Source organism: Podarcis filfolensis (genome assembly GCF_964270895.1).
Source record: "Podarcis filfolensis genome assembly, chromosome: 4".
NCBI lineage: Eukaryota > Metazoa > Chordata > Lepidosauria > Squamata > Lacertidae > Podarcis > Podarcis filfolensis.
Window position 1 is genome coordinate 47,944,502 of NC_139607.1, and position 72,089 is coordinate 48,016,590.

General features: G+C 42.0%; 1 protein-coding gene across 1 annotated transcript; it reads right to left on the bottom strand.

Annotated features, from left to right (window-relative positions):
• Positions 1–7,108: 7,108 nt before the first annotated feature.
• LOC310762070 (amine oxidase [flavin-containing] B-like) lies at positions 7,109–46,393 on the bottom strand. Its single transcript, XM_083612565.1, has 15 exons — positions 46,249–46,393; positions 32,720–32,814; positions 31,246–31,383; positions 24,272–24,376; positions 22,572–22,663; positions 17,867–18,008; positions 17,264–17,413; positions 16,012–16,171; positions 14,116–14,212; positions 13,362–13,415; positions 11,658–11,715; positions 10,846–10,943; positions 9,934–10,045; positions 9,039–9,101; positions 7,109–8,371 (listed from the first exon to the last, which is right to left on the bottom strand). Exons 1-15 carry the CDS (start codon positions 46,295–46,297, stop codon positions 8,216–8,218), a joined length of 1,569 nt encoding a protein of 522 aa, XP_083468691.1. The 5' UTR covers positions 46,298–46,393; the 3' UTR covers positions 7,109–8,215.
• Positions 46,394–72,089: the final 25,696 nt, after the last annotated feature.

Here is a 72,089-nt window from a genome sequence, read left to right on the forward strand (position 1 = left end):
TAAGTGCCATGCAGACACCACTGCTCATACAGGCCCTTCAGAGCAGATCCCCATGCAGATCAGCTGGGGCAAGTACAACTTCAACCCAGTGTGGACACGCAGGGATCAGACCTCAAAGACAGATAAGAGTAGACATACTTGAAGCTGGCTGCTTATAGGTATGTTAAGTTAATCTCTATACGAACAGGTCAGCGGTTTCAAAATGCTGGCATTGGTCTTCTCTCCAGCACTTAATAATCTGCTTGATTTCCACTGATAATTAGAATTCAGGTGTTATCTTGAAACAGGACATCTTGCAGCAAAGATGGCAGTGTTTCTAAAGCCTTTAACAGGGTATTGCCAGAATATTCATCTGACTCAGTGCAGAGAGGGGCCCTTTAATGAACTATGCACCAATTCTCACTGCCAAGTGCAACAGCTGATTTTTCTGACCCCTTTGACATTTAAAACAGCAATACAATAGTTACAGCTCTGCAGTATATGAACAGATACAATGGCTTTCAAATGCATTGATATAAGGGGCAATTAGTGCACACTTAGCAGCACCTTTTTCTCTTCATTGTCTCCTGGGCTCTCCATGTTCCTTCCCCTCCAGTTTTTGCAACCTTATCTTTAACCTGTAGGACAGCACCATAGTCATTTACAGAAAAGATACAGCGAAATGTTGCCGTGCTCCTCTTATTCAACAGCCTTCATCAACATCAATGGTGCACAGAGTCCTTAGTTCACTATGTCCTAAGTGTCACTTTCCCACAATTTGACATATTGATCTGAGTACTGCAATTGACAGTGGGGCATGCCTCTATGCCAAAATAGTTGAATTCATTATCCACAACACACACACACATGCACACGTGCGCACGCACACACACAGCCTTCAATAAACAAATGAAGTGATGAATGGATTGTCTGGCTCCCTCGAAAGATGCTGGCATTGTAGCCTGCTGCCCATTCCAGAATTGGGCATGTACACACACACACACACACACCCTTTGGTGATGTGGCTCAACAAGGGCCATCCAAACTGTGGCACTAGGGTTAACTTACAATAAGCACCCTGGTTAAATAAAACACTGACCCAGACATTCATTAAAAAATATTGTAGCCATAGCAGCATACATGCTGTCTTTACTGAATCACTGAAGTGCAGTTTTAAAATTGTGTCAGATTTCCAATCACATATCACAGAGAGTCAAGTGGCACTGCACAGAACAAGCACTTACTTTAAAATGTCATCAAACTCCATGCTGTGTTATGTGCCTTACAGTCCTATAATGCCTTTCAGAGGAAGTAATTAAATTCCTAGTGTGAAGGGAAATCTCTGTCATGCCCTTCTTGTAAGCTCCACAGAGGCACCTAGCTAACCAATGGAGGCTGCAGTCCTAGATCCACTTAAAAAGGTAAAGGTAAAGGACCCCTGGCAGTTAAGTCCAGTAGCGAATGACTCTGAGGTTGCGGTGCTCATCTCGCTTTACTGGCCGAGGGAGCCGACGTTTGTCCGCAGACAGTTTTTCCAGGTCATGTGGCCAGCATGACTAAGCCACTTCTGGCAAAACGAGAGCAGCGCACGGAAACGCCGTTTACCTTCCTGCCGGAGTGGTACCTATTTATCTACTTACACTTTGAGGTGCTTTCGAACTGCTAGGTTGGCAGGAGCAGAGACCGAGCAAGGGGAGCTCACCCCGTTGCGGGGATTCGAACTGCCGACCTTCCAATCGGCAAGCCCTAGGCTCTGTGGTTTAGACCACAGAGTAAATCCCACCAAACTCAGTGGCACTTACTTCTAAGCAGACATGTGCAGGCTTGCACCACACATTGATAGAGTACAACCTTAGATTGACATTTCATCTGAGGATCCAAGCAAGGCAACCTCTGTGTTCTTTTCCTGTAATGTTGTACGACATCATACACATTTTTGTCCATAAACAAGAAATAGGATGCTAGTTAAAGTATGATGCAAAACAGTCGGTTGTAAGTTAACGAAACACACCTCAACAGATTAAGACGCTGTCATTTTATGAAGTCTAACACAATTTATGAGGTGACAGCTTAACAGTTTGCATCTTCCTTCTCCCATCTGACCCTGATTTTGGTTCTGAACTCTCAGAGAAGTTTATAAATTCATGAGAATAAAACACGCTGCTCTTAAAGATGTTGGTCCTAGCCTTAGAGGGGGGATTGCAACATGCTGAGTGCCCAGTATTTGGCTTGTAAAACCCTCCTCTTCTCCTTTCCCCACATTATCTTAGGTATGATCAGCATTTATCAGCTCTGAAAGATTAATCACTTGGTAGATAAGAAGGTTGAAGAAAACATCATCCCTGTATTGACCCCAGTTCTTGTTTTCTCCTCAGCTAAAGAGGTGATTGGAGATGGCAGGCACTTTAAATTCTTTGCATGGTGCTGGAGCTTAGCGGTACCCGCACCATGTGTTGGCTTGGGGTTTTCCCATAGCAACCTTTTATACTGTTAGTGTAAATTCATGCCCAGAAACTTGTTTCCATTCATGGATTGATGTAGAAGAAAGTTATATTGAAATATGTGGGACATGCTTCCAAGAAATGTTGCTGAAAGAACAGAAGTTCAGCAAGTTCAACCTTTTGCCTAAAGGCAGGATCATTCATCCACCAAATCTCATAGGCCAACTTCCAGACCAGAGGTAAGACTTTAATGTGCAACCGATTTCTGTTTCTGAAAAGCAGTTGCATTCTCTCCCCCTCCCACCAAAAAAATCTCCACATTCTCATTTTTCTCAAGAAATGAGGAACTGAAGAAGGCGGGGAAACAAAACATTTGAGGAAAAGAATGATTAAATGGAAGAGCTGAGGATTGTTGAGAGTGTTTGAGTGCTTTTTTGAAAATGATCAAGAAGTAATTCACAACCCAGTTTTTCATGCCTGATGGGTGAATTTATGTGACTGCTACATCATAACTTAGTTAGAACAGGGGAAAGGGGTGCAGTAAAGGAAATCACATTTTGCATAAAATGTGCTGTCTTTGTTCCCCACCTCCCTCAATTCTGCCAAATACTCCTAGGGCTGCATGCTTACTTACAACAGCATAAGGAAATGCTTCTTTATGGGATACTAAAGCAGAACAAACCACAAGCAGCTGTATGTTCACCTTCCCCTCCTCTCTATAAACTAAATATTACAGGTGCTACAGATCCTCTCATACTACCTGAACGGCCGTCACTGACACCCAAGTTATACATAGGAAGAAACCCAGAGCTTCTGTGGTCTCGTATCTCTTTCCTCTCCATTCTTTGTAATTTCTAACAAAACCAGTGTATAAAGCAAGGTTCGGTGAGCCTTTGGCTCTCCAGATGCTGCAGAACTGCAACTCCCATCATCCCTGAATATTGCTGGTGATTGCTGGGACTGATGGCACTCATAATTCAGCAACAACTGGAGGGTGCCCCATCCCTGGTATAAAGTGACCTCAGGTTGGTCATTTCTTTGACCCCCTGCCTCACATTATTGTCAGGAAAACTCACTGTGCTAAAATGTCACATTGCATTATATTTTATAATGTCTAATACATTACTGAAAAACAAAACAAAGCAAAAACCAAACCCAGATAGCAAAGAGGCACACAGCTAATGTCCCATCTCTTTAGCCCAAAGACAAGTGTTTATGATGCTTCCAAAAGATGACTGGACTGTGGCAAAGCTCTGAGAGGATGAACTATGAAGCACAAATGTAAAATGCTTCATGACAGACCCTGAGGGGAAGAGGCCATTGCTTGGTGGATGAGAAGATGCTTTGCATGCTGACTTTCAGGTTCACTCTCTGACACCTGTAGCTAAAATGAATTCAGATACCAAGCTGCTACCAGCCGGAGTGGGCAATCTTGGGATAGATGGACCAGTGATCTGACTCTGCAACCTGTTATTATCACAGACTTGCCTTCAAAGACCCAACTGTGTGATACATTTTTGCATTTGGGTGAAATAATAATCAGACTTTGACATCCGATTACCATAATGTTCCTTGTTTAGAAAATATCAATCTGACAAGTGACATTTGTGGAATTATTATTCTTAAGAAAAAAGTTCAATTGAATTCAGTAAGATTTAGTCCCTAGTAAGTGTGCACAGGAACACTGCCTTGAATTACTAATTTCTTTAATAATTAAAATGGAATTAGCCTCACCACTGTTTTGACGAACAGATTCTAATTAGTGATAAAGCCAAGCACATTCTGATTGATGAAAAGAAGCAATTGAACAGTGCTTGCTCCCTCTGTGAGAAAAAGGGAAGGATCTAGAATTGCTGGCATGGTCCCAGAACCCAGCAGAGCCTTCAGGAAGATGAGGATATACAGGCTGTCCCGCTTGGGGGAAATCTTTAGCACCACCTCCTACATCATCCCAGCTTGAGGATGTGGTCCTTCCACTTTCCTTGGGTTCCAAATCTCCAGTAGCATCTCCATCTCTTCCATCTTGTAAACAAACAACAATAGTTCCAAGGGTCAATTAATGGAGCACAGCCAGGTCTTCCAGGGAGATGGGCAGACAGAACAGACCTTACCAGCTTTCATAATGCTTCAGCCCTTTGCTGAGACAATATCCCTCCACTGCCTGAAACTGGGAAGAGTACACTTCTATCAGCAGCCCTCACTGGGTATTCTCTGTGTTTCTGATAAGGCCTATCTGAATCTGGATATTCCTGGTGCAGAACCGGACATGACTCTTACCTGATGTGACACTGCTTACTAAAGTGTAATATGGCATGACCTTAATAGAAAATATTTAACTTAGGTAAGGTGGCAACAGGTAAAGTCTGTGATTGCTTTCACATGAGCCCTAAGCCCTGGTGGAACATGATAATTTCAGAACTCCAGTGTTCTTTAAGCTAGAGGTAAAGAACTTTTGGCCTACAACTCCCATTATCCCTGCCTATTAGCCATGCTGGCTAAGGCTGGTGGGAGTTGAAGCCCAACAACCAATCAGTGACGCGTGCTTTAAACCTTTTCAGTTTCAAGCCAGGAGCCACAAGGCTGGGTGGGAGAGAGGCCACACATAGACACGTTGACTTCTCATTACTAAAAACCAACATTTACTACTTAAAAACCTGCCCCTCAATTGCCTGAAAACTGCTTCTGAAGCTTAGGAGAACATGGAAGCAGCCTCCAATAGTGTCACCTGGAAAAGAAAAGGGGGCAGGGGTGGAGGCCACAGTGTGCAACAAGGTACTTTGCTGTGCCTTGGGAGCCCCCTCAGGTTCTTGCTATTGCCCTAAAATTTCCTCTGTACCCACGAATAAATTGTGGAAAAGTGATCCATTAGGAAAAAAGGGAAAATAACTTCATAACAGCAGCCCTGGGATATTGTTAACAAACCTAAGTCTGTCCAAAGAATAGAAACAAAAAACATAACACCACCCAAAGGAAGAGGATGGTAAATTCATCAGGCCAAAAACTAATAAACCTTGGCATACCATTTTAGTCAAGGGATGTAACTTGGAAGTTAGTATAAATATACATATGTAACTCCCAGGGAGTCACAATGTCATTAGTAAAAGGTAATCCTAGTTTAGAAAAAAATGAAAAACAACTCTAAGACTTGGAAATCTTTTGGTAAGTACATGACTCTTTCATAATACCTGAAAAGAAGCGTCATGTCTGTTCTATGGCTTGTTCCTCTGTGTTTCAAATTCCTAAGAGAAGCTCTCTCAAGTTAAATGGATGCCTCAGTTCACAGCGGCACACTGCATAGCCAGAGCACAGAGAAACAGCTTAATTCTTGCCAGAGGCAAGCAACAGACTTCCCAACAGATTGAAATCTGACATTCTGAAATGTCATTCTAGTTGGCTATCTTGAATTCATTGGAGCTACTTGAGCAGCAAGATGTTGCAGTTCTATTTTATAGGTGAAAAATGGGCTTCAAGACCCTTCCCACAGTGTACTTCCTGTGTGCCATCTCATTAGAAACCGAAGCAGAAGCCCCTTCACATATAGAAATAATAAATCATTTTAACCTGACGAGGATGCTAATATCAAATAGGAAGTAAACATAGATTTTGGACAACATTAAGTGTTAGTTCCTACTGCAAATCCAGGAAGTGTAAAAGAAAGCTAGTATCATTTTTATAGACTTTTAAAATAATAGATCTTCAAGATGATGCAAGTATGACAAGGTTCTTGAAAGGACCTTTCCCATAGCCTCAGAGGTAGACATGGACTCCATGTTACGTTTTAAGATACCTTTCCATATGGTACGGTTGTCAAAATTCAAAATCAAGTATCTATTGCTGAAGCTGGGATCCTGAAAATCATGGTTTCATTTAAAAAATAAGAAGCAGTAGTCAAGTGTCCAGTACTCATATAGAAAAGCTTAGAAATGTTTGGATGCCTGCATGTTTTTGGAAACCAAAAATCTAAAAGGGAATATCTAGGGAGCTGCACTCTTGTACCATGCACAGTTCTTTGTCCATCTCAATATTATTTCCTCTCTTTTGCCCACCTACTGCTGAAGTTCATGTTGGTCCCTCCCTGTGTGAAGTGCAGCACTCGTTTTCTTTCCTCAGCTACTCACAATGTCAGGCGTTTCTAAATGCTCAGGGTACACAAGTCTTCATAACAGTGCAGTGGTCTGATTAAGATGACAGACAGGAATCTTTCACAATTCACAAAACAGCGTCAACAAGTTCCATGTGATAATCATCACAATGCTGTTTTGAGAGGCCATTGGCTGAGAGCAGGCTTTGGCTGTAGAAGCTCCCAGGTTACACCTCCAGCTTAAAGATGTAAGTTGTTGGGCATCTCCTTAAGAACCAGAACCTGTTGGTAGATATTACTGGGCTAGATGGACCAATTTTCCGATTCAGTATATGGCTGCTCCTTGTAGATTATCATCTTTGGTAATTTATTCCCTGATTTGTACCGCCAAAGAGATGAGAAAGGAAAAGCAAGACTGGAAATGACCCCTAACTGGGATTTGCACCTGTATTTAGCCTGAGTTGATAGTTTCCTTCTTCGGATGGAAGGATGTGTCCATTTTGGTTCTCTCAAGTTTCACATTTCCCCCGTCTTAAATTCAGTTCTCAACAGCAATTTGCCTTGTTTAAGAAATACTCACGAAAATTCATTGGCATGTTAGAGCGAATTTCTCCTAATAAACACGAAAGCTTTATGCAACTTTGGCTAATGAACACTTTTTAACAAACCTAATTCCCCATCTGCATTTTAAATGTTTTTTTTTTTACTAATATCTTCCTCCTAATACCTGCATTATTGTGAACATTGCTTGATTGGACAACTGCACCACAAAAATGCAGGGAACTGTGCTTCGATTCACATACTGTTTTGGAAAGTCCAAATCTGAGTGCGTAGTGATTTACACTTTTCCTCTAGTTCTTCATAATGCCACGAGTCAAAGGCAGGAAGTGGCAAGGGGGAGGGTGTCTAACCAGGAGTCCCAACAGCATCAATGCCCCCCAACCCCCTCGCATGCTTTAATCTGGTCCTGGTATTTTTAATGACCAGATTAAGGCTTGGCCATGTAAAATAAAATATTTGCAAACACATAACTCAAGCCTTAAAAACGTGTGTTTTCATTTGTTGGGTTCACTCAGGTGTAACTGCTCTTGCATTCTTGGAGTTAACACATGGTTGAATAGTAGGTTGCCTATGTGTTCTAGAAAATGTGCCATGGAGTGTGGAATCCCTCAAAAAAAAAAGAAAAAGAGAGAGAGAGACCCCTTCCAGCTTTTTGACAACCCTTCTCTGCAAAAACAACAACCCCAAGAACAGAAACCAAAATGTACTTCTGAAGAAATAGACCCCTAAATTTGTGTAGAATGTTGACCCTGGAATTTATTCACTCATATAATCTCTTCACTTAATTTTCATTCTCCCAAAACATTTGGAGGCAATGGAAATGCTCGATCAGCTACTTTTCTCCCACTGTGCAATGCTTTGCCACTGTGGTGAGATCAACATAGTAGTTGATTTTGTAAAAAAAGGAAAATGTCGTAGCAATACACTGGGCTCCACCAGACCACTTAAAAAATCCCCCAAAATAATAATAACAACAGTAGCCCACTTTGTACTCGCCTCAGAAATACATGTTAGACCCTTCTGCAAGATAAAGTTTCATAGGAGAAATACATGGGATAATTGAGAATTGCATTCATCACTACCTGGCAAGAGTAAAATGATTGTGCAAATGCACACACATCTGCCAATTCTTATTAGATTCACAGATCGATTTTCAGTTTTTCACCAGAAGTCCCCTTTTAAATGTGCAGAGCCCAACTGCAGTCGCTGATGTCAAGAGAGCACAGAAGCCAAACAACTTGAGCAGTCCAGGTACAGAAGGCAAGTTCCTTTCCCAAAAGGTGGTAGTGATTGGCAGGGCTGGGACATCCTGGATGGAAGAACATTCACTATTAGTGTAACGCAAATGTGATGTTCTTCTTAGGTGGCAATCTTAGTCACATCTATTTGGGTATAACTAAGAGCCATGGAATTATGCAGGACTTGCTTGTGACAAAGCATGCACAGGTTTCAGTGTTCGTTACAGATCCCGTATAAAGCATGTCACGGAATGGTTGATAAAATTAATACCGTATTTTTCGCCCTATAGGATGCACTTTTTCCCCTCCAAAAATGAAGGGGAAATGTGTGTGCGTCCTATGGGGCGAATGTAGGCTTTCACTGAAGCCTGGAGAGCGAGAGGGGTCGGTGCGCACCAACCCCTCTTGCTCTCCAGGCTTCAGGAAGCTATCCGCAAGCCGTGGGAGAGCTGCCTGCACCCCGAAGCCTGGGGGCACGCTGAGCTCAGCGCCCCCAGGCTTCGGGCTTTGCGCAGCTCTCCCACGGCTTGTGGAGAGCTGCCTGTTCTGGGGGCTGGGGTCGGGGGAAGCTCGGGCTTCCCCCGCCCCAGCCCTGCGCCTGGGGGGAAAATATATTTTTTTTCTTTATTTCCCCCCCAAAAAACTAGGTGCGTCCTATGGGCCGGTGCGCCCTATGGGCCGAAAAATATGGTAATAATGCAGCACTATTTCACCTTAAAGGAAGAACTGCAAACTTACGAGTGATTCTGGTTCTGACTTCCAAATTTCTGCTTCCGAAATCTTCCCCATTGAGTGCAATATCTAAAAATGAAGATAACATTTACATGACTTCCTTTTATTTCCAAATACCTCGGTAAAGGCTTCCCAAAAATTATACACTAAATGCACGCCAAGGTTTCAGATCTTTCTGAAACGAATGGGAGGTGCACAAATTCACACGTAATGCAGATTTATCAGAAAGGTCCAAGATTTAAGGACATATCAAAACAAGCTAGGCAAAATGTTGCCTCCACAGATGCTGCCATGGGAATAAATCCTGCATCTGCAAACCAAGTAAAGTTTCAACTGGATTTAAGATAGACGATTTCCTGGGAATAGTCCAAAATACTGCAGGCCTGCCCTAATCCCCAATGTCGAATTTCAAGCTCTCTTTCCAATTTTAAAATGCATTGCATTATTTTAAGCAGTTACAACCAGAGTATGTGTTCAGCAGTCCGCAGTCATCAGAAATCCAGCTGGTGAGACAGGGCCTGTTCAGTTGTGGCACCCATGTTTTGCAACCCTCTCTCAAGGGAGGCTCTGCTTTATTAGAATTCCAGTCCATTTTCCTTTCTTTTGTCGCATTTTGGGATTCATTTGACCACAACTACCCTTAATTCTGTGATTTTATGTACTGACTTTCCCATTTTGGTGGCTTGCTTGTTTTTGTTGATTATTTGCTTTTAATGGGTGTCTCGTAAATTGCTTGGCCAAATCGTGGAATACAAATGTTTTAACCAACAAATACAACTGCCCTTTATTCAAACATATCAGCAGTGCAATCCTATATGCCCCTATGAAAGAAAAAACTCCTAGATCAGTGAGTATAGGATTGCAGCCTCACAAGGCCTTGTTACTCAGGACTCCACTGTACCTCTCTGACGGCTCTCTCTCCAGCCTGCACTGCACCTTCCATGTAGCCGCTCCATTCTGAAGCCGTCTCGGTGCCTGCAAAGAAGATTCTCCCAACTGGCTCACGAATTACCCTTTAAAAGAGGCACAGAATATGGAAAGCATGAGGAACCATTTCTCTAAATGTAAATCAGAGACAAGAGCATTCGTAATATCATTCTACCACATCAGCATTGCAACCTATGGCAGATTGCTTCTGGTCCCCTTTCCCAACTTTATGAAATCCTTTCTGAGGAGAGGAAAGGTGACTAGAATTGAGTAACAGTCTTCTGATACAGAAAGTTTTCAAGGCACAGAAATCTGAGTTTACATACAGAGCACCCTTGTTGGGCAAAGGCATAGAATTCCAACATTAATTATGTAATTTGTTAGCTTACTACTTTTATTTATTAGAGACATATTATAAACTCAAGAGTTGTAACTGAATGTTAATCAGAGCTGTTATGTATGCAAGGATGCTCTGGGCTGATGGCACTGATATAAGTAGCAACATAAAACCTTTGCTTCAGATAATATGCTTAAGATATTTCCAAATAATAAATGCTTTATCTTGAGTGAGGAAGTTACTTTTACTGAACACCTGCAAACTCTCACCAACACTTAGACGTTCTAGTACCCCTTTAATTAAGGATGCACACTTTCCTGGGATCTCTTGCATAGGACTGAGCTGTTTGGAGCTAATTAACTCATTAAAGGCATGGTCGCCAATCAACAACAAAACATGAATCTGATTACAGTTTTTATTAACTGCTGAAACAAATGCAACCTCCTGCCAGTCATCGCGTAATCACAAGCTAGGGAATTGTATTTCAGATGTTATAATCTCCTCAGGTTTCTTTCTGTAATGAAACATCCTTGCTTATTGTTAACATACCTTCCAAACTGAGTCATTATCCCTGGAGGGAAATAGGCTGTATAGCACCCCCCAGAATATTGTTCTTCACACCAGTTCTTCTCTTCATAGTGCACTGGCTAGAAAGGCAGAGTTAACAGGGTTAAAAGTAACAGAGGAAGCTTAAAAAACAAAACAAAAAATCAGAAAACTTATTTCAGAGATCTGTGAGGAATACCCAGTGATTTCTCATGTCACTTCAAAATTTACATATCTATTTACAGATAAAGCCACTCCAATTTGAAAATACAGGTCAGGTAGCACATTTAAAAGTGTAGGTAAAAATACTTTAAATGAGAAAAGAAAATGGGTAACACACATAAACTTTAATCCCGCTCTGCCCCACTGCTTTGTTAAAGGTTTCTTAGAAATGTATTATAATAAGGTACAAAAAAATATAGCAAGTGCTTACTGTTCTCAGTCCATCTTTGAAAAAATTGAAATGCAAAATACATCTTTGAAAACCCTCACGTGGTTGACTGAGATCCACATGTGAAATATTCCCAAATACCAACACTCAAAGTGAACCTACTGGTTTTCTGAGGTCATGGATTGTGCGTCCAGCTTCACGGACCATGACCTCAGAAAACTAATCCAAGATGACTAGTCTTATAAATCTTCCAAAAGATGTTCAAGCACTGTCCTGGGGCCTCAGGGGAAGATTTGGTGCCAGAGTATTGTCATACAAAAAAATTACTGGGATTCATCTGCTAAAGGAGGAGAATGCATGAAGCCCTGCTAGCTGTATCATCAGAGCTAATCATTAATAAAAACAATATATATTATCCTCTTACATGCAAGGCTTCCTGGGATCCCAACACCTTTGCATAGAGCTCACAGATCCTTCTTTTCCTATAGCAGAAATACAAGAAAAAACATATTGCTGAGCTTACGTTTCTGAAACAAACTATAGTTTGCTCTGAATCTGGATTTTATCACCTCAGTTTCTAAGATTAATATTTACAGGGATTGGTGCTATACATTCTAAAGGCCCTCATAAACATCATGGGCCTGAGCCTACTAGGGACCACCACCCCACACACAGTCTGCATACAACATCAGCAGCAACAAGGCTAGCCCTATTGTTAGGCTGCTGGCCTTCTAAGTGAGACTGCAACCTGGGGCAGCTTACTGGAGTATCACAAACAGGCAGCAAACATTACTGTTGCATTTTTAAAGTGAGGGAAGGGAAAGTGGTGCTTGTGGGATTTTCTGCCTTGGGTACCAAAATAACTTGGCCAGCCTTGGAGACTCTGCCTTTTCTGCTCTTCCTCAGGTAGCAAAAATTTCTCTGGATGGCCCTACTGAGTAGCCACATGTGCAAACAGATCCTATGTGTGCAGTTTGAATAGCTGGGCCTGTATGCATGGAACAATTCCTTTAAAAGGCTAAAACAAAGCTTTGCCAATTGCCTGTTCATAGGAGGATACAAGCAAATGGAAATGACCTCCTTTCCTTTCCCCACCCAATGGCTGATCAGTTGGATTCTCACTTTTTAAAAATGCATTACAGGCTGCTCTGTGTCACAAGAGTTGTATCGTATCCCCTGTGCTTGCTATGAGCCAGTTTCACAAATGACTCCCATAAAGTGATTGGGCGCATACTGAAATTGCACAAAGGCACAGTGTGGAATCCATGCATGAAAATAAGCTTCGATGCATCGTTGGTGGGTCTTCTGGACATGTTCTCACATACACAAAGACTGCTGCAGGAGGAGCTCCCCCGCCCATAGAGCTCATCATTTGTTGCAAGAACAAGGCTGACTCCAGGCCCACCCTCTCGCACTATGTTGTTATAGATGTTATGACCGTCATTGCATACATCAATTTCTGGACTGGGGAGTCGTAGTAACTACGCACTGAATGAAATACTTTAAACTTAGCAAATACCAAACAGCACTAATTTGGAGACCATCGGAACCATCAAAAACATCATTACTTCCTTTAATCCATTTTGTCCTGGGAGTCAAAACCTATATGAAATATATTTGCAGAGGAACCATTTATTTGTATATTTATTTACAAAGAATATTTGTATGCTGCCAGCTCATATAAAAGATGTAAAGCAGTGCACAATATATGCAACAAAACACAAAACAATACCCCCCCAAAAAAAACCAATAAAATGAATGGCTTGCCAAGAAAGTTTAAACAGCTGCATAGACCTGTTAGTGCATAAAGGTCTTTGCTGCTGAGCTTTACATGGGGCAACACTGGGACTAAGGAGGAGGAACTTGACTGGCAGTGCGACCACCTGGTCTGGCTGTAAGTAAGAAAGAAGGGAGGCGAGGGTTGGTTGAGGCTGGTGGAACAGTGCTCCACTTGCCCTAGTGGGTCAGCCTCCACTGATTCTACCACCATATGAATGAATGAATTTATTATTTCAGTCACAGACCAGTTACAGCTCACATACAAAATCAGGGAAGTCCATATGGGAATGGAAAGAAAGGAACATCTTGGGCTGCCAGAAAAAAAAATCCAGAGGTTTATTGTTCATACCTTTCCTCCGCGGTGAGGTGAGTCAATTTTCTGCATTTCCGAGCAAGGATAAAACTAAAATACAATAATATAGAACAGACTCTTACTTCTATCATCATAATAGAATCAATAATAATTATAGTTTAGATAAAGACCATAGGATGCCGGTGCTTTTCAATCATGTCATAAAGTCCTTTTTCAAGACTTATGCAGACTCTGTCAGGTAGCATCTTTCCACGCGATGTGACAACCCAGAAACACCAGCCATCTCACTTTGTCTCTCCTTCCATGACATTGTGGAAAAAGGGAAGCATGGATTTTTCTCATGGAAGTGCCCAAGAGCACTTGACACCTGGTTGGCACAGCTTATGCACTGCACACACAGGAAACAAGAAGTTCCACACTTGCCTGTTACCAAAAGATGTGTGAAAGAATGAGGGACCCATTCTTTCTCTTCCCGTACTTCTACATAACATATGAAAAGGTATGCAGGTTATAAACTAAATAGATGCAAACTCAAACATAGTAGACTGAGACAATAATTCTTCTTCACAGACATCTTTTTATACCCCTACAGGATATATTAAGCCAATGCCCTGTATTATGGTTGCTTTTCCGTAAAGAATGATGTTCCAACTGTATGGTACAGTTGCTCAAGTTAAGCATGTATGGTACATGCTTAAGTCAAAACACAAATGATACTCTCTTCACATTTCATTTCTGATTCTCTTCCTCTCTTAAAAGACTCAGAAGGCGGCTTTTCAGTATTCCTTACCCAATTATTGCTGGAAAACTTCCATCGGGTTTAGTGTCATCTAGTGTCAAACCAATAGCTGCATCCTCATCTTCAATTATCATGGTGCCACAATAATCTGAAATGGGAGTGAAAAGTGAATCCATGTACCAGTAATCTAGGTAGTTCTAACAACTATGTCACTCTCATGCCTCTAAATAATATATCTGAACAACATATCTTGACAACAGGGGCACCACAGGAACATTAAATTTAATGCAATGTATATGCAGCAATTTAAAAGTCACAATACACAGCTACTTAAAGTGATTGGGAGAAACTACATAGAGAAAGGGCCTTTAGAAAGCCCTCCTAGTAGGTCCCAGGAAGAATTATTCCCACCTAGACTAATGGGACGTGGGTGGCACTTGATGATCAGAAGGTCGGCAGTTTGAATCCCCGCGACAGGGTGAGCTCCCATTGCTTGGTCCCTGCTCCTGCCAACCTAGCAGTTCAAAAGCACGTCAAAGTGCAAGTAGATAAATAGGTACCACTCCAGCGGGAAGGTAAACGGTGTTTCCATGCACTGCTCTGGTTCACCAGAAGCGGCTTAGTCATGCTGGCCACATAACCCGGAAGCTGTACGCCGGCTCCCTCAGACAATAAAGCGAGATGAGCGCAGCAACCCCAAAGTCGTCCACGGCTGGACCTAACAGTCAGGGGTCCCATTACCTTTACCAACACTAATGTCCCTGAGATCACTTAACTGTGGATATATATTTTTGTATTTTAGTTATTATTACACTTATTACACTTTCCTCAAATGAGCTCAAGGTGGCATGTGTGGTTCTGCCCCTGTCCGTTTCATCTTCACAACAACCCTGTGACATAGACCAGGCTGAGAGACAGCAACTGGTTCGAGGGTACCCAGTCAGCTTCTTGGCTGAGTGGTCCCGCATTCTAACCACTATACCAAATTGGCCTTCTGGGAGATGCCAAGAGTTGAGCCCTAAGAGTGTCCTGAACAGCCATGCACCACCATTATGTTTGGATTTCTAGAAGTTTCTGAGGTTCCTATATTGTACTCTGCAACTGTGTGAGGTAACAGCAGGCTTTAAAAAAGAGAGAGAAATGGATAGTCTTTGGGTGGCTGCCAGATTCTGGGTTACCATGGTAATTCTTCAGGCACAGAGAATATCGACAACTCTTTGCATAAGATCTTGCTCTCCATAGTGCACCACATTAATCATAAAGATAAAAGACGTAACCCCATCTTCAAAGCACCTTCCCCAGGGAGGGTCCAGTATCTTTTCGGCACTATTTGCTCAGGCCTTTTAGACTCCCTTTAAAATGCTGTCTTAGTAAGGGTTATTTGGTTTTAATATGCATTGTCTCTTCATGGCTGCTCCACCATCTTAATGTTACTGTTTGCTTTAATTGTTAGCTTTAATTGTTTGCTTTTAATTATTAGAATTGTTAGTCACTTTGGGATTCAAGAACACACACACTTTATGCATCTATTTCAATATGTGGGTTGGATCCAGACTTCACCCATGCTGCTGGAAGGGAATGGTGGTGGAAGACAACTTTCTCCACTTCCTCCCTTCCCCTGAAGTCCCCAGAGGATGGGGAGGGGACCCTCTGGAACAGCATGGGAAGGAGGGGAGTAATAATAATAATAATAATAATAGTAATAATAATAGTAATAGTAATAATAATATCACCTCCCGCCCCACCATGAGCAGGATCTGTCTGCTGGATCAAAAACCTTCAGTGAAGGAACCACAGACAGCAAGATTGTGCCTGTCTAGCTCTCCATCTATGTGTCTGTCTCTCTAAGATGATGCTGAAGAAGACAGCATGAGAATAACATGTGAGAAAAAGTACACTTTAGGGCAATTCTGCATGTGCCCCTTCCCTTCAATCAGCATGAAATACCTTTTTTCCTCCAGAATGCTTCCTTGTAGTATACTATGCATTTGATGACTGATCCCATAGGAACCCGGCTGATCAACTGATTCCTCATTGAAGGCAACGGAGGGTTAAAGTGAATCTTCATACAAAGTGCCGGAGGGATGGCACTAATAACATACTGGGCCTTGAAAAGAAATACAAAGAAAAATCAACTCTATCTTCACAGGATACTTGAAACTGCTTGTGTTATTATAGGAGACTTCCAGTTACATTTCAATGAAAATTTGACTCACAAAAGAGGATACAAATTTCTCATCAGGTTATAGGTCACAGAAATTTAAAGTGACAAGCAATTTTTCCAATGATGACAGAAATGGACCTTTGAATTTTTCCAAATGGCTGAATAAATTGTTGAAAAGGCTCTTTGCAACACAAAGAACAGAAGGGTAGTTTTAGATACCATTTAGATACTCAGGCATCTCCTGGGAAAATTTAGGACAGCAGCCACAAGGAAGGAGTACAGTCACAACAGTCAAGAGAAATAATTAAAAGTAAGAAAGTAAGAAAGCACAATAGCATAAACTCATTAAGGAACTTGCAACCAACATGCATTTAAGCTTTACACATTAGTAATTTTCCTTAAAATTTTTTGTTAAAGGGGACAGAAAGGGGGTAAAAAGGAAGAAATACTTTGGGATTCCTGCTTGCTATTGAACCCAGTGTGTTTTGACTATACACGATTTGGGTTTTATGCACTATCCCCAGAATGTAACTCCCACATTGCATTGAGATATGTCAATCAAGTCATGGCTTACACACACTCTTCTACCCTTTCCTGCTTCCTCAGGGTATGAAGGGAGATTAAATCTTTAATTCCTGGTTTGCAGCAACCTGCTCACAATTTTGTTGTCCAAACCTGGCAAACCATGGTTTGTGCAAACTCTATTTGCTTCTAAACCACAATCCCAAACCATAATTTGATCTGTGCTTGAGATCTCCTTTGTGGGTAGACTATGAGGAAGGAAAGTTTATCATCTCTTCTCTCACAAACAGAGGAAGGAGAGGGGGAGAAAGTGTACAGGTCCAAGGCATAATTTGTTCATGTTTGTAACAGCAAACTGTGGATATTTAACGCAGTCAATTGAACCCAGTTGTTTGAACATTTTTGTTTGTTGGGATACTTCGCTCAACTAACAAATGTCCTTTATATCCTCTTCTTCTTATATGACGAAAAGAGAATCCTTATATATATTAGAACTGTAAGCTTTAAAATCACCTCGTATGTTTCATGATCCAGTGTCTCCACAATGACACTTTCACCAGTCTGATCAATGGAGGTAACAGGCTTCTCTAGTTTAACCAGCTCTCCTAGGTATTCCATGATCTTCTCACAAATTTGGCCAGAACCTCCAATGAATTTCCTCTCCTGGAAAATAGAAAAAACACACAACATAGTTCAGCAGACCAAATTGGTGGCTTAAAATGATACCCAGATGGAACAAATGAACCACAATAGAACCCCCTTCATATGAATATTTTTCTTCTGGCTGGGACACACACATCCAGCACCTTCACATGTTGAGCATGAAGGGCTAAAGGCGGCTTCTAGCCATGTTTGGAAGCCTTTGTACAGCTAAAAATCCTGTTATCTGGGCTTTCAAGCTAGAAGAAGCTACTAAACACATTCAGCCCCCTTCAGACCATCTAAATAAAAATATCAATGTCAGAGATGGTGTTGGCAGTGCATGGAGAACATGGAGGGCATATTCTGCCCTCTGGAGACATTCAACCCTCACTCCATCAAGCTGAACATCTAAAATTATTGCCATAATTATTGAACACAAATAACCGGGGGAGGAGGGGTTCTAGTTCACTATACCTGGCCTCCATTGGTTGTTGAAAATATCCTGGATGTCCCACCGCACTGTTTAACATACCACAGGAACCACAGAGCGGAGACCTCATGGGGCTCAGAGGTAACATCAACATTGACAAACAGAGTAGCAAACCGTCTGGCAGCACTGCACACAAATCCAAAAAAAAGAGGAATAATGTTGAGTTTGGCCTCTCCCCCTGCCCCGCCTTCATTACAGGTGTGGAGATGCAGGATTCTTGCTGGACAGCTCTTACTGCATGCACAGGGAGGAGTGGCTAATATCTCCATTCTCCCTTTTCATGTAATGGGGGGGTCTCAGTTCCAATCATGGTGGGAGGGTGAGATTAGTTTTCCCTCTTATGAGATGCCTTCCCAGTAAGAAGTGGGCTACACCCATGCCTGCTGAGTATTTAAAGAAAAACAAGATATGCCACTATCTCCAGGGCACATCATGAAAAGACAGCAAATGGTTAGTTAATTTACAGGGAGGGAAAGAGGTGCTTTTCCTGCCTCAGGTGCCAAAATAAGTTAACCAGGCTTGGGTATTAATCACTTTAACATAGGGAGGGGGAATGTTCCACTTTGGCAGTCCTAAGTTCAACGGCTACTCAATGGCTCTGTGTGTGTGTGTGTGTGCATGTATACATACAGTATGTATATACAGTGGTACCTCAGGTTACATACGCTTCAGGTTACATACGCTTCAGATTAAGAACTTTGCTTCAGGATGAGAACAGAAATCATGCTTCGGCAGCACAGCAGCAGCAGGAGGCCCCCTTAGCTAAAGTGGTGCTTCAGGTTAAGAACAGTTTCAGGTTAAGAACGGACCTCCAGAACAAATTAAGTACTTAATCCGAGGTACCACTGTGTATATATATGCACACCCACACCCCAGTGGATTGCAGCTAAAGATTTCTATCATAGCTATAAATGCCCTGATGAACTTTTCATTTACTATTCCACTTGAGACTATCAAATAATTCATGTATTGAAGGGAATATTTTTTTTATTAAAAACCCACAGCTTTATAATTTTAATTCTTTTATAATCCAAGGGAGCCAAGAAAATGTCAAATAAGTGAAAACCAATGAGAAAATATTATTCAAGCAATGTTTTTCTGATTAGTTCTTTCCAGAAACCAGCATGCCCCATTTGTTCCTACCTGAAAGAGCACACTGTGCTTAAGGAAAGTGTTGGCCTCCAGGGAAGCCTGACATTTTGATCTTTTTGTGCATGATTTTGACAGCAGCGTATTATTTCTAAATGATCAATCACTGAAATAGCAACACTGCAATTGCATGTAATATTTATCACATGTTTTCACATATAAATCTGTTACTGTTCCTCACCTTCTTGAGATGCCTCAAACAAACAAGGCAATAAATAAGTGACCCAAAAAGGCTGAGAGTTCTTTCCATGATATTTGAAAAGCAAAGGAGTGAATTAAATATTTCCCTGACATATAGACTAATATTCTGTTATGAGAGAACCATAACTGGAAGCAATAGAGGCAAAATTTTCCCCTTGTTCGTATTTTGATATTTAGTATTTTAAGAAATTAAGAGGAAACAAGGAATGCTCCAGTACTACCATCTTGGCAAAGGATGGGGACAGGATACAAAAATCCCCCTTAATGTTATAACCACTGTAACCATCAGTGATCTGGACACAGAGTCAGAGGCTACAGGGGCACCAGATGGGGAGTCAGTGGAGGGCTCAGAGCTGATTGCTGAAGATAGGGAAACCATTGCACATGAGGTGGTTGGACAGGAGGCCACAGAGGAACTTCCCTATAGTACTCTCATGGGCACCTTCCCCTGACCCTGAAGCACCAGTTGCCTCCCAGTGCACATCACCAGTCCAGCAGCACGGGCAATGCACCAGGAGGGAAGCTATGGAACAGGTGAGAAGTGACTGTGCACAGGCCAGAGGGTTGGGTCTTTAAATCAGTAAAGCTCACTCAAGAGAGCGGAACCTGGAGATAGCAGTCTAGAAACAGAGGCATAAAAGACCCCAGTCCACTCCCAACCTTTGTTAGAACAAGTTGCTCACTTGGAGCTGTCCATGGTCCAGTTTTGATCTGCCTTGCCTCCTTCTCCATGGAATCTGACATCAGACCAAAACAGGGCACATAAGTAGTGCACAGTCCTGGTTTCCTTCAATCTACTGTTTCTGGCACAATGTTGGAAGACCCTCCCAAATCTCCCCCATGTCCAAATATTTGTTCAATATTTCAGAAGTGGGTCCTCAGAAGCACCTCTGAGCACACCATGCATCACATGCAGCTCTGTGGATTTTGCCCTAAATAACAGCAATCTTCAACCCTAAGTAGGTTAGTGGTACAACACATGCTTTCAATCTGTGGCATGCTTACAATCCTGGGAATATCCAGGTAAGGCTAGAAAAGACTCATATAAGCAACCCTAGAGAGCTGCTGCCAATCAACATAGACCAGGAGCAGCCAACGTTGTGTCCTCCCGATGCTGTTAGACTATAACTCCCAACAGCCTCAATGATGATGATCCCAATGATCAGGGACAATGAGAGTTGTAATTCAGCAACACTTTGGGCTGGATTGGCTATCCCTGGGATAGACAATGCTGAACTAGATGGACCAGTGATACAAACAGCTTCCCATGTTCCTTTGACTTCTTGCTCTTATGTTCCAATCAATGCAGAACTAGTGCTGTGCCAAAATATTTCTCCAGAATTTTATTTCCCTGTGAAATGAGTCATTTTCCCCTGCCTCATTATCAGGGCACTTCAGCATTTCTGTGGGTGTAGGACTTTGAGCTTGCCTTATAGTTTAAGAGAGTAGTGGTGTGTGCATCTTTCCAGAAAACATTTATTCACCACTGTGCAGCCTCCCTGGCTGCCCCTGATTCCTGATCTGAAAAGCCCCATGGAATGAGTTATCTTATGATGTGTTCCCCTAGGCTTTAATTGAAGCATGGGTACCTGGGCAGGCTGCAGAGTGCAGACTACTGGTGACATGATTTGCAGAATAAAAGAAAAGACACTCAAGCCCACCCAATGGCCACCTTGAAAGCAAGGTAAACACAACAAAAACCCTGTACCCTATTTATGAAAATTTCACCAAAATGTTTAAAAAGTGAGAGAGAAAATTAGCACAGCACTCATTTAGAACATCAGTGCACACATGCCATGGTAGAGACTGCATGCATGCACTTCATGTCTCTGGAAGGTTATACTTCCATGCCTTTAGAATTAACTATACAGGGAAATGGATGGCTCCTTCTATTTTATTTGTATGTAGTATGGCCCTTGTGTGATTCCTCATTTGAAATATGTAAAGTTTATAGGAAATTATCAAACACACATAGCTTTCTGGCTGCATTAGAGCTTGCCAGACCTAACTAGGCACCTAATATATGTCATGCATCTCATTCCAGCATGCAATGCCATATAAAGGCAAATTTGTTCAATTTGTCAACAGAATGGAAGAAAAATGGAGATTACCCTTCAGCTCCATTGCATCCTAGAGAAAGTAAGCCATTTCAAAAAACATAAATCTTGATCACAAAGGCAGATCAAATGCATAGAAGTACATGAAACATGCAAATCGATAGGTTTCTAATAAGAGAGAGAGAAATGAGGTTCACCCAAAGGTCTTTCCTGGGGCTTAATATGGGATAGGACTCAGTTTGTGTAGGAACCATTGGTTTTAATTCATTTTATCTAAACCACATTCTCCCGGAAGCTGAAGAAGAGTGGGAGGTCTCACAACCCTCCCAGCTGAGCATTAACTTAGGAATGCTCACTGCAAAAACAAAAGTGTTAAGTGCTAGAAAAACAAATGCAAAAACAGAAACAGAAAAACAAAAAAGCCTAACACTAAAGTAGGGGCAGTGAACTGGATCCAGTGGGAGAGCAAGATCCAACCCTCCACAAGCCACTTTGACAGGCTGGCAGGGCCACCCATCTGTCAATTAGCAGATATCATATGAGACCAGGTAATTTAAAACTTTCATGAAGAACTGGGAGCACCTTCTGGGCCAGATAGGGAGACATGGGCAGACCACCTTAGCCCATGGCTTGTAGGCTCCCCTCCACTGATGGAATGTTGCTTGTGTGGTGCTGTCACTGAAGAGTTCTTAGAAATGTCCTCTGGTAGAAAATGGGACTAACAAATTGACCAGAGTTGCTAAGAGAAAATAAATGAATCAGCTCCCAGATTATTTTTTTTAAAGGGCTGTGGCTTTCCAGATGTTGCTTGGCCATTGTCCATGCTGGCCAAGGCTGCTTGGAGTTGGTACAAAATCATACTTCATAAACCATGGGTTGCTTAACCCCAATCTATTTCCCTGTTGCTAGTTTTATGGTGGCAGATAACATTTTTATTTCTAGGAGCATTTGAAGTCCTTTGAATTGCTGTTTGGGGGTTTGGAGTTTTCCACTGCTAGTCTGTTTTGTTTATTTATTTTTTTACTCTTCCTAAACTCAGCAGAGCTTACATGAGTAGACATGTGTATGGTCACACTGTCAGAGCAATATAGCCACATTTCCACATGCACATTATTTCACTGTATCTCCCAACTGTGAACACAATTCATCATTCACTATGATAAAGATTAATATTACTGTAGCAAATAGACAGCGTTACTTCTCAACTTAGGATAGAGATGTTTCCTCTAGGTACTATTGCTATTGAGCTTATCAATATGGAATGTATAAAACTGCATCTCACTTTGTCCAGCACACTTTGTCTATCAATTCTTGCATAGTCATTTTGTCCCATTCCTCTGCATGGGGCGCCTTCCATGGTGCTTCATTGGGAATCTAAGAGAGAAAGAGAGTCACATCTCAAGAAAGAAGCCACAGATCTCCTATGTAGAAATCATTCACTCTCTTCACTGGCTCCATTGCTTTCTCCACAGGAGCGCCATACTAGTTCACTTCTAGACTACTTAAGACTTTAGAAGCAGAATACTAACAGGATTCTCTAGAAAAATAAACTAAAGTTTCATTTATCCATGACACCAAAGAGTTTTCACCTTCTGCAAAGCCCTCTGCTTCCCAGTTTAGTAAAAGAAAATAAAGCCTTTGTGCTTTGGGAATTTATTCTGCCTATCAAACTGCACTGTTCAATGGGCTGGACAGATTTTTCATTGAAAATTTTAAAATACTATATAGCATATTTAAAATTAATTAAGTCCTGTACTCTTTTAATTGGGTTTCCCACACAATAAACTATTATTAAGTCTGCAATGTCATATACCCTTACTTAGGAATAAGTTTGAAATAGCTCATTGAGAAGGTATGGACACAATGCTGTGGATGGAATACTGAACTGAGCATCATGTGCATAATGGGCACAGGCAGTCACCTCTAGTGAGGCTGCAAGAAAGAGATAAAAAGCATTTCCTCCAATTTCAATTGAACATGGCCTGCCATTATATCCAAAGTAGATAAATGCTGTTTAGTTTGAACTTTGATTTATCCTAACAAGCCAACTTCCAACCATGTCTTATGGACCTTGCTTGTTCAGATAAACCATAATTTAAAAAACTAACTGCACTTCCTAGTCCAGACCTAACATCAAGCTGTGGTTAGGTGAAATGGAAGAGGACACTGGAGGAGGAGAGGGGCGATAGAAGCCCATTCATTTATTGCTAAATGTGAAGACTCATTCTGGGTTTTTGTTTTTTGTTTTGGAATAAGCCATTTAGAACTATGAAATGGATTGGCTTTTATTTGTCTTGCTTTATTTGTGAATTTTTGGAATTCTTATGCTATTTATAGCCTATATATTTATTTAGTCCTACATAGTTCAATGAGACCTACAAACAAAGACCTACAAATAAATGCTGCATAGGATTGCAGTATTTATTGTTTGTTAATTTTGATTGTTTTTATTACAACCCCCCCCTCAAAGGGTTATCTTGATTATTTCTTTATCTTGAAATTAGATTTGTATGTCTGCTTCCCTGTAAGTGACTTGACCACTTCCCGATAGCAGAAAAATACCAATCCAGCAGTGCAGGAAAGGGGTCAAAGGCAAATTTGTACTGCAAAGGGGTGTGAGAGAGAAAAGAGTGTATTCTGGAGCAGGATGGAGGGCTGCAGGGCTCAGCAAACATTTTCAGCAGGGGGCCGGTCCACTGTCCCTCAGACCTTGGGGGGCAGGACTATATTTTTTGGGGGGGGGGATGAATGAATTCCTATGCCCCACAAATAACCCAGAGATGCATTTTAAATAAAAGCACGCATTCTACTCATGTAAAAACACACTGATTACCGGACCATCTGTGGGCCAGATTTAGAAGGCGATTGGGCTGGATCCAGCCCCTGGGGCTTAGTTTGCCTACCCATGGCTTATGGGCACTGAAGCTCAAATGAAAGGGTTCTGATAGATGTCACCAGTCTGGACAATAAGCTGGCGTTTACCTCCTTCCCCATTTCATCCATTGTCCTCCACAAATTGTTGTAATCCAAATAGGCAATGGGATTCCACATTGGAGGGAAAGGGCCTTTGAACGGATAAGATCTGCCCTGCAAAACAGAAGAAGCAAGAAAAAAACCCCACTCAAATCCATTTGCTTATTTTCCTCTATTTTGATTGAAAAAAGGATGCAATTCAATATAGAAGATCCATTTTAGAGAACAGATCTCTCAAATGAATATACAAAACAAGTCCTTGAGACTGCCATTAAAAAAAGCACACATTCTGTCCAAGTTGATGCAAATAACTCATCTTTCAATCATACATGTAGGCAGCCAACCAGGGCAGGAGAAAGAAAGTCCTCCATTACTCCTCAACTGCCTTTCTTGAACCTCCTATAGACCATCTTTGGATGAGCTTTCTAAATGGCAATGATAGGCGCAGCTCAGACTTGTATCACACTCGCTAAGAGTTTCCTAAGATGGAAAACTCTGAGCCAATCCGTACCTTATACCTTAAAGGCCTTTGGGGAAGGGTCATAGCTCCAGGGTACAGCACCTGTTTTACATGCAGAAGGTCCCAGGCTCAATCCCCAGCGTCTCCAGGTAGGGCTGGGAGGGACCTCTGAAATCTCAAAGAGTTGTTGTCAACAACACTTAACTAGATAGACTTCACTTGGTAGAAGGTAGCTTCCTACAGTATGCTCCAAACCAACTTATTTACATATCCCCCAAACTTCCCTTTAACATATAGATCAGCAACACTCTGTCTGTGGCAAAGGTGAAGGAGGGAGGTCTGTCTCTCTGACAGCCCTTGGAAAAGACCCAAGGGCTTCCAACTTCTGGCACTGCTGCTGGTGAATGCAGGATGGATGGAGACCTTTGGGCAGGGGGTGAGCCAGGAATTCTTCTCCGGTTTGGATTCTAAATCTGAAGCAGAATAATTCAGGAACTCGTAACACACATCAGTGAGCTTTGCTGATAGCCCCATTTATTAGTTTAAAATATTCAGGGCATGCACATAAAGGACATAGCATTAGAAATGGACACATTAACTAAAATCTGTACTGTAAGTCAGTGCAAAATGGTTTAGGCTAGGTTGGCCTCCCTGCTTCCATCAAAACAGCCAAACTGCCACCCGCTTTTGTCTTAATTGGATTGTAGATTATGCCGCTTGTGTGCATGTAATATCAAATTTTAATAAGTATTTGATTAAGTGTCCAGTTAAACTGGCAAATTAATTGAAATGAACTGCTACACAAGCAAGATAATATGATTTAGAATGTTAATAGATTGATCACAACAGGAATCATTTGATAGGAGAGATTTTGTGGATCAGTGTTATGTCTCATTTTATTTAGCGTCTTTAACAATAATCTTTGGTGAAAGGTAGCCAGCATATGTAAAGTGTGCAGCTGTTATAATTCATTGCCTTTCCAGCTATTTCTTTAAGAAAAGCCCCTGAGAGGCTAGAAATATCAACTGTACATACAGCACATAAAAAGCAGATACATTTTTTATTAGCTTAAAGTCTTTAGAAATTGAATTCAAAGGAAAGTAGTAAAAGCAAAACCATGGAGACAAGGAATAGCAAACTTGGCCTGCTTGAAAAAGTACACAGTATTGGAAAAGACAAATTGGATGACCTGAAATAATATGTTCTACTTTACTGGAAAAAATACAAGTTCTTGGAGCGTCTTACAAGAATTTTATCTGTCTAGCACTGTTTGTGGAATGAAAACCACCTTAGATGCCCCTGTGGGTGATCTATTCCCAGAGAGAAATGGGGAGGGGCTGATGAGGTTGAACATCTTAAAATTTTTATTTCATGATGTATGGCTGGAAATGGGTGGCACTGTGGTCTAAACCACAGAGCCTAGGGCTTGCCGATCGGAAGGTCAGCAGTTCGAATCCCCGTGACAGGAGTGAGCTCCCATTGTTCGGTCCCAGCTCCTGCCCACCTAGCAGTTCAAAAGCACGTCAAGTGCAAGTAGATAAATAGGTACCTCTCTGGTGGGAAGGTAAATGGTGTTTCTGTGCGCAGCTCTGCCAGAAGCGGCTTAGTCATGCTGGCCACATGACCCGGAAGCTGTCTGAGGACAAACGCCAGCTCCCTCGGCCTATAGAGCGAGATGAGCACCGCAACCCCAGAGTCGTCCGTGACTGGAGCTAACAGTCAGGGGTAACCTTTACCTTTACCTTTACTGCCTCTCATATCAGTCTGCCTCTGAATACCTGAGTATCAAGTGGGGAAGCTCTTCCTGATATCTGTTTGGCCACTGTAGGGACAGGATGGGGCTCTGGTCGGATCCTGCATAATTCTTTTTATATGCTCTTATTTTCAGCTTTTAGAAAAGGCCTTAGCCCATGTTCCAGTGGCTGGGTAAAACCTGAGAAGAATGACAACATCTTAAGTCATCTTGACTCTAATATTTATGCTTTAATTAGAACAGGTCTCCAAAGAAAAGTTTGAAAATGAAAAACGAAAGCAATTTCACCCAGTCATTTAAAATCCATTTAAGCTGTTCTACTCTGATCTCTGCACATGGAAATGGCCATTTATTTTGTGGAGCATGTCAAGGATGAGAATAAATCAGAGTATTTAACTCTTACACATGTATCTCCAGCCATAAAAGAGATGCCACAAAATTGAATGTGTTCCAATACAGCAATCACGTACTTTGGGGCTAATTAAGTCTGAATGCTCCAGCTGCTTTGCATATTTTATTCATAAACAAGAAGACGGCAAACAACATTTTAATAAACAGTTCCAGAGCAGGAATGAAAATGAACAAGGCTTGAGAGAGCCTTGCAAAGTTGTAATTCAATGGTTAGAGCCAAGGAAGAAGGTAGGCTATGCACTTTACATAGAGACAGATTTGTGGCTTTGGTTAATATTTTATGGGAACCAAAAGAAGAAGGGAAGAGGAAAGTCAGAGAAAATAATAACCTACCCTCTTAATTAAGAAATATATACATGTTTGCAGATAAGATATTCATCACCTGATGAAGAATACATTTTGAACTGATTGAGGTGTTAATTTCCCCCCATGGTAAGGTAGGTGGAAGGATGCAGAAGGCAAAAAACCATATTTTTATTTCAAAAGTCCCCAGACTACCACATGCCCTATTCATATTCATGAAAGTGTATGTAAAATTATATTGCTTTCCTCACCCCACTTCTCTGAGCAGCAAGCAATTGCCTGCATTTGGTTTCCTTTGGAGGAGCCCACTGGTGACTTATGCCGTTTGTGATGTACGAATTTACTTACAACTTACAACTAGGTGGAGCATAGGAGACATCAAATGGCCAAATCTCCAGCACAGAATCATCATAGTCCAACCCTCTGCAAATAAGTTTTCCAAATCTAAATACTGCGACCAGAGTAGCCCATCTTCTCCACACTACAATGGGCTAAGCAAGAACACAGATACACCATACCCAAGCATACCATACCCAGAAGATCAGTCTTATAAAAACAATTGTGCAGCTGTAACTTATTTGTTGCATTGGAACCAGGTATCTTCCCTCCAATGCTTTGTTGCTTGATTATTTCTCCCCACTAGGATTCCTGTGAGGGCAGAGCAGAATGTGGTTGCAAGAATATCACCATCACAAGCTCCTCCCACTGGATAGGGACCATGACTTCATTAGATGAGTGACACAAATGTCTTGTCACACACACCCCACTATGTACATTTTAATTATCTGAAGAAGCCTTCTCTGAATAAAAAATGTGTTGTGTAGTGTGTTTTGTGTGTGTGTGTGTGTGTGAGAGAGAGAGAGAGAGAGAGAGAGAGGGAGGGAGGGAGGGAGAAAGAATGAGAGGGAGAGAGAGAATAATCTCTTAAGAAAAATCACAGTGGACCCTCCTATTTGCCTCCACTCAGCCGCTTATTCCATAGCATAATAATTATTTTCTAACATACAGTCCATCCTGGTCTGAAATTATTTTGTTAATTGGTATTAGAAGTAATTCATACTCCTTGAATTAAAGAGGCACCTCAGTTAGTGAACTTAATCAACTCTGAAGTATTCACCATCAGAAAAGAAACAAAGATTTTTATACAGTGCTTTTTAATAAGAAAAATAGTGCTGGTACCCACCATGAAGTTATTACAGTGATTGCCACACTTTTAACATATGGTGGGAAAGGTGAAGGTTGCATACCCTTGAATACCCCCAGAAAAATGCACTGGTTTTACATGACCCTCATTAAAACTTTCAAAGATAACATTTCTTGCAAAGGCATCCACTAATGTTTTAATCTGAAAGTATGACATCATTCCCATACTGGATCGTCAGACAGGCAGTACTTTTCTCTGTGGGTACGCAGGGGTACGCATACCCATAAACATTTTGTGGATCTTTGAAGTTTTGTCCATTTACTGTATTTATTTTCCCGGATTTGAACTATAAAATGGTGATTTTCTTGAGTCAAAATGAGAGTACCCCTAAACTTCTTTTTTTAGAAAAAACATTTTGCAGGTATGCAAAATCCTGCAAAACCCTTGTTATTTTTAAAAATAAATAAGGTAATTATTATTCCAGTTATACAGATGTAAAGTAAGCTTAATATGGTGAATGACACTCTCATATCTGAACTAGAAATGAAGCCCATGTCTCCTAGGTGCAATCCATTGATTACAATGCCTTGGTGCCAGTTAGCAAACAACACTTTTCAATAATTTGTCTCATATTTATTGATTAGTACACCAATAAAACATCACTTAAGGGCCAAAACACATAAAGCCAGCCCCATGTAGAATGCTTAACATCCCACACATATCCCATCATGCACTTGCTACATGTCGGTGGGCCTACACGCAGTATTACTGTTATGTACTGAGTTGAATAGGATCCAAACTGCAGCAGTCTGATTGGTCCTAGAACAATAGGATCCAAAAGGCAGCAGTCTGATTGGTCCTAGAACAATACAGCAGTATGATTGGTTGGCAGGAACCACCCAATCATGCTCCAGATAGAAGTGAATCCACAACCTGATTGGCTTACAGTAGAATTCTGGAATTAGCCAATCATGTGCAGCCCATTGTGTAAATAATGTATATAAAGCAGATACTTTGAGGGGACATTCATTCATTCCTCCTCACCACTATGAGCTGAATAAAGAGCATGAAATCACTTTGCGACTCTGAGTATATTTCAATTACCAAGCCAGTAATTCCTGGCCTGCTGATGTGGTAATGATGGAGCTTAAATGGTAAATGTACTTAAATGCACTGGGGTATGCATAGAACATTTACTTAAACAAACATTTTACCTGTAATATACCAGTATGTATGTTATAGTGGTTTTTGCTTGGAAAACAGACTGATCATAGTTCTCCCTAATAACTCTTTGCTCCTATCAATATATATTGACCTTTTGGTAGACACTGTTTTGTTTGTTACTTTGAGTGATATATAGCTTTTGTCATTCCACCTAAAGGAAAGAACTGCTATAACCTAATCTATACTGGATTGTGCTCAAGGCAGCAAAGCCTCAGATAGCAATTGGCTTGAATGTTCACAAATATTCCAACTGTTCAGAGAACTAAACTGTCAGAATGGAAAGTTGTCTGCCTGCCTGGGATTAAATACTGACCCACAGGTCCCAGGAAGAGAAGTAGTTTTGTGGGCCAGACTAAAAGGAAGGGGAGCCAAGGGACACCAGACCTAGACACAATGGGACTAAGAGAAACGTGCGGATTAGGCAGTAAGGTAAGAAACAGGAAGATGAATGAAAGAGCTATTTGGAGGCAAATGGACGGCTGAACTTCACATTTTGAATTTTGAACTTGCCCACCATATTTGCAGGCTCCTGTTGCTTCTTTGATGCACAAGATCTAGATTCAATATTCCTTACTTACAGCAAGCATTCTGCTCCAACCACAGGTCTGAACACCCAATGCAAAAGTGAATGACCAGTTCAAACGTGAGTCCATCTGTCTACTTCTACCTTGGGCAACATTTGCAATATCTGGGAAGCCAGAGGGTTTATAAACCATTTCCGTTCAAGGATGATCACTATCTGCCCTTATTGCAACTGTAAAATTTAGTGAGATACTGCCAATACAATGTAATGTAATAACATGATGATTAATATTTCCGCCCTTGTCTGACATCCAGGTAAAATGGTCCAGGCAGTCATCATTAACCTTTCCCCATTCAAGAAAATGAAACTGAATTTATAATATAGTAATCAGGCTGGCCCATGCTAAATCATTTAGCATTATATGCTGGGATGGCCTTTGAGACATAATTAGAAAGCTATCCAGGCATTAAAATCTCCCAGTATAACCAGGTCTGCCACTGGGCATTCATCTAAGAAAAGACCAATTAGGTTTTCTTCCAAGACTCACTCAGATACAGCAGAGCTGCTACTGGGAAACTACACTTTCACAGCACAGAGAGGAAGGGACACTTAAAATAATAAGATAAATATTGCTACCCTTTACTGCAAATATCCCAACTAGATGATGCCCCCATGTTTGAACTGCCTGAAACTCTGCATCTAACAGAATTTTGCATATCTCTTTAGAAGGCATTAAACACTTCAAAACCCAGGAAATAACAGCCACCTCATTGCTTAATTCTGCATCTTGGTTATATACCTGATCAAATTTCAACAGTGTATCGCTACAGTTAATGATATTATTTAATACTGCAATAATCCATCAAATTGTTTTGATTTCACAATCAGATTAGATCACTTGATCCAGTCAAACTCCCAACTTCTTGCAGAAAGAATGATTATACATAACCCCAGTTAGGCTTAAACATTGATCTTTAACCTATTTAGGGATTATGGAATGCTGCGGAAGAACACTTAATGCCTATTTTCCTTCAAAACTTATGGCACCCCTGAGTATTCAGGTGAACCGGAGAACTTGGTAACAGAAGCATCCCAATAAAGATGTTATGAGCCACCATCCTAATTCCAAAAACATACACATTCAGAAAAAAAGTTCTGGTCATACCTTGACATGGTGAATGAGATGTTCTACTTCATTCACTTTATAGGTCTCTAGTCCCAGCTCCTTAGATAGTCGCAAGACACGGTTTTGTGTTGGCCCCACGTATGCCCCTCCTAGGTCCACATATTTGACATGCTTATTCTGGCAGAGAAGGGAACAAAGGAAACGTTCTTGGCAAATGGCTATCAAACAAAACTTGTGATTCTCCATTTTTGCCCTCAATTCTGTGCCATGGGATGAAAATGTTTCTTAAAAAACAATTCAAAATATTTATAAGTTCTGCTACTTACCCTTCACCAGAAGGTCCGAGGGTGGGTCAAAGCAGTAGAAATAATATACAACTTTTAACACGTGCAAAACCATTCCAGTCAGAGCAAAACGATACAGATACATCAAAGGAGATGGGTCCCACAAAACAAAATTCTTTCGTGGCAGGGAAAAGAGTGAATGGCAGAGTAAAGAGGTGCATCATACGATGAAGGCTCTGCAGTGAAGATGCTAGACACTCCCATGTGGGGACAGGGAATCTGACAATTTAGCAGCTGCCCCTCCTCATTAAGGGTATCCCATTGAAGGGATCCAGGGTGAGTGGATCCTGTCTGAAGCCTGGGCGTGGGCTAGGGCCATGCCACGACTCCATCGGTGACCTCTTCATTGATGTATATCAGGGGTCAGCAACCTTTTTCAGCTGTGGGCCGGTCCACCATCCCTCGGACCATGTGGGGGGCTGGACTATATTTGGGAAAGAAATATGAACAAAATCCTATGCCCCACAAATAACCCAGAGATGCATTTTAAATAAAAGCACACATTCTACTCATGTAAAAACACCAGGCAGGCCCTACAAATAACCTAGTGATGCATTTTAAATAATAGGGCACATTCTACTCATGTAAAAACACACTGATTCCTGGACCATCCACGGGCCGGATTGAGAAGGCGATTGGGCCGCATCCAGCCCCCGGGCCTTAGGTTGCCTACCCCTGATGGCTCCCCTTATTGGTTGTTGACCCTTTTGAGACTTCCTGCAGACAGGCAGGAGTCAGGATATAGTCTGGCTTCACCCAAATGCCTAAGTCAAACCGCTCACATCTGCAACCAATAAAGTTGTGACCTAATCGATCTCATTAAACCAACATATTTGTGTCTGTGTGTCTATTTCTGAGAACTGCGGGGCCCGGGGCCTCGCCAAGCAATTTAGGAGCTGCAACAGACAAAATCCTCTCCAAGGCCACTATTCTTAACCCTTTAAAGGGTGGTGGAACTACCAAGAGAATCCCCTCTACCAATTATAACAGTCAAGTGCTTATAAGAATGGAGATGCAATATTTGCTATTGTGTTGTTGTTTTATTATGTTATTATGAAATAGTTTGCAATGTTTGATTTTGAAATGCACTTTGTTGTGAGCCAATTTGAGCATCATTTTGTGATGCTTTGTGAATGAATGAATAAAAGAGATAAGACAGGAATACTTACTCTGACTGTGAATGTTCTGCCTCCAACCCTGTCACGGGCTTCCAGGACCACAACACTCAATCCCGAGTCAAACAGCAACTTGGCTGCTGATAGACCTAAAGAGCAAACAGAAGGATGCATTACGTCCCTCCACCACGCAAAGTACTCCCACCTACATGAAATAAGAGTCAACCTTGAAAATGGATTTCATTAAATATTTCAGAGGTTTAAACCGCCCAATTACAAAGACTGAATAGTGAAGTGCTCCTTAGCCAGTGTTAAAATGCCATTATGAAATCTGGAATGCTATTGCCATGGATGGACATAGTAAATTGTTCATCAGATGGTGTTCACTTGAGAATACATCATTGTCTCACTCACATCCTGCTTACAGGCTTTTGCATAGGCATCTCATTGGCCACTGTGAGAACAGACTGCTGGACTATATGGGACCTTGGCCTGATCTTGCAGGCTCTTCTTATGCCCTTATTGTACATAATTCAGGGCAAGTGCTTGGGAAGTTCTTTGGATGCCAATGATGCAGCGTGACAAATGAGAGCACTTCCTAGCTATGCCACCTTTCTTATCCATTTGAAGGAGAATAATCATTCTAATATATTACATGGCAGGAAACTAAAGGCATCTCCCATACCTAACCCTAATAATATTTTCACACATACACAATATTAGGGCACATGCTCTCTGGCATATTTTTCTTGTTTTATGGTTGATATTTAGCGATATATTGAGAATACCTCTCTCAGCTTCAGTTCCACAAATGGAAGTTAAACATGCAATTTTATGAAGAACAGTGAAGCAATCACATAAAAATATTCTGTGCTGAAGTTCTATGCAGTATCTCACTGCATACTCTCTTAACTGCTTTTATTTTTGTTAGTTCCAGTTACAGTGCTACAAAATGTTACTTTCTTCATTGCATTACCCTATAGATCCATAATTTGCACAGTAAACCATGGCTTGGCATGATGTCCGAATTTAGCCATTGTGTGCCCTGTGGCGACTCAGCAGCTTTAACTCAAATTTCTCCAAGAGTTGCAGTGGTAGCAAAATTAATAAAAACAATTAATAATTGACAAGGATTGATCTTATTTGCACAAAGGGCACTGCAACATTTAGAAAGAGGTGAAGCAAGGGAAATGCAGTAAGCCTTCATAAGTAACTATGGCAACCTGCTATAAAATTGCATCCCCTTAAAGACTGGCTTCTAAGGGCTTTTACAATGGAAATTTAATCTGCAAAGACTGCTTCCCTATCACAGAATAATCTGTATTCAAATTACTGTCTGACTGAAATGTCAGCAATCATAATTATTAACCAAGCTTAGATTTTGGCCTGTTGGATTCCTGGTGGTTCATCTTTCATCAATCAGAATTTTAGATTCAATCATTTATCTACCCAAAACATCAGAAAGATAACATAAGATGAACATTACACGGGTTCTCTCAGTTAGGCTCACCTTTAAAGATGAACTTTGTGCAGTTATAAAATATAAAACTGTAAGTGATATTGCTGTATATGAAGGGAACTTGAGAGAAGGTTTGGTTAGTGAAGTATATACACATGTGATCTGACAATGTCTATTCATTCCCATGGCCAATACTTTCTACAGTTTTAACTCAGCAATCATCTTCTCCATCCATCCCTTTGATTGGAAGCTTCCTCTTTGCGCCTTTTGCTTGCCCATTTGCCTCCATAGCTAAATGAGCTCCATGGCTCATCCAATACCAGCTTCTTCTATTATGCCACAGGGCCTTATTCTTAGCATCTGTGACCTATTGGTGGCTGCAAACTCCTTCACCAATCCCAAACAGGAGGTGAAATGAGGTCAAGGAAGGCCTCAAAAGGCATGCTGAATGGCACTTTTAGAAGCAGCTTTTCAAGCATGAGCCCCAAAGACTGGGACATTAATGAATTAGACTAAAAACCATTTGCAAAAACTAAGATGCTTGATTTTGGGGCCAAGAACAAGCATTTCCTCTCCACCCCACCCCGCTTTGGATTAAGAGCCTGTCTGGAATTTCATCTTTCCAAACCATCCAAGGTCAGGGTCACAGAGATGCTTCATACTTTCCAAAGCAGCCTGGAGGGGGGGGGAGGATACAAATCAGTGGTCCTTCCTCTTCCCACGTTTCTTGAGAATGTCAGAAACGGCTCCCAGGCATCTACCTCTGTAAGGAAATCTGTCTGCTTTCTGTCCCTACATGTGTAATGCATTCACTTCTCCAAGGAAAGGGAAGCCACACAGAGACAGCCAAGGAGATGCTAAACAAGTGTGGGAGGAAGTTCATTTGTGTGTGTGTGTGTGTCCCCCAGCTTGTTCTGAACATCCAAGACAGTTTTGCCCACAGATAAAAATAGAAGTGTTTTCTAAAAAGCGCAGTCAGACAGTATACAACACTTAAATGTCTCAAAACGTTTAAAGACAGTTTCACGCAGAAGACTTTCCTCCAGATTGTTTTCTCTCCTAAGCACTCTAGAGAACAGCCACTTCAGGCCTAATTTGGAACTCTGAAGTAATTTCACAACTAAATCATACTTAACAGAATATTTGCTGCTCAAGTGAGACATTAAAAACACCTCTAAAAATTAAGGTGAACTGGGAAGCTACACTCTCACAAATCACCACAATGGTGAAAAGCTTTACATAGTCAAACCACAGAAAGCACAATAATTGATAATCAAATAACCGTTGACTGTGGAGCCATTGAGTTTATGTCCAATTAGGTAATGTACCCACTTTAGATATACACTGGGAAACTAGCTTGTGTTCAGCTACAATTACTGGTACCTGTTTGGTAAGGCTGGTCACAGATATTTTTGCAACTATTCAGAATAGGTCATAGTCAGAGTAGTCCCACTGAAATTAATGGATAAGAGCAACTAAGGTCCTACTATTAGTAAAACTTAGTTAAATACAGCCCAATGTATGTACTCCATATGGGACTGACCTGCTTTAATTAATGAACCTAAGTTAGTTTTGTCCATTCATTTCAATAGGTCTATTCAGAGTATGATTTAGTAGGATGACACCCTATGTTACTTACTTATGAGGCACCCTCATCAGCACACTTGACAAATGCTTCTTTTGGCAAGTGGATAGGCCAGCCCCATGCAGCTGATTTTTCTTTGAGTTCAGATCAATTTAGTCCATGATCAAATCAGACCCTTGTTATTTACAGGCTAACTTGCAAGTCAAGCACTTTCTTGAAAGCATAAGCACAATAAACTTTGCAGTTCACTAGAATATACAGAGACAAACAAAAAATTATGCGATGCACAATGAGGGAACTAGAGAGGGTAAGCCTCTTTTGTTCACAGCTAGAAAACAATTTTCCCAAGCTTAGATCTCCTTTCAAAGCCCCAACATTCTGCTTATTGCATTACTCTGCCTGAAACTTGGATTTAATAGCATTGGGGTCATTAGAACAGTCAGCACAATATAAACAATCTGATTACTGGATTTCAGCTGAGATATTGAACTTGGCATCAAGTACTTTGATCTCTGTTCTTACTCACTGTCAGTCAGCAAAATTCTGTTAATAAGGTAGCACTGAAATTGCTCAACTGAACAGTTTCACATGTCTTTGATTCTTCCTTTCATTTCTCTAACTTTGACAGATTGTTTTGGGGTTCTAAATTGTCTCTGTGTTGAACTAAAGTCATGCAGTAGTTGGGAACTTTGGAAAAACAGTGTTCTATGTAGATTGTCCTGGTCAATGTCTATGGCACATCAAATGTTAAAAACTTCCCTAAACAGGGCTGCCTTCAGATGTCTTCTAAAAGTCAGATAGTTGTTTATTTCCTTAATGGGAGGGTGTTCCACAGGGTGGGCACCACTACCGAGATGGCCCTCTGCCTAGTTCCCTGTAATCTCACTTCTCTCATTGAGGGAACCGCCAGAAGGCCCTTGGTGCTGGACTTCAGTGTCCGGGCTGAACGATGGGGGTGGTCTGAGGCCATTTAGGGCTTTAAAGTTCAGCACCAACACTTTGAATTGTGCTCAGAAACGTACTGGGAGCCAATGTAGGTCTTTCAGGACCGATGTTATATGATCTTGGCAGCCACTTCCAGTCACCAGTCTAGTTGCTGCATTCTGGATTAGTTGCAGTTTCTGGGTCACCTTCAAAGGTAGCCCACGTAGAGTGCATTGCAGTAGTCCAAACAGGAGATAACTAGAGCATGCACCACTTTGGCGAGACAGTCTGTGGGCAGGTAGGGTCTCAGCCTGCATACCAGATGGAGCTGGCAGACAGCTGCCCTGGACACAGAATTGACCTGCACCTCCATAGACAGCTGTGAGTCCAAAATGACTCTCAGGCTGTGTACCTGCTCCCTCAGGGTCTCCCCAAAAACAATACTTCTGTCTTGTCAGGATTCAACCTCAATCTGTTAGCTGCCATCCATCCTCCAACTGCCTCCAAGCACTCACACAGGACCTTCACCGCCTTCACTGGTTCTAATTTAAAAGAGAGGTAGAGCTGGGTATCATCTGCATACTGATGAACACCCAGCCCAAACCCCCTGATTATCTCTCCCAGCGGCTTCATATAGATATTAAAAAGCATGGGGGAGAGGACGGAACCCTGAGGCACCCTACAAGTGAGAGCCCAGGGGTCTGAACACTCATCCCCCAAAACCACTTTCTGGACACGGCCCAGGAGAAAGGAGCAGAACCACTGTATAACATTGTAAACAGTCCAAACATTTGCATAGGTCTAGGGAACACAATATTTAGTGGTAAAGGCCACACAAGTCAAGAAAAAACTTAAGCCACTTTCTAGCTTCACTGCTCAGGGTTACAATATCTAGTTAGTTGTCCCTCAAAGATATTTGAGGGTGCCCAGAGACAATGCCCCATTTTGAGAACACAGCCTTTTCTTCCAAAACAATAAGAAATGTGATGCCATAAAACCTGAATGTATTCTGTTGCTTCAGGTAATTTGACCTTCATAGCTGTATCAAAAAGAGATTGTGCAAGTTGTCATACTAGATATTTCCTTGGCAGCTACCCAACGCTGAAACCAAATTGATATTGTAGCATTATGAGCTATTTAGGCAATTACAGCATGTTGCACAAATTGTTTAATCAGCTGCTTCAGAGGCTGCAAACTCTGTAGATTGGATTCAGAGCCTTATCTGAAACTTGATATAATGTATAAAGAGGAACTGCAGGTGATAGACAAGAATGGGCTTAATGCTGTGCTAGAAAGGAAGGCCTGTGAGGTTCAAATCTAAAAGAACAAGTTACCCGAGATGCTAGGCAAACTATGTGCCCATATGAAATAAGAATGCCGTTCACGCCATTTATGGCAGGGATGAATTTGCCACAATCCTCCTCCCCTGGAAAAAGAAGAGAGGTGGTATCTCCCTAGGGGAGGACAATGGTCCGAGGGCAATTTTGCCCAATGGAGAGAGAGGTGGTGACAGGCTATTTAGGCCTACTCCACCCTGCACGCTTCCCTCTTCTTTATTCAGCACCCTCCCTCCTTTTTGCAGCATAGGCCTACAGGCTAGTCATCTGTTTTCCGGGGGCTGAGTAGGATTTTTTTTGGCGACTATAATTGGCTTCTGGTCTTCTCTTTTTTTACTGACTCCACACCACTCTTGAAGTGGTGTTCCTTCAATTTGGTTAGTTGGCATGTACTCTGGACAGGTGAGAAGATTTCAGAAAGAACAGAACACGTACCTAAGGCAGTGTTGGGTTGTGGGCATCCCTTGGTCACTGTTGTCAGGCATGGCTTGCAGGTGCTGGGGGTGGGGTGCCCTTTGGCCTGGCAGACACAATGGGGTGAATGCTGGTCAATGGGCCACAGTGTGCCTGTTTGGCTCTTACACTCAAGGTCCAGGCAGCGGGGAGGGGGGAATATTAGGAAACCTTGCTGCATGCACACAATGTGCAGCTGTTAACTTGCCCAGATGATGGGGATAGAAATTGCCCCCTCTGTTAATGAACACCTGCCCAGAATTAATTTGATTTGGTTACATTGGCTGAATGTGACTAGTTAATTTGTTTTGCAGATCCACAAGTTGTTATATTTAGTAAATATAACCTATTTATCCACATTTGGTTGTCTTGACACTTCTTCTTGGTGTGCTGACAAATTACCGTATTTTTCGGTCTACAGGACACACTTTTTCCCCTCCAAAAATTAAGGGGAAATGTGTGTGCGTCCTATGGAGCAAATGCAGGCTCCTTGGCTTCGGTGATAGCAACGCGAAGCCTCCAAAGCACAGAGGGAGCGCTCCCTCCACGCTCCGGAGGCTTCGCGTTGCTTTCGCTGAAGCCTGGAGAGCGAGAGGGGTCGGTGCGCAAAACAAGGTGCATCCTATGGTCGGGTGCGTCCAATAGAGCGAAAAATATGGTAATATACTGCATAGATATTCTATAGCAGGAATGACTGATCTGTGCTTTCCACCAAAGCAAATAGTCTTGTACAGCCACATTAGCAGCATTAGTGAAAACACAGCATACTTGAATGAGCTCTCTGAAACTACCAGATAAATGAGGTTGTGTGAATTTTCATAGTGTGGGTACTTGTGACATCACAGAGATGCCTAAAATTGAATGTTTCTACCAGAATCTGGCCATCAGCAATATAAATGACAATATAATTGGAACTGATGCAAACTGCTGAGTAGCTTATTACCCACAGAGTGATAATTACCGTACCTAGTTTCCATTCCAAGCACTGGAAAGGTTTCCTCACCCACCGGTACCCTTAAGGAAAAGGCCAATTAAGCAGAGATCAAGGGAGCAATCAAAGATACCCCACAGTTCAGAAACAGTCTATTACCCATGACCAGTTGGAGGAAGGTGTGTGTGCATGTGTATGTGTATGTGTATGTGTGTGTGTGTGTGTGCGCGCGCGCGCGCTACCACAATCTCCCTTGTTCTTGTTTCCCATAGAATGAAGCACAGTGGACACTGTGGTGTTTTCCAGATACATGGTTTATTTACACATACATACAACCGTTTGCAGCATTGACACCCCAAGCGGGCCTTGCCTCCCCCATAGCTGCAACCTTGAATTCAAACAGAAATCAAACATCACACTGTCTCTCTCAGTTCCTAGTGTGCTGCTTAAATTCTGGCTCAAATCACTGAAACTCTCTGCTCTCAGCTCTGCCTTTGTCCTTCTAACTATCTGCGAGTTGATGGAAGGCCCCACTCATATGCCATCTCACACAGAGCCCCTTTCCTTTGCTCCCCTTAATGGCTCATTACCCAGCTGACTGCCTCATCAAGAAGCTAGTCTCACTTATAGTTTAACACTTGCTGGATCCAAGGGTTAGAAGGGTCCTTGTTCCCAATCACAGTGCGCTCTCTCTCTCTCTCTCTCTCTCTCTCTCTCTCTCTCTCTGGGGAAGGTGACAAGAACAGTTCATTTTGTTTAAGAAATACTATTATAAATTATTTGTAAAGAGAATGCAGCAAATAAATCTTTCAAAAATGTTGCCTGGCTACCTTACCTAACAGCACAAAGTGATAATAGTGTGAGGGTGTTTACATAGTGCACAAACATTGTGCAAGGCTCTATTTGCTGTATTGAGCAAGTTTAATGTTACCTGGAGTTTTGCCTTCAAAATGCAATCTCAGCCTTTGAACAGTAGCCATTAAAAATGCTGACAGATTTATATTTATGGCCCAATAAGGTGATAAGAATGCAACTGTCCTGTTATAATTTCCCCAAGCTTAGATCTCCTTTCAAAGCCCCAACATTCTGCTTTATTGCATTACTTTGCCTGAAAATTGGATTTAATAGCATTGGGATCATTAGAGCAGTCTGCATAATATAAACAATCTGATTACTGGGTTTCAGCTGAGATATTGAACTTGGCATCAGATACTTTGATCTCTGTTCTTTCTCACTGTCAGTCAGCAAAATTCTGTTAATAAGGTAGCACTGAAATTACTCAACTGAACAGTTTCACACGCCTTTGATTCTTCATTTCATTTTTCTAACTTTGACAGATGGTTTTGGGGTCCTAAATTATCTCTGAGTTTAACTAAAGTCATGCAGTAGTTAGGAGCTCTGGAAAAACAGTGTTCTATGTGCACTGTGGTGTTTTTAAGGATACATGGTTTATTTACACATATATACAACCTGAGCCTACAATGGAGGGGTTCGCAGCATTAACACCCCGAGGGCCTTGCTTCACCCATAGCTGCAGCCTTGGATTGAAACAGAAATCAGACATCACTCTGTCTCTCTCAGTTCGTGGTGTGCTGCTTAAATTCTGTCTCAGATCACTGTCAAATTTATATTCATGGCCCAATAAGATGATAAGAATGCAACTGCCCTGTTATAATATTTAAAGACTAATTAGTGGTAGCGGGACATCTCACCCAGTTATATCCAGTTTTCTTTCCAGAAGGAAGGAAGGCAGGCTGTGGTCAATGAATACATTGGGAGGTTCATGAATTAGAGAAGTGCTCTCCTGTGAACAGAGTTGGTGCTATTTGAACAAACCCACCCACCACTGAGTACACAAATGAGTTTCACAGCTCACATCAGCCTTCCTCAAGCTGATGCCCTCCAGATATTACTTGGACTGCAGCTCACAACATTCCGGCCTCTTGGCTGAGGCTGATGGGAGTTGGAGGCCAGCAATAATTGGAAAGTTGCCTCTCACTATCAGGCTGCAGCCAGAACCATGAACTGAACTCTACTTTTGAATGAAGGCTAAACCTGGAAATGGGCAGGGAACCATGGCTTCTCTCCACACATTTAAGTACAGGTCCTTCGTAGCTCCTTCAGACATGTTTCCTGGCTACCTTGCAGTCACCTAACAGCACCAACTGATAACACTGTGAGGATGTTTTGGCAGAACACAAAGCCACTTTCAACATTGTGCAAGGTCCTATTTGCTGTATTAAGTACGTTTAAGGTTACCTGAAGCTTTGAGTTTAAAACCCGAAATCAGTCTTAAATTTAAGTGGTTTGAATAATGACAGAGTTGCCCAGCATGCTTCTGGTGACTGAAGCTTATTAAGTCCATTCTTTGAGAGAAAAATGTCAGCATTAGAGTCAGATACATCTACTTTCCAAAATATATATTATACTACAAAAGGGATTTAGGAAAGTTAAATGCTAAGTTCCTCTTCCCACACTGAATGATAAAGGACATCTGATGATATTCATGCCTAGAAATCTGTATGTCCTGAGCCAAAGGGACAATTTGCTTAGAAAATGTTTTCTTCTCACATTATTTTTGGAATAGCCAAAGTCAAAACATTAGGTCCCTTATACTGGGAAGTAAATATGTACCTAATTTTGAGAAGTTGGAGATAGCGTTTGTAAGTGGTCCGTGTTTCACAAGTATACAGTAAGATTGGTAGTACAATAGCTTTGTAAACAAGCATTTTGGTTTCCCTGTGAATGTCCCGGCCCTCAAACACTCTGCACTTCAATCGGGAGAAAGCTGCACTTGCAGAGCTTAGGCAATGCTGGATTTTGGCATCAGTGCTGACCCTTGTGGAAAGATAACTGCCTAGGTAGGAGAAGTGATTGACATTTTCCAACGTTACACCATGGAGTTGGATTTGTGGCGCTGCAGAGGGGTTATTTTGTACTTGTTGGTGCAGCACTTTGGTTTTTTGGATGTTGAGCGACAGACCAAGCTTTTCGTAAGCTTCTGCAAAGATATTTAGGATGGTTGGGATATCTCTTGGGAAGACAGGCGAACTAATATCAGTGTACTGGACGAAGCAAAGATCACCAGTGTTGAAGCAATGATTCTTCAACATCAACTTCGTTGGACTGGTCATGTTGTGCGGATGCCTGATTATCATCTTCCAAAGCAACTACTCTATTCCAAACTTAAAAATGGAAAGCGTAATGCTGGTGGTCAACAAAAGAGGTGTAAAGACTCTCTCAAGGCAAATCTAAAAAAATGTAGTATAAACACCAACAACTGGGAAACACTGGCCTGCGAGCGCTCCAATTGGAAAACAGCCTTTACCAAAGGTGTCATGGGCTTTGAAGACACTAAGAACTCAGAACGCAAGGGAGAAACGTGCTAAGAGGAAGGCACGCTTGGCAAATCCACAGCGTGATCAACTCCCACCCGGTAACCAATGTCCCCACTGTGGAAGGATGTGTGGATCCAGAATTGGCCTCCACAGTCACCTACGGACTCATTGTTAAAACCGTGATTATGGAAGACAATCTTACTCGGCTACAAGTGATCGCCAAAGAAGAAGAATGTAACTAATCTGTGAGGAAAAACACACACTTTTCAATCTCCTTCACAACAGTCCAGCAGTAACTCTTCACCAAGAATGATGTGAATGATTACCATCTACTGAAAGCTTGCTGGACTTTTTCTTTTTGCCTCAGTTCAATGAGCAAACATCCTTCCCTTAAAGGCATATCAGGATATGAGCACATGGCTAGCTTGTTCTTGCTGTCTGGATGCATGGCAGCTGGTTCAACAACCACAAATACAATTTAAGTTGAAGTAAGATTGTCGTGCAGTTGCCCAACTAAACCTTTTCAACAGCTCATGCATCCATGTTTCCTCTATTCCTCATCCCTTCCCATAGCTCAGTCAGTAGAGCATGAGACTCTTAATCTCAGGGCCATGAGCAAAAGATTTATGCATTGCAGGGGGCTGGCCATTCTATGAAAACAGTGAGAAAAGAAAAGTTGCCCCAATACACTTTAATCAAACCGAAAGGTGTTAAGCCTCCAATATACATTTAACTCTTTCAAGCCATTCCCATCACCTCCAAACATCCTGCCTGCTACTGCCTCAGGCAGGTCTTCAGAGCATAAAGGCTGCATACACCAGCAGGCATTAAAGCACATTATCCCCACCCCCTTAAAAAAATAATTCTGGGAACAGTAGTTTGTTAAGGGTGCTGGGAATTGTTGCTATGTGAGGGGCAAATTACAGTTCTGATGATTCATTGGGGGTAAGCATGTATTTTTAATGTGCTTTGAATTAATGGTGTGCAATGCCACCAAAGTCTACTAGAGTGGGGTAGGAGAAATTAAAGTGGGACAAGGGTTGAAGTGTCTGACATGACCTGATACTACTAAGCAGAGCTGCTGACTGAACTGAAAAGTGCATACTATACTTCATCATTCACCTTCAAAAATGATCCTTTGGTTCTCTTAGCATCTGCTGGAACATTATAGGAGCATGTAAATCTGAAATTGCAAATCTTAACTTCAAAGACTTTTTTGTCGGATGTTGCTCATTAACCCTCACGACCCATATCAAACCTCTAGCCTCCTTCAGTCAATATAATAAAAGGATTTGTGCTTTCAGAAAAGTGTTAGGTGTTATAGGTGGTAACCTGTTGCTTTGATAGTCAAGATTTCTGCCAAAAGTGAAATACAGAAGATTTGAAAGAGCGGTAATGGTAGACAAAGTTTCTGAGGCGATTTTGCCACAGAAGTGCCAAGCTTTTATTTAGAAGTTCTGACTTGGTGACTGCTGATATTAGAGGCAGAAAGAGAAGCCAACTCTTTGCCTATGTGCGTAGACAGCATGCGTAGACAGCATTTAGCTCAAATTGGCAATAAAATATCTGGAGAAAGAAAGGCCAGTTCTAGTTTTCCAGACTAGACTTTTGAAGTCAGAAATCGCTAAGCCCAACAAAAAATACAAAGCTATAAATTTGCCCTTATGGTTGCATATATGGTAGCTATTTTTATGACAAATGGTCTATGCCACAGAAGCTGTCTTAAAATGTGTTTAGAGAACAGTAAATGCATGACGTTAGGTAAGCAGGTTCCTTGGAGCAGTGGCGTAGCGTGGGTTGTCAGCACCCGGGGCAAGGCAAGTAATTTGCGCCCCCTAACCCGTGGATTTGCGCCCCCTAACCCATGGATTTGCGCCCCCTAACCCATGGATTTGCCCTAACCCCAGATGTTGCGCCCGGTGCGGCCCGCCCCCCCTGCACCCCCCACGCTACGCCACTGCCTTGGAGTTTTATAGCACATCATCATGCAGACTACAAAGTAACAAACCCTAATCTGAAATAATAATATAAGCCTAACACAGAGACAAATCAGCAAACTGTCACCATTTCCAGCAGGTAGGTTAATAGTGTATAGAACAGATCCAAAAGCAAAAGCACTCAGAATATTGAAAATTCAAAATGCTGGGCGTGCGGGGGGGACGGGGACGGGGACCTAACCAATTTTTTGCTTTTAAAAAAGCAGACATCCTCTACTGTAACAGATGGAGATAAGATTGGAAATGTAATAAGACCGTCACACTACCAGTGCAGTACTATGCCTGTCTACTTAGACGTGCGCACCACTGATTTTGATGGGACCTACTTCCAGGTGGAACCCTTAGCTGGGAAGAAATTCAATTTAACTTAGTGGGATTAACTTCTGAGTAGGCATGTAGATGATTGCACTGTGACTGACCTAGAAAAAGACCTTGCTTCACTTCAGATTGCTGCCCCACCCTAATCTACAGTTTTTAGGCAGGAACATCTCAGCCCCCCAAAAAAATATTCTGTAAAGGTAAGAGCAGCCAGCAATCCATTTTCCCCCCTACCCCTTAACAGTGTATAAGTTTTAAGCCTCATTCCCTCCTTAAATGCCTTAAAGGCATCTCTCCATCCTTTCCCTTCAATAAGCCTTTTCTTCCTCACTCTAGTGCTTCCCTTTAAGAGAAGAGGAAAACAGAATTATGGAAGTACCATGGAGGCACTTTTCTCACTGCTCCTTCTGCTTGCGTCTTTTGATCTCATCATCACCATCTCGTGTTACTACTGATGCTACTGCGGGTACAAAGAGTGGCAATTTATTTGGGTCATGTTACTAGTGGTGGCAACCAGAATGGATCCACTAGCTCCAGCGGAGCTAATAAATAAAGGCACAACAGGGATCTGCCTCAAAACGTCTCCCGTCTGGCCAGATCTCCACTCTAACCATGCAATTAATTATCATCTTTAATTAATTAAAGGCTCCCAAAGGAGCCCAGGGCAAGCATTCCAAGGCGCTTATTTGGCAACAGGGTCTGGGGCAAGACAGTTTGCCTTCCTTGCCAATGATCCCTTTGGATCTAAGATGACACGCATCTGGGTACCATAAAACAAAACACGAAATTATGGGCACGGCCTTGGGAGTGCTTCTGCCCAAAATAAGGTGCCACCGGCATTAAGCGAGGCTAGGATATCCCCAGCCTGCAGACATCCTTGTTGAGGGAGCCAGACAGATCGTCCCTGGTGAGAAAGAGCAGTCGGGGGACGGGGGGGGGGAGGACTCCTAGGAGCAGCCGGCGCCCCTCGTTTGATATGGAACAGGCTGCCCGGGCGGCTGCTGCGCAAGAGCGCGTTATCCAACCATTCGGAGAAAAGAGCAAAGTCGTCTGCGTTCTGGCGGGGACGGGGCACCCGGCAGCTTCGCCAGTCTCTGCGAGGGATATTAGTGTTTCCCAGCCAGTTTAACCCAGTATAACCCAGCGACTGGATTGGGGACAGCCCTGGCACGACCCGAGCGAGGCGCACGCCCCTTCTCCCTCCGGCGCTGAGATGCTTTCGCGCTCGCCCCGCCACTGACCTGAGATGCCTGCCCCGATCACGACCACATCGCACTTCTGGCTGCTCATGGTGGCCGCCTTCTCTCTGCCCGTCGGCTGGCTGGCTGTTCTCTCTGGCGGCCGCCGAGGCTCCTGGAACAATTGCCAGCCGGCGGCAGCAGCAAAAGCAACAGCGCGAGCTCGGCGCCGCCCCTTCGTTCGGCCTGGAGCGGAGCCCCGCCCCCTGCTTTCCTCCTGCCAAGGCGGCTGATGGAGCAGAGGTTCTCCATGGAGCTCACCCTTGGTCGACTCTCTCAGGCCAAGAAAGAGGCAGCAAGAAGGCAGCAGCTTCTTGCCCCTGAGCAAGAGCCAGGGCCATTAAACAGGTGCCACCTTTATTGGCAGTGGGGACAGGTAGCCCCTGGGCCTGTGGCCAAGGAGGTCATGTAGGCAGGGGCAATAAGGTCATATGTGTGGGACCAAGAGGCAACTGTTTAATGACACAAGAGCAGGGACAAGTAGTTCTGGTTTTCTTCCCATCGTTCTCTCCCTTGCAAAGGTGTGAACAGGAAAACACAGGAGCTGTTTAAGCACCTAGCACCTATCTCAACTGAAAAGTGTCTTACCTTGGTTTTGGAGGGGTCCCTGCTGTCACACTTTCTAGTGCGGGTTGATGTCACAATAACCACACCCAGAAATAAGTCCCACTAAATTCCATGGGGATGGCACTCATAGACGACTACAGCCTGAACGTGTTAGTTAGTTGTTGTTGTTTTTAATGTTTATTTGCTTTTCTGTTTTATCATATCATCAATACATAATATGTTACAGTCAAACACTTGGTATTAAGAAGGAGAAAAGGAAAAAGAAAGGAGAACAACATATATATATATATATATATATATATATATAGTAACATAACTTATTCCTCCAGTTTAATGTGTTAGTTTTAAAGGTATCACACACAGCTGTTAACAAGCCAGACCCAGATTACCAAATAAGAGTAGGCACTGGCCTATGAGCCCCATTCCTTTTAGGGGCCCCACAACAATGGATCAAAATAAATACTGTTTCTTTCGTGAGGGCTCCCCGGAGATTTCGACTGCCTAGGGGCCTCCACAGGGTTTAATCTGGACTTTCAGACCTGCGGAAAACTATTACCACCCACCCACCACAATTTATTTACTTCCATGGCTTATTCCACCAAGTGGGGAAACGGGACATGCTGCCCCTGATCCTTAAGCTTCCAAGGCACAATGGTCAAACTGAGTTTGCAGAGGGGACGTGCCAGTCCTAGTCAGGTATTTTAAAAACATCATGGAAATAGCATGTGGAAGGACTATGATGGCCACATTCCCCAAAAGTCATTCCCTTCAGGTTCCATGCACAACCTCCCCACTTTAGGGAAAGATCCAAAGGGGGAGGGTCTTCATATGTTCAGCTGAATGCACTTAGAATCCTCACTGTGACCATGAATTGTGACTATGTGTACTATTTCTATATAGTTTGGAAGAGTGTCTGAATAAGACTTTGATCAGGCTAGGAAAGTGATCTTACTTCAGTGCCACCAGAAGCCTGCTTCAGTGATATTTGCATCTGGTTAGACTCAGGAAAAAAAGAACAAAGCACCCTTCTCCTCCCTTTCCCATTCATTCCACCTGCATGAAATGATCCTGCTCAAACAAGACTGTTTTTCAACTAGAAATCACTTCCAGATCTGTAGGGTATTAACAGGCTGCAGACCAGCATTGCTATCAGGCTGGCTTGGGTGCTTAGCAACAATCTAATCCGCAGCATCCATCCCCAGGGCTGTGGCTCACATTACATTGTCAAGATACAGATGCTCTTTTGCCAGACCCACCCATGTCTGCTGCCTGGCAGAAGAGGGAGTCGCTGCTCCTGTCAACCCAAGCAGGAGCATGCTGAGCAGGACCCAAGCAAAGCAACGGGGCAGGTAGCAGGACAGGGCACTCTGCATATGGCCGATCGGTGCCACATGCTCATTATTATGAGGAGATAAGATGAGATTTTAGATCACGCTTGAGAATATCTTTATGTATCTTTATGGGGTGTCCATATCTTGTAAGATTTGCTGGAGTCAAGCAGACCACATTATGAGCAGTGTGCTGCTTACTCAGGTCCTCTTGGAGAAGAAAGAGAGAGCAGGGAGAAGCTTCCTTAAAGCAGCTCAGGGAGTATTTGCTCATCTAGCCCAGTATTGCTAATAATAATAATAATAATAATAATAATAATAATAATAATAATTTATTATTTATACCCCGCCCATCTGGCCGGGCTTCCCCAGCCACTCTGGGCAGCTTCCAACAAAATATTAAAATACAGTAATGCATCAAACATTAAAAGCTTCCCTAAACAGGGCTGCCTTCAGATGTCTTCTAAAAGTGTGGTAGTTGTTGTTCTCTTTGACATCTGGTGGGAGGGTGTTCCATAGGGTGGGTGCCACTACCGAGAAGGCCCTCTGCCTGGTTCTCTGTAACTACTACTGTGACAAGACAATTTTGAGGAAGATATGAATGCAGGAACTGCCTTAAATCAAATCAGACCATTGGCCCATAAGAAGTTGCTTTATACCAAGTCAGACAATGGTCCATCTAGTTCAGAATAGTCTACCCAAAGGGATCATCCATACTTCCAGTTGTCTGCTAGTCTCATGCTTTCTAGGCATGGGTCCAAGCGGTTTTGTGTTTGCCTCGCACCTTTCTCCTGGAAAACATGCTCTTCACCACTAAATTGGAACAAATGGAAATCTGCAGGAAACCCAAGTGCCATTTGGTCCAATTCAATGGCAAACTGCAGGTTTTCCCGAGGGGAAGCAGCAGGGCAAACAGAGGTGTGGACAAGCCCTGACTGTGGTGCTCCAGGATTTCAGACAAGAGTCTTTCCTAGGCCTACCCAGAGATGCCTTTTGGATGCAAAGCATGTTCTCTGTCTTTGAGCTACAGTCCACTCTGATCACCTGGTACCCAGTCCCTTTTTAACTGGAGATGCCAGAGATTGAAACTGTTTAGATTCACCCCTTTAAAAATTGACTGCAGTCTAAGCAGCTGTTTTAAGAGCAGTGGTTTATGCTCCTCAGCCTACTAAAATGGCTGTTTAATAGTGCACTCCAACTTCCCTTTCCCCCCTTAGCAAGTACATAGATCCAAGTGCCACACAATCCTATTAACTTCAGACATTGGTAAGCCATGCTCAGACAGGTCACTGTGCTGAACAATTTGCTGCTCTTCAGCCAATTCCTTCAATTATGCTTTCCCTATGTGACATTCTGTGTTTCCTAAACATTCAAAACCACAAAATACTCTGTTTAATCCAAGGCATTGATAGACAAGATTAAGAGTTGAAGAGTTTCTCAGCTAATTCTCAGTGAGAGTTCCCACATTCTACTTCTCCTTTTCCTCACTACTCCCCACAGATGTTCTCACATATTTTAAGAGCTACTTTTTCTTCTAAATGCTTTAAGTAATTAGTATCCGTATATTGTATGAAAAGTTTTATCCTCACTTATATACACTGGACTGGAATAATGTGCCGAAGAACAGTGAATTAATAGAATAACACTGCCCTGGAATCTTGAGCAGTTCAGAAATTTGTATTTATAAATAAAGTAATTAAGTGAATCGCCTTGCTCCGTTGCATGAAAGCAATCAGATCCATTCCCCCTGCAAAGTTTCCACCGATGGATGACTCTATAGCTTCTTCTGACTGAGCTTTGATACCTAGCTGTTGTCAGGATCCAGAGCAGGGATAACCAGTGGCATTGAGTTCTCAAGATGGTAAACCAAGGTCTGAAATTTTTTATATGCATTAAAGTAGTCATAAAGTTTCAGACAGGTTTGTTATTGGTCAGAACAATTTCTGTTTAATCAACACTTCGTTAACATTGGTTTAATATTATTATAACCCACTGTGGATTTTATGACTCAATAAACAAAAGTGTGTGTCTGCACAGCCTGCAGCAGCCTTTTTTTCTCAACCTGGCATGCTCTAGAAAATTTAAGTTCCAATTCCCATCAGCCAAGTCAGGGCAGATGTGCTGGTTGGAGCTGATGGAAGCTGTAGTTCAAATCTTCTGGAGGGCACCAGACTAGGGATGGCTAGCCTATAGTTTCCCATGTACGGTGGTACCTCGGGTTACATACGCTTCAGGTTACAGACTCCGCTAACCCAGAAATATTACCTCAGGTTAAGAACTTTGCTTCAGGATGAGAACAGAAATCGTGTGGCGGCAGCACGGCGGCAGCAGGAGGCCCCATTAGCTAAAGTGGTGCTTCAGGTTAAGAACAGTTTCAGGTTAAGAACGGACCTCCGGAACGAATTAAGTACTTAACCCGAGGTACCACTATATTCGATTTACATGGTCAGTAAGGCTCAGGAGTTGACATGTCACACTGTGGTTATATGAGAGGAAAACATGGCTGCTCCCATCTGTAAAATTATTTTTCTTTTATATTGTCGATGACATCTACTTGTCATTGTGAACCTAGCTTGCCTGACATAGGGATGGAGGAAAATTTCATTCCATTTCTGAACTGAGCTAATGCACAATTCCTTGTTGGAACCCGATTATTCTGTAAATTTCACTCCAAATTTGGTGATGCAGTTCTATGCTCTAAGCTCACTCCAGCTCCTTAATAACAGGGAAGTGCATACTTTAGAGGGATAAACATAAAAAACGGCATATTTGGGGGGGGGGGATGTGTACAATTTAAATGCAATTGTTGCTACAGTCTCTTTTCTGGAAAAAGAATAGCAGAAAATGGGATGGATCGGACATATGATTACTTCTGTAAAACTGACACATGCTGGAAATAGGCTGATCCATCTGTCCCCAGTCTGGCATGATTATGATGCTTCCTAAGATTGAAAGGAAGAGAGGGGGTGCATCAGCCATCTACTGTCGAATAGCTGCTTGTGTTGATTTTGGCACAGGCGACAGGGCTGCCATTCGCTATTAATCTTTCTGAGCAACTACTGCATGTTAAATAGTGTAGCATTATCTTTAAAAAGAATGACTGGCTATCTAGACATTTGTGTACAATTTGGCTGTATCCATTATGCTAAATGAGCCTGCATAGAGCAGTTGCCAGAATAATTCACAGAGATCATAGCAAGCCAGATTTTCCATGCCATAAAATTCTGTTTCTAAGTCATTTGCTATGGGTGGGGAGAGCAGGGATGATGTTTGGGCAATCCCAGATAGCTAAGCAGTCCCCTGAACAATGGGGGCATGGAGAGGCTTCTGGGAGAAAGAAGAGGTGGAGGCTTTCCTTCTGTGAGTGTCCTCAGATCTCCAGATCTTGGGATCTAAGTCTCTGGCCCAGTTCACCCATAATGCTAAGCCAATCCACAGCTCAAAATGAATGAGCAAGCATGCAGGCTCCTGGAAAGTAGAATGTGGCTGTTTTGCTCCTCTTCTAGTCCTGCTGCAACTGCACTAAGCCACAGAACAAACCTTGGTTACAGCTCAGCGTTTCTCTGGAGCAAAACAAACCATGTACCTGGGTTTGGCTGTAATGCTGAGCTGGACCATAATGTAGCAGCAGAGAAACCAGGGCAGGAGCATAGCGACTGCAATCTCTGCTCCAGGAACTTGCACATTTCTTGTTCACACCAAAGTTAAAGGGTATCTTTTGAGTAATTTTACAGGACAAGAGACCTCTATATCTTTTGAGTACGTTTCTTCCTTTATGAACTTTCTCCTTTTTTATGTCTCTGAAGGGCTTCCCTACACCACTCCAGTGCATTATATATTTTGCTCAGAAGTATGCCTTTAGGGTTATTTCAGCTGCAAACCAACTTGGAGAAAATGTCATTTGGAATATTGCCTGGTGATTTCAAATACCCCGAGCTCATTATAACAGTAATTACTTCTTGTCTTCTAAAATGTCAAGAACTAATTGGCCACTAGAAGTAATATTCTGTAAGTAAATAAAGGTAACTGTGTAGCTTCCAGACTATGGCCGGGAAGGTGGGCTGAATTTGAACATTTCATATTTTGCAGGAACTAGTAAATGTTCCTTAAAAAGAAACGCAGAGAGTGAAGCCCAACCAGAGGAATGGCAAATGTTTTCTTTTAACCACGGTTACACAGTGCCTGGATTCATTCAATGTCACCAAACTATTCTGAGTCAGGCTACAATTTATGTTAAATGTATTTTGGCATTTCTCACTGGAAGGACAGATCCTGAAGCTGAGGCTCCAATACTTTGGCCACCTCATGAGAAGAGAAGACTCCCTGGAAAAGACCCTGATGTTGGGAAAGATTGAGGGCACAATGAGAAGGGGACGACAGAGGACGAGATGGTTGGATGGTGTTCTTGAAGCTACCAGCATGAGTTTGACCAAACTGCGGGAGGCAGTGGAAGACAGAAGTGCCTGGCGTGCTCTGGTCCATGGGGTCACGAAGAGTTGGACACGACTAAACGACTAAACAACAACATTTTGGCATTTGTTTATTATGTGGTGGTTGATTTTTAAAGCAGCCACCTAAGGTCCTGGTCTGGAATAGTCATGCAGTATGGATTCTTAGTCCTTCCCCTAAACGGTGATCATTGTGAAAATCACACACCACACCCTGAAGCTATTTGGCCCATGAGAGATGCTGCTATTAGAAGCCATAGCAGATTTCCTCTGGGACAAAGAGGAGCTTTAGAGTAGATTTTTAGCAGGACACCAGCATTGGGATAGTGGTGGTAACTGAATTCCCATCACCTGCACTGTGGTTCAGCCCAGATCAGGACTACTCCAGGGTGTGTGCGTGTATGTGTGTTTAAAGCACACCCATATACATATTCACACATTTACAATAACTCATATTGGATCTTAGGGCTATGCATTAACCATTGCTTTTCATTGCCAGGGCTCTGCACATTCATTATTTGAGACACCATTTTGGTGTATCTTATTCAGAAGCTGTATCCTAACAGATCAATCCATAGTGTCCCCATGTGTAGAATTTCATTTGGGGCCCTTGTATTATTATTATTATTATTATTATTATTATTATTATTATTATTATTATTACAATTACACATCCAGGATGATTTGTGCTCATGATGGTATTGAGGTAGTTATATGTGACCCTGCTTTCTTTTCTTTTTTAAATATACTTTCTTATTTTCAAAGTTGACATTAATCCCAGAATAAAAAATTCCAAATTGTAACTTAGAATAAACTAAATACAGCATATGGCTGTATATATTCATTGCGTTTGTTATTCTGGTACAGCAAGAGAACCCATTTCCCCATAAATATATGAGGTTGATTCTCCTAGAGCAGGTTAATTTAATCATTGCAACCATAGACCAAATATTTTCAATTCATTCAAAACTAGAAGGAGGTGATGGTTTTTTTGTATTTGCAATTACTATTTTTTCTGTGGGGATCAAATTAATTTCTAGCTCAGGATCACTGTTTTTAAATAACCCAGCAAAAAATATCTCAGAGTCCAAAGGAATATAAATTTCTGAGATAACGTTAGATACAGAGTTCTAGAAGGTTGATGATCCCACTTTCAATGCTGCTTATGCCTGAAAATGTTTCAGGGTGGACATACTGCTTCTGTGTGTGCAGTTGTGCATATCCTACAACTTCCTGCTGAAATCCTCTAACTTTTCATGTCACTTTTTCTTGGGGGGGGCAGGTGGAGTTCCTGCCTTTATTGCACTGCAGCACAAGAGTGCTCTCCTAGTGGCAACAATGCAGTATCATTCTGGAAGCACAACAGAACAACAAATAAAGTGGAACGATATGTAGACAATCAAGTTTAATTCCACCACTAAAACACTATTATTGCATCAATGACATGTTGTAGAATACACTCACAAAAAACACAAGGTCAGAGGGGCCCTTGGTGTCTTCACCACTTGAATAAAGCTATACCACCGGTCCATAAAACCAGCAACATAGCCAAGGTAGCTTCTTGTCTTGTGCAGTTTTCTATCCATAGTTACACCATTCTTATATCAAACCAGCATCCTCATCCTCCCGGTGCTTTGGAAGACTGGGAATCATGAGCAAGATTAATCCACTGTAGATGTGTGCCATAGACAGATGCCATTATATCTATGGGGATGATTGTAGCCAAATGAAAATATTCAGCTGTTAATGTATAAGAAGAAAGAACTAGGAACAGTAGCTATTTGTTACCTGTAGCAGTGATAGAGCATCCATGCCTTTATTTATTACTCTTGTTTCCATTCCTCTGTGTTAATCATTTAAATAGTTTGCCGCTTCAAACGCTCCATTTGTTCCAAATGCTTCAAGGTGCATCCTTGAAATGATATTCTAGGCAATTGTTTTATCTCAGCAAACATTGTTTATCATTAAGAGTGATAAACGGCTGTGAGAATGCCGGGATGAGTAGTACGCAAGGGTCCTAATAGCCTTTTTGTACAGAGAACGGGTCCGGGAGACATCATTGTAGCAGCAAGCAGGAACAAAAGGGGTTCTCCTTTCAATATTCAGCAATGCATTAGCACCACCTAAAGGTGGATTGTATGTATTCCCATTTGCAATTACTGTGAAATATGAAATACCGTAGATTTTAAAAAAATTTTAAATGTCCAGTAGCACCTTAGAGACCAACTAAGTTTGTTCTTGGTATAAGCTTTCATGTGCATGCATTTGTGCGATATGCCCAGTTTCCTTCCAGTAAAATACAAGTCCATTGGCAAAAAAGTCTTATTTCTTTGACTAGTCATGAGAACCTCCGTACAAAAAGAAAGCAGAATTTTCCATCCTGATTCTGTGCTTTCTGCATGAACAATATCATTTTTCTTCATGCAGCAATTGGCTTGGGTGTCAGATAGATTTACTCACCATCCTTTCAGTTTTGCTTCTTGTTTTCATTTTTAATCCATTTTATTTCCTTATTATCTACCATGCACTTGGACCCCATAAAATTCGCTTGTATTTCCTGGAAAAGATACTGCAACCGTAGCGTAGCAACTCCAGAGTTTCCCCTGCCATAATTATTGCATTTATTTCTAAATCATTAGTTTATTCTTAAATATATGACAAGTATTGATATTTATATATAATGCAACACATGCTACAAACCTATCATAATGGTATGAAAATAGAATAGCAAATACATTCTAAGACTGAGTCTAATTATTTCTTATATTCGTAGTACAAATAGAGTACATGGAATTGCTTCTGAAGACTGCCTGAAAACTTCAGTTAGTTTCTAATGCATCTGGTAGGCTCCTAATTGGGACTGACCACTGAGAACACATTTCACTGGTTCTTAAAGAACTCCACTGACTCCTGGTCTGCTTCTAGGCATAGTTCAAAGGGTTGGTGCTAACTTGTTAATCCTTGAGTTCTTGGTGACTTGAGGGAATGTCTTCTCCCACCCTGAGTGCCTCTATCATCAGTGGACAAGGGCTGTAGCTTAGTGGAAGAACAACTGTTTTGCATGCAGAGGGGTCCCAGCTTCACCCCCCAGCATCTCCAGATGGGGCTCAGAAAGACCCCTGCCAGAAAGTCAATATACACCATACTGATCTAAGCGGACCAATGATTTGATTCAGCGTAAGGCAGCTTCATATCAGCGCTGGATTTAGGGCAGTGTGGGTGGTTCCCCCAAACAGGGTACCGAGCCAAGGGGGCACAAAAGATCAATAACTGAGAAGATCCATTTGGGGGCACCAAATTTTGGCTTCACTCAGGATGCCATCTTACCAAAAATTCCGGAAGTCCTCCCCTGTCCCTGTGTTATCTTTGGATATCCTCCTCTGGGTGCATCCAACACCCAAGGTGAAGCAGATGGTATCTGGAAGGGAAACCTTTTCAGACGCAGCTAGTACTTAGGTTGACAACTTTTCAGTGTCAAGTAAGGAGTTTTATAGTTCCATAACTTGATAAGATTTTATGCTGCTCTTTTTATTGTCCTTTTATTGACTGTTGCTTAATTATTTTTTGTTTTATAACTTTTTAATGTAAGCCACCCAGTCTTATGGAAGTGTGTGTGTGTGTGTGTGTGTATTTGTCAAAGTAATATTTACCCATACAAAACTTGGTTAGAAGAAATAAGAAAGCACTTAATTAAAATGGGCGCAATCTTTCAACCCTCTTTTTGCAGCTCCTGCAATCATACAAGGAAGGCCAAGCATCATGCAAGGCCAAGCAACAACAGATTTTGGAAAAGCCATTTTGCTTTTGTAGCATTTATGACTCACAGAAGTGCACTTACACTCACTCAAAAGCTGTTTAATCTCCTGTGCTATAATAGCTGCTCTGTTTGAAAGGCAGCAATTTATTACATACTCACAGTGTACCTGTTTCATGACATTACATATTTATGATGTTGCTTGTTCAAGTTAGCATTCTTTTTTTTTAAAAAAAAAAACCACAATGTTTTAGTCTTGCCCATTTAGGTTGGTTGTTTTTTGTTTTTGTTTTAATAAAGGTCAGTGTGGTTTTGTAATCATGGTTTGACTCTCTAGCAAAGCACCGACCACTGGAGATGAAGAGCCTTTAGCTCTGAAAGAAATGGTCCGTGTTAGTCAATCACACCTGCTGGTTAATTGAATAAAACTTTTAACAAGCCTTGAAAGAGAGCAATAGATAGAAAAGAAGTCTTAGAAAATTAGCAGATAAAGGAAGATGTTTCAAAAGTATGAGAATTAACTGGACGGAAATTCAGACTTTTGAGATTAATTATACATATAGCAAGAAACAAGATGCCCTCAGAAGAGGTGAGGAAGGAAGGGGAAACACATTGAATAGATCTAAAGTTTTCAAAGAAAATCATGCACCAAAATCTGAATACAGTTCCAACCACATCTATGGCTGATGAGGGTTATTATTATTTTTTGCCAACCTTGGCATCATCAGCCATAGATGTGGTTAGAACTATGTCCACATTGTTACACTACATCCCATTGCACTACCGTCAACCTGAACCCCAACAGCAGCAGATGCCACATATCTCTATGCAATTTCCACCTCCCCACCTGTCATGCAAACCCCTTCCTTTCTTCCATCTTACCAGAGAATTGCTGAAGTTCCTAGAATAGCTCTAATGCACACAGAGGCAGAGATAGGACAGCATAACCGGTTCTGCCACACTGGGCGCTGAGCCTAGGGGGTGCTTCAGGGCATCACAACTATTGTTGTAGTGGGTGGAACAAAACAGGAGGCAAGAGGTGGGCAGTGTGCCAAATTTTGACATGGCGCTGCTGCTGAAACTTGAAAGGCCAAAGTCCACCCTTGATGCACGAGGACAGCCAAGACTGACTCTTGCAACTCTCCAGCATATGTTGCTTTGAACCAGGTCAACAGAGACCCCAGTCATTAATGAGCATAAGCCAGGGATGGGGAACATTTGGTCCTCCAGATGTTGTTGGACTGCCACTCCTATCATCCCCGCCCAGTGGCCATACTTGCCTGGGCAGTTAGAAGTGGCAGCCAGCAATACCTGGAGAGCCCCAGGTTCCCGATCCCTGATTTAAGGGCCAGCTTGAAAGCTATTTACTGGGTCACTTAAAATCAACCTCACGATAAGCTTACAGCCCAGTTGCTGTATCAGTATAGCCTGTTAACAGGCAGTGCTGCTAAGTCTAATGCTTGGGGAACTCCAATGCAAGTTTGGTTTCAACCTTAGCTCTCACCAGCCATTAGAACCAATGCTGCTTTTACATGAGTCTTTGCCAATTTGCCCCTCCTACAACCTAATGAGCAGGCTGCCCTTGGCCACGGGCACATCTGAATGGCTATGCTGCTGCTTTTTCATCTTTAAGATGCTTCCTATATCTCCAGTTAAGCACAACTGGGGCCAGCCCTACCATTAGGAAGAATGAGCTGCCTCAGGCAACTAATTCTGGGTGTCATATAAGGGGGAGCAAGTTGTTATTTCATTTATCACTGTTGAATTTTTTTCTATTTTTACTGCCAGGGAGGGAAAGAGGCACTTGTGGGGGTTTTCCACCTCGAGTGCTAAAATAACATGAGTGACCATGCGTACTTTGGCTTTGGCGATGGCGTGGAGAGGTGCCATTTGTTGCTCGCAAACGTCTTGGGCTGACCTTCAGCATAATATCCAATGTGCAGTGACATTTTGGATGCCTTTCCCCTATGTACCTATGAAGCATAACAAGAGGAATGGCCCTGAGCCTCAAAAGAGGGCATCAGTGCCAAGAGGTCTTGTCATGAGCGCCACCTAGAGAGGCCTGTTTTAGCTTGCTACTTCTCTTGTTGTTGACTAAATGAAATCAGGCAAAGCTTGGGAGAGGAGAGGGAGGTATTGAAAAAGAAGCATTGGCAGAGAGGTGCTGCAGATAAATTCTGCCTTGAAGGAGTCAGAGTGAGAACTCTGTGTTCTGAGGGATTCTGTTTTGAAAGTGTGGTTTCGCTTAGGCTCCACAACTGATTATACAATTTTCTGTCAAGGTTGCCAAGTAAACAGGACTCTCCAGAGCTGTTTCTGTTCTGACCAGTTGATCATGGCCATGTTCCATTAACTCTCTGGGCAGAACTAGAGATTATAAGAGGTAAGGAGCTGCCGCTGTTGCTCTCAGTATCTTTGCTCCCTCTTTCTTTCTTTTAACATCTACTGCAATATAACATGTAACCAACCTGTTCATGGCATTTCCTTGAAAGTGGCATGAGACAATGCAAAGATGTTAAGTCACACTGGGGATGGACAAATCTGTTTATTTCAGCTACTCTGTTTCTCGTTTAAGTTCTCCACATTTCCATGATTTTTTTGGGTGGGGGGGAAGTCCTCATGAAAATTCACCAGCATACCAGTGTGATTTTATCCTAATATACACATTTTTGCGAAGCAATTTCTAAAATATAAAGCATTTTCATGTGTTATTTTCACTAATATATGCATTTTTGCACACATTTCTTGACTGGAGAACTGCATTGCAAAATTGGGACAAGTGTGAATTTTGAAGGAAAGCTGCTTTTCAGTTCATATATCGTTTCAGGAAGTACAAATTAGTTCAGTTCACCATCGATTGCATCTGTTTATTTATTTATTGTTAAATATCTATATGCAGTTCTTCATTTCTCAATTCCTAGATGGTTTGCAATGAATTAAAAACATAACAAGAACACCATAAAAACTTCAAATTAATGCCTGGCTTTAAAAAAGAAAAATCCTTAGCAAGTTCCCCCATGCCTGGGTGCATAAAAAAGTTTTTTGTTTTGTTTTGCCAAGCTTGTAAAGGATAACAGTGTTGGCACCAGGCAAGTGTCCTTGAGGGGGGCATCCCAGAATGAAGGTGCCATAGCCATAGAGGCTCCTTTTTATGGTTGCCGGCCTCACCTCTGCTGAGGAAGCCCATGGAGAAAAACCCCAGCTCATGATCTTAAACTGCAAGTAGGGTGACAGGAGATTAGGTGCTTTTTCAGGTAACGGGATCTTAAGCCATTTAGCGCTTTAAGCACCAGTGTACCACTGAAGCTCTTTCAACACTAGAGTAAATAATATGAACAAAACAAGCAGCGCCTGTCAAAACTCTGGCCCTTCTGCATCCGGTGCTAATTGGAGCTTCCAAATTATCTTCAAATGTAGCCCTAAGCATAACACATTGCAGTAATCGAACTGGGAGGTTTCTGGAGCATGAATAACCTTGAGCCAGAGAGCTCTGCATTTCTTAAAATGTCTTACTCTGCCCTTTGACTGTCTCCATGACTTCTGAGAATTGGAACTTCTTATGGTCATCTTTTAAGACTTTCTGTTCTTCTCCCTCTCCAGCTCTCATTGGTTTAGAGACGCTAGTAATGCATTAGTTGTTCTTAGCTGTGTCTGAAAAGAAATCATGTGAAATGCCCCGGGGCCAGGGTTTTTTTAAAAAAATCATTTTGCTTTGAAGCTTTGCAATTTCTATTGGCGTAATGTAAGATTAACACAAACAACATTAAAAGATATAACTGTGGATAATTTTCATAGCTGTTTGCAGACATGTACAATCCAGTTGGAGCTGCAAGTGTGCACAAACACAATTATACACACTAAAGGGCTGTCTGTCACTGAAGGGGCAGGGGGCAATGAATTGGTCCCTTTCTTGTCTGCCTCACTGCCTGCCAGCCAGCCCTCCTGATGCTACTATGACCAGCTACCCATCCAGCAAGGTTTCCACCTCTCTAGCCACTCTGCTCACTCTGAAGAGGTTATCAGAGCAAAGCATTGTGGGTGAGGTGGCCAGGAGGGCACCTGGACTGCCACCATGGTTTGCCACAGTGGCTAGAGATGAAGTTTAAAGTCACTTTGAATTCTTAAAGTTTAAACAGCATTTCTAGCTGCAGCAGCAACACTACAGGCACTCCCCTGGCCACTTCACCTAGAATGACTCACTCTGAGAAAGGAGCACCTCAGCCCTTCCTCAGAGTAAGGCAGGAAGGGAGACAGAGGAACCACCACTGGTGCTGCCAGTAATGTTGTGGAGGGGTGGAGGAAAAGTCAATGGGAGCTGGGGAGAATGTGTGGGCAATAGCTATTGTACAGGGGAGAAGGAGTTGGGCTGTAGCAGAGTCTCCAGCTGCCTCAGGTAGCAGAATCTCTTGCGACAGCCCTAATGGCCCAGTTTGGAAGTTATATCCAGTTAGAGTTGGCTTGTTTCAAACAAGCCATATTTAAGATTAACCACAGGTTGCTTGGGATGGCACAAGAAGCTGTGGTAAAGTGAAACTGAAGGGGGAGCCCAAGGCTGACTGCAGCTTGTTCTCATAATATAAAGCTATGGTTTATTGTGGTGGCTAAATATGACCAATGAATGTGAGTCTGTGTTTTTCTCCTCTTGCTTCCCTGTCTGCCATCTTCCCTCCCACTTCTTCCTAGTGTGACAGTTCCTCCTGCTTTTCCTCATTGCCGCTCCCTTTGGTTTGGCTTCTCAACTCTCAGACCTGGTCTGCAAATTCCCATGGATCATCCCAGTGCTCCACCAAAACTCCAGTTTCAGCCCTACTATGACTTGCATCTTTAGCATCTCCACCCCCATTGTTCTACCCGGACACTGAGGTCCAGCGCCAAGGGCTTTCTGGCGGTTCCCTCAGTGCAAGAAGCCAAGTTACAGGGAACCAGGCAGAGGGCCTTCTCAGTGGTGGCACCAGCCCTGTGGAATGCCCTCCCACCAGATGTCAAAGAGAACAGCAACTACCAGAGTTTTAGAAGACAAGTGAAGGCAGCCCTGTTTAGGGAAGCTTTTCATGTTTGATGGATTACTGTATTTTAATATTTTGTTGGAAGCCACCCAGAGTGGATGGGGAAGCCCAGCCAGATGGGCAAGGTATTTATTATTATTATTATTATTATTATTATTATTATTATTATTATTATTAACTATTTTGTGTTTGGCTGCATATTTAGCTTCTTGTGCCTTTCCCTCAAGGTCAGAAGTCATATGTTTGTGAAGGGAAGATCTCTACCTTCTTCTTTCACTAATCTCCCTTTGCCACCTTCCACCACTGCAACTCCTTCTCCACCCAGTATGAAGGAAGGGATGGAGTTGGCATTCCACAACTGTATCTAGTCTAGCCGCATATGCAGCATATAGTTGCTACTGTATACGTTAAGGAAAGTTAGAGGATTTAGAAGGATTACCTATGCTCACTGGAGTCAGGGATATATTAAATCTTTGTATTCATTTTCAAACACCTGTTCAAATGTCTGTTGAGGCTGGCTGTGTTAATCCTTAAAGCCCATACTTGTTTTTCACTTGAGATTTCACACTGTGGGTTTTTTAAAAAATCATTTTAATCCACTGACCCTGTGAAGGCTTATTTTTGTTAGAGGGAAATATCTTGCTTTCCGAATTGATATGTTTATAAAATGGCATGTTTAGGAAATTGGTATTTCTAGAAAATGCAAATTGTGGAAAAAGTCCTAATAATAATAATAAAGTAGCTAGCCCACAATTACTGGAGAATATATTGTACTCAATTTCCTCACTGCCTTTTCTTCAGAGGCCAGCTAATCTGCACACCACCCTTGCCCCCACTTGCCTCCATTTTGCCTGCCCTGTTTCTTCACATATGCACATTTAGCCTTCCTTCATGAGAAGGAGGCAGGGTGATGATGAGCTTCATCCACTGGAGTGGTGACCGGGCTTCTGTGCCCTTATAGAGCCTAACCATAATTTGAGGTGACGTTCAGGTAGTTCCACCCCAAAATGAATAACACAAGCAGTCATTTGGAACACTGGTATTTTAGTCATGCCAGTGAAAAGAATGTGCAATCCTAGTCTCCTGTCCCCAAATTATCTACATCATTGCACAAGATCCTGGGTTATATCCCCCCTCCCTGATCATTTGCTTCTCAGGGTACCAAAACATTTTGCTCTGGCCCTGAGCTCATCGGCTGCCTGCAAAGGTTTTTGAAGTGTTATTCATACAGTGTCCAATACCCAGGAACTGTGCTAGCTATGTGATTTGGGGAGTCTTTGGACAATGCTCCCCTGAACCTGGAAAAGGTAGTGCTGCAACCCAAGACTTACCTCTGACCCCCTTGGATGCTTCATGATAAATATTGTCACCAAGACTGACAACCTTGATGGGGCCTTGAGATCTTGGCTCTTCTTGGGTCACTGGCAAATACCTGAACTTGCCACCCTCTGGATCCCACTCAGGTTAGAAGTGTGATCTTTATAGGTGAGTTGTCAATTTTTCAAAGATCTACTGAGTCATCAAAGGAAATCAAAACTTCCCTATAAAATGTCTTCCTGTGCACCGTTGTTCCAGTCTCCTGCTGTGACTCTGAATCTGTGATGCCTTTTAGCTATTCTCTTTGCATCTCTGTTGTATTTCTAAAAACCCTCTGCCAAGGAAAGCTGTCCTCCTGTTATTAGGACTCTATCCTGTTCTTGCTGTGCTCAGTTGCAAATCTCCCGCCAGCTTTAATGGCAAACAATCACACACTGTAGTACATTTTATTTTACAGAAAATGATACATCGTCATTTGTTCCCTCCAAGCAGATGTTTTCCTCCTTCTTTATCAGATGTTGCTTCATTCATAAGTGTGAAGGCAGTAATAAAAAAGGGCCCAGGTGCAAATAGAAGGACATTGGAACATCCCCAATTACAGCCAGAACTTTGCCTTTTAAACATCTCTCTTGACTAGTCACAAAAATGCTACCTTTAACTATAGCACATTTCAGTGCCTGGCATAAAAATATTGGCAGGATTTGCCATGCCTCCAAACACCTATCTGGAATTGTGCAATGTTGCCAGCTGACAATTCAGCCAACGCTCGTTTTGTGCAATTTAGGTTTCATTCCCCAAATGGCTTGTAGCCCCACATAGTGATAAACACAGGAAGGCACAGCATCTCTAATTCATGAATGGGTCCTAGAAGATAATTCAAAGGAAGTGTTAAGTATGTTCCATGTTTGTTGGTGACAACTATAGCAGAGGCAGTTATAGGGTGGCACAACCGATGTGGTCGCACTGGGTGCTATGCTGCAGGGGGTGCTAAAACAATGCTGTTGAATGGAGCGCAAGAGGCGGTCATGCCAAATTTTAGCATAAGTGCCGATCCAAAGCCTTTGTTTAAGTTAATGGGATCAACGAAGGCAACACTTTCTGTCCTTGTGTTCCCTGAAAAGAAGTTCAATTAGCCAGATGTTAAGTAGAGACTGATGCACTGGGAAACATCCACCACTAACTGAAAAAACCACATTGTGTTACCATCTTGATTCCCTGTATTCACATGTGAAATAATCTTTTAATTCAGCCTTTCCTAGCTTTGTACTCTTAGTACAGATGTATTGGACTACAATTGTCATTACAATAATAATAATAATAAATTTTATTTATATCCCACCCTCCCCAGCCGAAGCTGGGCTCAGGGCGGCTAACAACAATCAAAATAATCCAACATTCTAAAAACATTCATTATAAAATTAATTAAAATCAAATTAAAATCAAATTGATGGCAACCATTAAGCAAAATTCTGTGCAGATTGCCAGAGGAGGGGGTCAGGCTGCGCCCTGACCAAAGGCCTGGTGGAACAGCTCTGTCTTGCAGGCCCTGCGGGAAGATGTCAGGTCCCGTAGGGCCCTAGTCTCTTGTGACAGAGCGTTCCACCAGATTGGAGCCGCGGCCAAGAAAGCCCTGGCTCTAGTTGAGGCCAGCCTAACCTCTCTGAGGCCTGGGATCTTCAGGATGTTTTTATTTGCAGACCGTAAATTTCTCTGTGGGACATACCAGGAGAGGCGGTCCCGTAGGTACGAGGGTCCTAGGCCGTATAGTGCTTTAAAGGTTAAAACCAGCACCTTAAACCTGATCCTGTACTCCACCGGGAGCCAGTGCAGCTGGTATAGTACCGGATGAATATGATCTCGCAGCGAAGACCCCATAAGGAGTCTCACCGCGGCATTCTGCACCCGCTGGACAATTGGTCATGCTGGCTGTGAATGTCCTGCCTGGGCCTCAACTCCTGAATGAGATATGGGAGGTGTCCTTAAAGCTATAATCACATTTCTCCTCACAGAAGTTGTAGCCCAACAAGAAGTGGAGGGCACCAGATTGGAGAAGCCTGCTTTAGTTGCTTTCTTTCTATGACAGCTGATCTGGCAAAGCAGTTAAGCATGGAGGGGAGAACTTTAAGCAGCAAGCAGTCCCACCAACAAAGCAACATTTGTGCTGAAATTATTCATACAAATCACTGCTTCGCTGGACCCATGCCCTAGCCTTCAAAGTTTACTAGACGTTTAAATGAGCATTGTGTTCTGGGACATCACAACCTCCTCCTGACAGATCATGATATAAAACATTTTACTGCACTTCTTACAAATAAACAATACCAGTGAGGAACTTGGTTATATTATATGCTATGCTCAGAGTTCCCATCTCTGACCAGTTGGCCTTCAGAACACTCCCAACTCTCATGAAATTGTTAGTTTATCTTACTGAAATTTAACCGTCCTTTTGCTGGACAGAAAGCTAATACCATCCACATGGAACGGCAAGGCGTTTGATGAGAGGTGTGCATGCGGAAGAGACTGCTGTTGTCAAGCTACATGAGCCGAAAGGAAGAAGGGGGAGGCTAATGGTGGTTTCACACAGCCAGTTTTCTCATGCTATCAAATGATTTGTTTTTCAGACCCCATGCAGAACAGGACCATGGGAAAGGGGTTTGGTATATATTCAGATCATGCGGCAAGATTAGTTTAGAAAACTGTATTTTGGGGGCTTGCCCAGATAGTGTTTATACAATATCATCAGGATGTGTTCTGCACAGGGACCAGTTCTCTTGTCCCCCAAATCGGTAGAACTCTGGAATATTAAATAATATTACATGGCAGTATCCAGATGTAGCCTAGCCTTCACAATGTCCAACCACATGTACGTGGTTAGGGCAGTAAGTCTCCTTAAGAACAGGAATTTATTGCATTGAATCAAGAATGTGCCACATAGACACTCAGAAACATAGAGTTGGAAGGGACCACAAGGGTCATCTAGTCCAACCCCCTGCAATGCAGGAATGTTTTTGCCCAACTTGGGGTTCAAACTCTCTTGCTCTACCAACTGAGCTAATGCAGCAGCTCTTAATTGTTCTGAATTCATAAAGGCACTCCCGACATAAGGAGGGGGGGTTGCGGGCTCACGCCCCACCTACATCCTCGCGGGGCTAACTCAGCCCCGCGGGACTTGGGTATCCCGGGAGTCATCATTCACCACGCCAGCCAATTGGCTGGCGACGGGGGCGGGCTTAGGAGAGTTCATTTAAGGTTGGGGCAGCCCGTGCTCGCCCCTTTCTTTTCTTTCAGCCAGCTGCAGTTTCCCACCCACCCACCCTCTAGGTTGTCTTTTGGACTTTGCTATGGGCTTCGGCTGGTCGCCTCAAGGGGCCTGGTAGGAGTTTTTCCATTTGGCTAATTGGCTGTATTTTGGAAGCCACTTGGTTTTTTCGCCTACCTTGTAGCAAAACGTCACAACACCTTTGGTTTTGGCGGCTAGGCATTGGCAGGGGTATTATTATGCAAATGAGTTGGGGGGGAAGAACGCCATCACCTCCCCCAAATGTTGAAGGGTAGTCCGATAAAGGACTCCGAGGGGTGTCGCCTCGTCCGAAACCTATGGAGGCTAGGGCCCAAAGCGTGCTCCCGAGCCGTAACCCCTCGGGGAGTGCCTAGGGATGTGCATCTCGGGGGCTCCCCCTGTTGGTGCTTAACCCTTCCCGGTTTTATACCGGTTAGTCTGATAGGGCCAATGCCTAAAGCCAATACCGCTCTTACCTGTAATCAATAAAGTTGTGGCCATTTTTCGCCCATTAACCTAAATTCTGGTGTCCGGTGTCTTTATTTATTCCATCTGTGGGAGGGGGCAGGAATCACCACGCAACGATTGACTGTGACTAGAAGTAGCATTATTACTTTCATCCTAAGGTCCCAAGGTGAGTAACAACTATTGAAAAGACAGCATGCAAAACAGTTTAAAGCAACTCCTTTTGAAACAGCATCTCATATCCCTCTTTGGACAGACATCTCTTCAAGTTATCTTCTCACAGCCACGTAAGCCCTGCTGTTAGTTTTAGATCATCCGCCCATTGCATAAGCAGTTAGCCCTTTGTCTTTTAAATGCGTAGTGTCATCATCCTATCACAGCTTTATTCCATTGACCTGAATAACCTTTTGCCACGTGTCCCACATTAAAAAAAAAAAAACTTACAATGAAATGATAGACTCTAAAAAGCTACACCCCAGGTGTCAAAGGCCCAGGTAAAGAGTTGTGTTACTTAAAAATAGGGAGGTTTTGGAATTGGAAGGTTGGGATAAAATTTATGGATGGCATGGCTATTTATTTTACGGGAAAATACAAGTACATAAAAGATGTACGAATCAATTAGTGAGAAAGGCCTTGTTTGAAGAATAGGAGAGAACAAAGGAGAAAATTATAGAAAAAACTCCGTGGTGGACCTCCCCAGTAGAGACAACCTCCACACCTAAAAACAATGCAAAAAAATCATGGCAAATCTATACAGAATTGATATGTGAATGATATAAGTGAATGAAAATCCTAAATTAAAAGAGTATGAAATATTAAAAGAGACGGAATAAATTGGCTGGAATATTTTCAGTTGAAAGCAACATTTGAGAAAGATATAAAGAGTAGAGGATTTGAAAACGAAATATCAGTTAGAAAAAGAAGTTTTACAAAATAATAAAAAACTCACAAAAATGTATAAACCATTAAATAATACACAAACAGATCAAGAAATTAAAAGGAAAAATATGCTCAAGTGGGAACAAGATTTAGGTTACGAAACTGATTATAAAGATTGGGGGGGAATTTTGGACAAAAAATATAAATTTTACAGCCTGTTACCAATTAAAAGAAATTTTTATGAAGATGCACCATAGATGGTATTTGTCTCCAGGCAGGTCGGCAAAAATGAATAAATTGAGTAATAATGAGTGTTGGAGGTGCAACAGAATGACTAGCACTTTGTATCATATGTGGTGGTCCTGTCCTGAAATTAAGAAATTTTGGAATATGATACACGAGAAAATTTTAAAAATTGATAAAAATATCTTACAACAAAAGAGTAGAATCATATTTATTAGGAATCTTGACTGGAGACATCCTGAAAGAGAAAATAAAGATTTTCCTGTATGCAACAGCAGCAACAAGAATGCTGATAGCCAGCCATTGGAAAGGAAATCGCATCCCAACCAAAGAGGAATGGTTGAATAAACTATGCGAATATTTAGAATTAGCAAAGTTAACTGATTTAATAAGACAAAAACCAAAGAGTATAATTCAGAAACAATGGAAATGTTTAAATGATTATTTATACAGACAAGGATCAAATACAAAGTTTTGGTTGTGTTTAGAGTAGACTTGTGAGAGACCCAGAGAACTTAGCGACCTGATTAATTAAAAGAGATTCTTTGGGAGAGAAAAAAATATGGAATAACAGATACAATTATGTTTAAAATGTCTATAGGAAGTGCAGTGTAAGCGGTGGAAGTCATTCAACGAAAATTTATTATTATTTGTTTATTGAAAAACATGTAGAATAAATTTGGAAGAAATTCTTCCTACTTTCTTCTTTCTTTTTCTTTTTCTTCTTCTTTCTTCTTTTTCATTCTTCTTCTTTTCTCTTTTATATTTTTCTTTTTTTATTAACAACATTATGGAGAATTTTGGATATATGTATGTAATTGTAACACTTTGTTAATTGATTTTGATTTTGTAATAGTTATATTAAGCTAATAAAATATTTTTTTTAAAAAAAGAGTTGTGTATTGAAGCATTCGCTTGAAACAGCAAAGTGAAATTTTCATATGCACTTTTGTGGGGAGGGAGTTCCACAACCTTGGGACTGCAGTAGAGAATGCCCTCTGCTGGGGGAAATCACCACAACTTTTGAGGGCAGCTGAAATACCAAGAGGGCTCCTTCTGCTGTTCTCAATGGAACTATTTCTGCATCTTCAGCCCAGCCACCAAAGGAGGCAACAGAAGCTGAGGGTGCAGGCAGGTCAAGCTTGATGCTGGCCAGTGGATCCCAGGCCGGCTCCATCATCAGGATGCCCTTTTGGGTGGCTTTCCGCTGGGCTTCACTAGTGGGGATACTGCCAGTGGCCCTTCCACCCACCCACATGCCCTGTGCCAGGACTCTGGCAGCAGCCAATGTAATGTGGGGTGGGGTGGATCAGAACCTAAATTTACCTGTTTACACTGCATACTACATGCATACTAGGTTTGTTGTTGTTGTTAAAATTTGAGCATCAATTACCGGTAATGTTTAAACAGTTGGGTTAATGCCGTTACAATTCATTGGATGCGGGAAAGACTTTGGTGCTGTAATAAGAATATGATCATGATTATTTTGTAGCAGAAAAGGAAGGAATCTATGAAGGAGTATTAATAATACACAAATATCTTTTGTGTGTCCTACTGTGGTGATAATAGTTCTGGTATTGTGTTAGCCAAAGGGAATATGAAAATACACACAGTCCCAAGTTCTTTTGTCTTACTATAAATACTTTCCTAAGTTGGTTCTGGAGTGAAAATGTTTCTTTAAATTCTCCTTCTCTTTTTATGCAGGGCTGGGGAGAGAGAATGGAACGACCACATGCTTTTCTATTGCGCATCATTATTCAGGTTGTTGGGTTTTTTTGCTTCCTAGCTTGGAAAGATGATTAGTGCCTCAAAATGTAATCGGTGGGCGGAGAACGGATGGAGATGCTGAACACAGCGGTTAGCTGAGATATATAACATTGCTACAGTGTTTGAATAGCAAGAAATTTCATTTCCTGGGTAATATTATTCAGCTACTGGAACAGTTTTAAGAACACCCACTACAATTCTAGGCTACTAATGATCCAGAAACTCAATGGAAGTCTTGGTGTAATATATATACATGCATCAAATATGGGACAGCTTGCATTAGGCATTGTTGAAACTGAAAATAATGGTTCTGGGGTGGGTGGGTGGGTGGGTGTAAGTAAAATAATAATCTATGAGAAAGCATTATGCTGGTAACTGAAGGCCTCTGGATTTAATTCCTTGAGGAAATGCAGATGCCATAAGGTTTCACGTTATTGAGTCTGAATATTTGGGTCAGCAACCATTTCCCTTACTGCCCAGACCCTAATCAGAACAAGATCCCTTTCAGGCGAACCTGACTAGATTATCTCCTTACCCTTTCTGACTCCGTAGTTCTGGTCACCTAACCTCACAAAATGCAATCTAAAACTGGGGGAAAGTTCAGAAAAGGGCAATCAAAATGATCAAAGGGATGGAGTAACTCCACCATGAGGAAAGATTACAATGCTTTTTAGTTTAGAAACAAAGGTAAGTAAGAAGGGACATGGCTAGGGATGTCAGGGGGCATCATTTTCCCATTCCACCCTGTTTTCGTCACATGCAACACTATGGTTTATCTTCCATCAAAAACTACATTATTTGTCTCACTGCTGTGGTGAACTAACATAACTTGCACAACCTACGCAATTAATTATGTAAGTTACATTATTCCACCCCATTAATTCTAGTGCAAAGGAAACAATGCATATGAGGAAGGGAAATGTAATCAGTTACATATCATTTGTGGATTGAAAGCAACAATAGCAGTGTTCCGGACATGGAATGAACAAGCAAACATTGGCTCCAGTTTCCATTTCCATCAGAGTTCTCTGACACCCATCAACATGCTCGAGCTGTAGAAGATTAAACATGGTATGGAGAAACTGGGTAGAAAGGCATAATGCTAGAACCCAGGCGGCATCCAATGAAGGTGAATGTTGGAAGATTAAAGATATACAAAGGAAAGTACTTCTTTACACAGTGCATTGTGAAACTATGGAAGTCTCTCCTACAAGACACAGGGATGGGTGTCAACATGGATAGCTTTAAGAGAGAATTAGACAAATTCATGGTTAAGTCTCTCGGTGGCTATGTTCCATACTGCCAGAAGCAGTATGCTGCTGAATACCAGATGCTGGGAATCACAAGTGGGGAGAATCATAGAGTCACAGAATTGTAAAGTTGGAAGAGCCGTCCAGTCCAACCTCCTGCAATGCAGGAATATTTTTTGTCTGTTGTTGGGCTCAAACCCTCAACCCTAAGAGTCTCATGCTCTACCAGCTAATCTATCCTGAGTGCTGTTGCACTTGTATTCTTGCTTATAGACTGCCATAGACATCTGGTTGGCCACTGTGAACACAGGATACTGGACTAGATGGGTCTTTGATCTGCAATATGGCAATCCTGCCAAAGACATGGAAATTTGGTAGCTGTAACCATAATATAACTAAAATAGTAATGCTGCAGTCCTGTGCACAGTTAACTGGGAGTACATCTCTTTGAACTCAATAGGACTTATATTTGAGTAGACTTGCATAGGCGTTTATTATAAGCAAATGAAATACAAAGTCGCTGCAGTGTGTGTGTGTGTGTGTGTGTGTGTGTGTGAGAGAGAGAGAGAGAGAGAGAGAGAGAGAGAGAATGAGAGAGAGAGACTCTCCTAAGTGCTTTGCTCATGAGTTCATAATAATTTCAGAGGGGTGAAAGAAATATCAGTCAAGATGAAGCAATGTATATCTATCTATGATGACCTCATGTTCTTCACGTTTCTGTCATGAATGATATCCTGTCTATGAATTTAGCTGCACAAAACAGCTCACACCTGCCACTAATCTCCATTTTCTTTAGCTTATTGATGGAAAGCCAATAACAAAGAGCTGTGGCGTTCCCTGGATGATCACAATTATGGGCATGTAGGTCATAAAGCTGTTTGGCTACAAACTCCACGGGCCATTTCATTTGTTGTTTTCATTAGCCAGGCAACCATTCCCCAAGAGACACTGGGGACTCCTTCAGTGCGTTTAATGGAATCTCTGTGATGTAATTGTCAAAATCCTGGTTGCTATATATGGCAATTATTCCAGACAGATTAGATGACATAGAACAGATGGGCTGCTTGCCTGCTCACTTCTGGCCCCCAACTTTACTCTTTTCTCATATTTAGAGCGATGCAGTAAAACTGCTCCAACTAAATTAGCATGGCTGCAGCTCTTAGATCTTTAATACAAGTGATTGGGGGATTGGGTTGGAAGTCAAAGAATTCAGGGCAAACATTATTTCCTCATATGGTAGATCTATTTGGGTTTCTGCGGAGGAAAAGCGTTTCTAAAACTGGTTGATTGTTCTGAAGAATACATTGCCATCCAAGGCAGGACTTATATTAACCACAGAAAGCTAGGCATAGAAAGCTGTAACTGCAATGGCTTCGCCCGCTCCTAAACTTTCAGCAAGAAGTAATTCATAAACCTTTAGACTAATTCAGACTCTAATGTATTTCTGCGTATAATCCTATCCTGTGCAACTGTAACTTCATCTTGGAAACATAAATTTATATCCATTGGAAAATGGAAAAATGCATGACTTAAAGTAAGA

Bases quoted from the DNA above. Each gene is read 5' to 3' on its own strand.
- LOC310762070 (XM_083612565.1), bottom strand. From the start codon at position 46,297: ATGAGCAGCCAGAAGTGCGATGTGGTCGTGATCGGGGCAGGCATCTCA. The intron at 13,416-14,115 runs GTAAGGAATACT...ATTGTATTTTAG, and splicing joins AGTTTTCCAGCAATAATTGG to TTTTATCCTTGCTCGGAAAT. The intron at 8,372-9,038 runs GTAAGTTTGCAG...TCTTCCATCCAG, and splicing joins AGTCAGAACCAGAATCACTC to GATGTCCCAGCCCTGCCAAT.